At 34.4% G+C, this 72,089-nt stretch overlaps 1 protein-coding gene across 1 annotated transcript; it reads right to left on the reverse strand.

The window, feature by feature from the left end:
* Positions 1-8,766: 8,766 nt before the first annotated feature.
* On the reverse strand, positions 8,767-32,617 carry cacnb3b (calcium channel, voltage-dependent, beta 3b). Its single transcript, XM_056449371.1, has 14 exons — positions 32,316-32,617; positions 25,126-25,245; positions 23,300-23,422; positions 23,105-23,226; positions 20,565-20,617; positions 20,382-20,401; positions 19,533-19,613; positions 17,745-17,803; positions 15,971-16,071; positions 15,480-15,631; positions 12,937-13,032; positions 12,377-12,547; positions 12,241-12,288; positions 8,767-10,113 (listed from the first exon to the last, which is right to left on the reverse strand). Exons 1-13 carry the CDS (start codon positions 32,355-32,357, stop codon positions 12,259-12,261), a joined length of 1,170 nt encoding a protein of 389 aa, XP_056305346.1. The 5' UTR covers positions 32,358-32,617; the 3' UTR covers positions 8,767-10,113; positions 12,241-12,258.
* Between the last annotated feature and the right edge of the window lie 39,472 nt (positions 32,618-72,089).

Raw genomic sequence — 72,089 nt, forward strand, 5'->3', positions numbered from 1 at the left:
CATGTGTTAATGAGTTCCTGTGCCAGGGTGACCCACTCAGCAGTGCAGGAAAGTGTGGAGGTATGGCGTGTCGGCTTCACGGGGCTTGTAAACACAATTACAAACATGCCTGGCATACTCTGGAACTGCAGATCTCCAGTACAGTGCAGTAGACTGTACAGGGCTCTCCAAGTGTAATTTGCTGGAGCTTGACCAATCAATGCCATATTTGATTTGGCACATTAACACTATGATAATGCTGTGGTTGATTTGTGACCACTATGATTTTCAATATATGTGTGTGAGCGCATGTAACTATGGCAAATTTTTGGCACACTGAAAATGAGAACAAGGAAAAATGTTCAATCACAAATGCTTCAAATGCTAAATAGATAAAGTCTAAAGTTTGCTTTTCAAAGTCTGATAGTTTGGGAGAACTGAAAAAGCTTGAAGATGGTTTTGGGAGCAATTAAAGTCATTGAAAAAGTCATTTAATTAGCATCTTGATACACTCTTAAAGGAACACTCCACTTTTTTGAAAATAGGCTAATTTTACAAGTCTCTAGAGTTAAACAGTTGAGTTTCAACCAATCTCTGGGTCTGCGGGGAACATTTTTAGCTTAACTTAGCATAGATCATTGAATCGGATTAGACCATTAGCATCTTCCTCAACAATTAAAAAAATATTTTCTTATTTAAAGCTTGACTATTCTGTAGTTACATCATGTACTAAGACCAATGGGAAATTAAAATTAGTTATTTTCTATGCTGATAATGGTACGGCAGCAAAGTTCCAAGCATTTGGCACATTAAGATAAAAAATATTAGCACCTAAAGGCCTATTTCACCCAGAAATGAAACTTCTAGCATGATTTACTCACCCTTTACTTGTTCCAAACCAGTTTTTTCAAACCATCTTTTCAAAGATGAAAAAAACCATCTTCATCAAAGAAGATATCGAAGAATTCAATTCAATTCACCTTTATTTGTATAGTGCTTTTACAATGTAGATTGTGTCAAAGCAGCTTCCCATTGAAGATCATAGTAAATTGAAACTGTGTAGTTCAGTTTTCAGAGTTTAAGTTCAGTTCAGTTTAACTCAGTTCAGTGTAGTTTAATAATCACTACTGAGAGTCCAACACTGAAGAGCAATCCATCGATGCGCAGCTCTACAGATCCCGAACCATGCAAGCCAGTGGCGACAGCGGCAAGGAAAAAACTTCACCAATTGGCGAAAGTGAAGAATTAAAAAACCTTGAGAGAAACCAGGCTCAGTTGGGCACGACCATTCCTCCTCTGGCCAAACATCTTGTGCATAGCTGTGGTCAAGGCATCGGAGGCTGGAAGCTAGGCCTCAGCAAATGCTTTACTAAGAAAATAGGTTTTTAATCTAGTTTTTAATTGCGAGAGTGTGTCTGAGCCTCGGACATTATCAGGAAGGCTATTCCAGAGTTTAGGAGCCATAAATGAGAAAGCTCGACCTCCTTTACTTGACTTTGCTATTCTAGGTACTACCAGAAGCCCTGAGTTTTGAGATCTTAAAGAGCGAGTTGGATTGTAGCGAGACAGAAGGTTGGTTAGATAAACAGTAGCTAGATTATTTAAAGCTTTATAGGTAAGAAGCAATATTTTAAATTCAATACGAAACTCAACAGGCAGCCAGTGTAAGGAGGATAAAATTGGGGTGATATGGTCATATTTTCTAGATCTGGTAAGAACTCTGGCAGGTGCATTTTGTACTAGCTGAAGTTTGTTAATAGAGGATGCTGGGCAGCCAGCAAACAGAGCATTACAGTAATCCAGCCTAGAAGTCATAAAAGCATGGACTAGCTTTTCTGCATCTGAGATGGATAGCATACTTCGTAACTTACCGATATTTCTAAAAGAAGTTTTTGTGACATTAGATATATGATTTTCAAAAGTTAAATTGCTGTCTAATATGACACCTAGATCTTTTATAGTAGAGCTAACGCTAACTTTGTGTCCCTCTAATTGAATGATGGAATGTTGGAAACCAATAACCACTGACCTCCACAGTAGGAAAAACAAATAAAGGGTGAAATGATTCATTATAAATAAATGATTCAAAATATAAATTTTTGGCTGAACTATCCCTTTAAATAACCAGGGGTAGGGGCTGATGGATACTAAAATGTCAATGACTGAGAGACTTGGAAATTATGTACATTTCATAAACAACTATGGTTAAAACAAACAAACAAACAAAAACAATTTTCTTATTTGCTTTATTGTGTGTTGTTAGTTTAGCAAAAATCATCTGCTGAACTAACATTATGTAATATTATTAGCATCTTCCTCAACAATTTCAAAAAATAGATAAGTGTCTTATTTAAAGCTTGACTATTCTGTAGTTACATCATGCTAAGACCAGTGAAAAATGAAAAATTAATTTAGAATGTTAATGGCACGGCAGCAAAGTTACAAGTATTTGGCACATTTAAGCTGCAGTCACACTGGACTTTTCTCCCCATAGACTTCCATTCATATGCACGCAAATGTGTCAGACAGGAATCACAAGCTTGCGAGACAAGTTTCGCAGATGGCTGCGTTGGAAAGTTCAAGCTTGGTGAACTCTGACCTGTGAATTCACATCACTTTACTGCATGAGACCAATCGAGAATCAAAACATGGCCTCTCTGAACAGAAACGGAATATATGGACCAATCGCTCGCTTTTTTAAAATGTCTAATTATCTTGTTTAATCCCGGCCCTGATCGCAGTGCCGTACTACAGAATTTCGCAAGCTCAAACTCTAGTGTGACCGCAGCTTAAGATATATGAACACTTGACCAGAAATGACCAAAAACTAAACTTGTGTCATTATTTACTCACCCTTTACTTGTTCCAAACCATTTTTTTATTCTGTTGACCACAAAAGAAGATAATGAAGAATGTTAGAAAAGAATAACCACTGACCTCCATAGTAGGAAAAACTAATAAAGGGTGAGTAAATGATGACAAATATTTATTTTTAGGTTAACTATTCCTTAAAATGTCAGTGACTGGGGGACTTGGATATTTGTTATGTACATTTGATAAACAACTATGGGTAAAACAAACAAACACACAAAAACATTTATCTTGTTTGCTTTATATTGTACTTTTAGTTTAGCAAAAATCATCTGCTGAAGTAACGTTGATTATGTAATATTTTAAAACTCTAGATTTTTTGGTGTTGATGTAAATAGACCAGGGGTTCTCAAACTTTTCAGCCTGCAATCCCGAAATTAACAATGCGACCGTGACCGCCAATATATTCTCTAAGGTGGTAATAAATATAACCTTGCATGCAACAGCACACACACACACACACACACACACCAATAGGCCCAAGTGTATTCTTCGTTTAATTTTTTTTGTGTATGTGAGTGCTGTAAGTGTGCCAGAAAGTTTAACCTGGTGCCATAAAATCTATCTGCTGCATTTGGCGCTATTGCTGTGCTTTTAATATAATGTAATCACCCCAAGGGTTGCAATCAAAAAATCAAAAGGCTGTAACTACAAACTACTATTTTTATCTACAGTATATTGTAAAAAGTAAAGGTGCTTCAAATACCCTTTTGAGTACTTCAGAATGTTTTTTAAGTGCCTCAAAGCTCTTTCTCTCAAAAAGGGGTTCTTTGAGGAACCACTGACAGTCTTTGCTGTACTTGCAGGACCCTTTTGCAGTAATTGGGATCTTTTAAGCACTTTTTGTCAATACTGAGGTTCTGGAGTCACTGTTTCCTTACACTAAGACTTTGGAGCACTTTAAAAGTTATTAGAGGAACTTAAATTCCAAAATAGAGTTACTGTAAGGTCTGTAAACATATATAATGGTTCCTGGTCAATTTCTTAGTGATAAAATATGGTAATTCTAATGGTTTAATATAATTAATTTTTGGAAAGCACCCCTACTTTGGGAACCACTGAAATAGGCTATAGTTCATATAAAGTGTATGACTTATTATTAAATTGAGTTATACAGACACACAAAAACAAATAATCTAAAAGCTCAGATCAGTTTAAATTTAAAGTAACAATTGTATAGTTCCAGATTGTATAAACATGGTAAAAACCTGTTTACATTCAGAGATCAGAAGTGAAGTTTGAATAATTTAACTTTTCTTTCTGGATGAACAACAATTTCCCCTTTACTGACCTCTAGTGGAAATTTGTAAAATATCATTGAACCTCCTTGTTTATGAAAAATCAACATTTATTCTAATACATAATACATTCGTTGGATAATAAGATATAAAAAAATGAATTAGTGAATGAACAAGTCATTGAAATCCGCTCATCACAGTTTATCCTAAAACCTTTATTTTGATTTTAAAAAGACATGTTATGCATCATTAAAACATGCGTAAGTGATAGTAAACAGACCATTACTTTTCATTTTTATTTACTTTTTATTATTTTTCCTTCCCCAGAGCACAAAACACTTTTGCTCTGCATCATTTCATTTTTCTTTTTTTTTTTCTTTTTTTTTTTACTCCAGAACTTCGTGCTGGGTCAGTGTTGTCACATTATGATAAGGTAACTACTGGAAGAGGGTTTTACACACCTACATAGTGCATTTATTGCATTGTAAACCTAAATAAAACCTCAAACACAAACCCAAAATAGTGCAATCATATTGATTTCCCTTTATTCTGTGATATAAGTCGTCGTCGTCTTCCTCCTTCCTTCCAGTGTTGCATACAGTACAGCAAATAGTGATAGAGAACAACATAAATATCTAATAAAATAAACCATCAGCCTTGAAAATATACTTTGGAGACCCAAAGACATAGTTTTTGATTATGTACAAATCACCTGGAAGGATATCAAGCATATTTTTTGGATTGGGAAGAGCTCGTTGTGCTTTAAAGCATGTGTCTTTTGCTTGTTGCTTTTTTTAATATGCAGCGATTCCAAAACTGACAGAAGATTCAACATGGTCCCGAATAACATTTTGATCAGTATATGCAAATAATATTATATATGTACATCTTGAACTAACAGAAAGTTTGTGCATTTATATATATATATATATAGATGAGGGCAATGGATTTTAATGTGCTAACTGCATATATATACTCAAGCAGATGATTTGTGATGATTTATGTTTCTACTGTATGCCCTTTGCATCATTCAGTTTACAGTGCGGTGTATTTATTTGGTCATGCATAGTCATGATTAGCATCAATGTACAATGGGACTGCATGTGCATGTACGCAAAGAGTAAAATTAGCTATCATTTAGTTTAAAGATTGTCTTGCAAATAAGATGTATGTCATTCTGTTATGTTTGATAATATTTGTAAATGTGTTATTGCATGGAAGAACAGCAGCAAGCAAAACGCAACAATTACAGCAGCAGATATGCCATCAGTTATCATGCAAATAAGTGCTGAGAGTAAAGATTCGAGAATATGGAGCCAGACTAGTATCAAAAATAATACATAACAAAATAAACAGATTCATACATGCACTGCACAATTCACATTTACAAAATCCAATTTGTGTATGAAAAGCAATTCATATATACAACACAATTTGCGAAATGAAAAATCATAAATATTTTTGCCAAATGAATGAAATTTGTGTATATTATGAATTGTGTTTTGAACTTACGAATTGGATTTAATTTTTCAATCGTGTTTTGAATTTACGAATTGGATTTGTGTATTTTTAAATCGTGTTTTGAATTTACGAAATGGATTTGTGTATTTATGAATCATGTTTCAAATTTATAAATTGGATTTGTGTTTTTGCATCGTGTTTTGAATTTACGAATTGGATTTGTTTCTTTTTGAATCGTGTTTTAAATTTACGAATTAGATTTGTGTTTTTGAATGATGTTTTGAACTTACAAATTGGATTTGTGTATTTTTGAATCATGTTTTGAACTTACGAATTATATTTTGTTAATGTGAATTGTGTTTTGGATGTATGAATTATATTTTGTAATTGTAATTTTTCTGTTTTTTGAGATTGATCTGGCTTCATACAAGAACAGTTCTTTTTTTTTCATCAGTATTTTGAGATTTTAAGAATGCAGAAAAAGATGAAACTGTGAATGGTGAAAATGTGAAAGAATACGTCCATCCTAATGGGCCACCACATCAGATTCTGGATAAAAACGGAGATTTGCAAGGGTGCAGCTTTTGTTCCAAACAAATCCACTAGATGTCACTGTTATTCACAAAGTTAGTATTGAGCAGAAGTTCTCAACTGGTTGTACTTCAAGGGACCCAAACAGAGCACCAAAAATACATGACCAAATTTTAGACCTGGTGTAAACAGAACTCAATTAAATTTCATGTCGTTTTGGGTAATTTTTTCTTAACTTTGCTCAGTTTGGTCATAGTTTTGAAGTTGAGAGCATGTCATGAGTTTGCCAAGTATGATGCTATCCTGGATTAACATCTATGTTTATCCTGGAATGTCATTTTTGTTGGAAAATGTAATCCATATCTATTCCCTACCACTAAACCCCTAAATAATATTTGGATAACAATCATGCAGAAGGGCATAAACCTAACCGTAAGCCTAAACTTAACATAAACGGTAAACATATCCCTTAATTCTGATTGGCTGATTGGAATGTTGTTTCAGGTTGGCTGCCATCCAACATGTCCATGTATCCATTACTTAAATAGACAGTTCACCAAAACGGAAAATTCTGTCATTATTTACTCGTCCTTTACTTGTCACAAACATGTTTGACTTTCTGTCTTTTGTTAAACACATAAGAAGATATTTTGGAAATAGCTGTAAACCATTGACTTCCATATTATTTGTTTTTTCTGCTATGAAAGTTGATGATTACAGATTTTCAGCTTTCCTCAAAATATATTCTGTAGTGTTCGAGAATAAAGAAACTCATAAAGGTTTGGAACCACTATAGGAATGAGTAAATAATGAGTCAATTTCATAATTTTGGTGAAAATTTCATAATTTTTACACCAAAATATCTTATATTTTGTTCTTTAGATGTTTAAACGTCAGAAAGACTTATTATATGGTTAGTTTTGTCATGTGTAGTGGTCCATTAGAACAGGCCTGCGAGTCACCAGTTGAGATCCACTGTTATCAAAATTACTAATACTCTATTAGGCTGTTTAGTGCAATACTGAGATTTAGGCAAAACTTGTACAAACATTCATGTGGTCTGCTTTTCATTGATCTGAACGAGTGATATTAGTGCACTGTGTGGTTAGAAATATTGATGAGTTACTGGATTATTAGCCCTGGATGGCATAAACCTTAAGATTCCAGTGGATACAATTAAAAGACACCCGAAAATAAGACATAAAGGAAATAAAATGGTTACAAACAGCCCCATAAGTTGAGGATTGCAACATTGAACGTATTGGGGTTATTTAGTATAAGCAAACCATACACTGTTAATGATTCTTTTGTTATTTACACAGTATTTAACTGTAATATAAACTGTATTTTACTGTAGGAAAATTATGCAGTATGTTACTGTATTTTAAAATTGCATTGTGAAAAGTACTGTATTTTTACAGTAAAGATATACTCACAATTTTGTAAAAACATATACAGCAAGATAAGTGCTGTAAGTGTAAATACTGTATTTTTCAAATGCTGTAATTGATTTACAGTAAGTTACAGTGAAACAGTGAAATTGTTAACAGTGTATGAACTCAAATAAGGTGTATTATTCAAAAGCTACAGGCTAAAGCATACTTTGTTGTTGAGTTTTTTGCAGTCAGATACACAGCCCTTTAAGATAAACCCTATTTGATAGTATGACAGACCAAAGTGCATTAGAATATTGCACTAGAAAGATTCATCTTGGCTCAAAGTTTGTGTTTTTCTCTCAAAGTTATTAGTCATCAAAATGCCTTTGTTCTCTTTTCAAATGTTGTTGTGGAAATAATTTAAAGTTCACGTGAAATAAACATTAAAAGTAGTGCTGGGAGATTAATCGAAGGGAATTTTCAGGATTTACTACACAAATTCTTGGTAAATGTGATAACCTATGCAAAAATAAGTTTCAAAATCGATGTAATTGGACGATAGAGATAATCTTTCTGTGATAATGACAGCTGACAACGCTTGGTAAACTACGGCTCTGTGTAGTAAATGCTACTCGTGAAATTAGCACATACATGTTTACTCCAAACACACTTCACTTTAGTCGGGTGTTTCAAATAAATCCTTTTTGAGATGATTCCTTAGTCATGTGATTATTAGTCACGCTGCATCAATGAAAGCCATTAAAACTTGTTTATAAACAGTTTATAATGCAACTCTATGGAGATTTCATGGGTTTCTTTTTTGTGGGAGTTTAATGTGTTTGCACAAGATCGCCCTCTGGTGTTCGGAGGAGATTTGCAAATGATCACACAGCCATGCTTCCCTGATAAGATGTAGATGAAAATGACGGCTTTGCTCAATCGTGTTTGCGATTTAATTTACATTAATCATCCTGCCCTAACTTCAGGTCCAAATTAATTATGAAATTGCCATTTAGAAGATCCATTGCAGTTTGAATAAAAACTTACAGTTCCCGGAGTGGCTATTAGTGTAAATACCCCGCCTTGTTGGCAGAAGCTATTTACACAAACTCTGCCCAAGTTTACTCTAACCAAGCTCAAAACTGTCACAGTGTCTCAATCGAGGTCAAATGTTAGTCCAATTAAGGCGCGAATATTTTAATTTTGCACGAGCAGAATCATGGGATCAATCAGACGTTCAATGCAGTGAATTGAATCGGAAAAAAAGCGTTAATCTGCTAATTTCTTGGTAAGTAATTTTTTTTACTTTATTGCAGTTATATATTTTTTATAGTTCCATTATATGTTTCTTTAATGGCCATGGATGCTACAAGTGGTATTGTGTGTTTATTTGTTTTTTTCTAATTCCCTTTCAGTACCTTGACATCACTCTGCACTTATGCTTGTCGACAGATTTTTTGGTCCAATCAAATTCTCTCTAGAATCTCATCTTGCTCCTCTAAACTATGAACAGAAACCACACCGAAAAAATGATTGATTTACTAGAAAATTTTGGGGTAAGTGGCTGCAAACAATTTGTACAAGCTAAATTTAAATAAACAAATTAAATTGAACAGTATTAAATATAAATAGTTTGCAACCACTTACCTTAAATGCAATGGTATTACTTTATTTTGATGGTCCCTTTTACACATTTTGTTGATTATAGGTTACATTGCATCTACATGCTAACTAATTCTCATTAGAGTATTAGTAGTCTGTTTGCTTAATATATGCTGACACTTATCCACCAGCAGACATTCAACTGATTATAAGAAACTTTGCAACTACATGTCAACTTAGACTAACCCTTACCCCAACCCCAGTCTACATAAACTCTAATGAGAATCAGTTGCCATATAGTTTTAATGTAACTTATAATCAACAATAGGGACCGTCAAAATAAAGTGATACCACTCCAATTAATCTTTTATTTTTCAATGCAAATCTATGACTTGTTCACACAACTACAGTTTCGAATCGTTTACTTTCAAAATGCAATTTCAAATGAATTTCAAATACAGTTTACTTTTACTATAATAAAACCATGGTTAATTTCCGTAAGGGTATCAAATGATGTTGATTTTGAAAGGTTGTGTATTCAACTGTGCATACTCTAACATACAAAGTATACTCAGATATACTAATAGAGCTTCAAATCAAAGCAGAAGCGATGCAGGTTGTGGAGACTGGCAGTTGTGTGAGAAGATGTGAGTGGCCCTTCTGTATGAGAACAGGTTATATGGATGCCCTGATGCCAGTGCCAGCCTCACCCCAGACATAAGAGTCAGGCTGGCAGAAGCAGGCAGACAGACGGCACCACTGAGGGCTTGTGGGAAACCCCCGATGATCTCGGCGTGGGTCTCAGCAGGGACATTCAGACCAGTTGAGTGTGTGTGTTTGTGTTTGTGTTGGCTGAAGGCCTGCAGCAGGGCGGTCCTGAGGTGTGAAGGACGACACACGTGTTTGTGCAGGGCAGGGAGGCTGGGGTTTGTCGATCCGCTGCTCAGCTGGCCCTCACTCCTCCTCTGAGCGCCCCGGACGGTTCTGGGGCAGTGAGTGGCTGGACTTTAAGGATTATTCTGGGGCTTGTTTTACTGGAATGTTCTGTGTCAACTCTAGAAGAACCAAAGATTAAATTGTAAATAAAAGTAAAACGCAAATTGAATTTTAAGATATACTGACATCTAGTGGTATAAATGTAGTCACATTAAAGCTAACACAAATAGTTTTGTTTAAATAAAGTTGAAAAGCTAGAAAATAAAATACTGAAAATATAAGTAAAGCCATATAGAAACAAACTAAATCCTATAAAACCATACAATATCAAACAAATTTAAAATGGAAAAGTATATTGAAAAAAAGGTTAAATCCAATTTAAAAATATCTATATAAAACTATTAATAGAAAATTCTAAATAGTTTTTGTCAATTAAATTTAAGCTGAAATACAACTAATGCTGTTTATGTATAAGGATAGTGCCTATTTTTAAATATTTCTAATTTCTGAGAGACAGCGCGTCAGCGGCCATTAGCTTGTCATTGAGCAGACCAAAGAGGGTTAACGTCCATTCACAAGATGGGGACAAAGACTGCTTAATAAGCCCTTAGAGGAGGAAAACCCCAGCGTACATTTAAACTACAGCTGATCAAATCATTATAAAACTGGTAAGTGACTCTCTAAGTCGATCTCTTTCTTTTGTATGTTGTGGTGCTGTATTCATACCTTATAATTGTAGTGTATTGAGTGTGAGATGTGACTTACAAATTGGGAATGTATGTATTTTCCTTATCACAAACACAACAGTAATCTGGTAGTTTTTGCTTTGATTTGCTTTTTTGGGGTAATTATTGTGATCTGATTGCAACAAAGAAATACTAGGAAATCTATGTAGACTGATGGCATTTCAGCCTTATTATCTTAAAATGTCAGCAAAATCACCTGTTTTGTCATGACTTAGACATTACACTAGAAAATCATTCAAATACTAGCTCTAAAGTGACGTTTGTGAATTCGCAACGGTTTCTGCTCTTCTGACGTCAGCTGCAGATGTGAATGAATAGTGGAAGAAAATAGTTCCTCTTACAAAAGGATTTTGAGGTGTGGCGTGTTTGATTTTCTTTTTTATATACACGATTATGCCATCGAACTGTTGTGTAAATGCAATATCACATGAATAGCAGTGCGATGTGGCTGAATATCGTCACTGCTGGAACACTAAGGCACAGACAAACCAGTGCCGATATACAGCCACATCGCACTGCTACTCGTGTGATATTTCTAACATATATATATATATATATATATATATATATATATATATATATAAATTATATAAATTTTCACAGTATTTCTGATAATATTTTTTCTTCTGGAGAAGCTCTTATTTGTTTTATTTCGGCTAGAATAAAAGCAGTTTTTATTTTTTTATAAACCATCTTAAGGTCAAAATTATTAGCCCTTCAGCAATTTTTTTTATCGATAGTCTACAGAACAAACCATCATTATACAATAACTTGACTAATTATCCTTACATGCCTAGTAACCTAATTAACCCAGTTAAGCCGTTAAATGTTACTTTAAGCTGTACAGAAGTGTCTTTAAAAAATATCTAGTAAAATATTATTTTCTGTCATCATGGCAAAGATAAAATAAATCAGTTATTAGAAGTCAGTTATTAAAACTATTATGTTTAGAAATGTGTTGAAAAAAATCTTCTCTCCGTTAAACAGAAATTGGGGGAAAAATAAACAGGAGGGCTAATAATTCTACCTTCAACAGTGTGTGTGTGTGTGTGTGTGTGTGTGTGTGTGTGTATGTATATATATATATATATATATACACACACACACACACACACACACACACACACACACACACACACATATATATATATATACACACACACATATAATTGCTACTAAAATAACACTAGCTACAGGTGTTTTTTGCAGAAAAAAAACATTTTAATTAATTTAAAAAAATAATAATTTTATGAAGTTTATTTAAGCTTTGATAATGTCCTAGAAAGTCATAAAATAAAAAAGATAAATAATACAAAATGTCATGACCTTATTTAAAACATTATTTTTCATTTTTTTGTGTTAAGACCTTTTTTCAATAAAGTAAAAAAAGGCAAGTGTTTAAACATTTTTATTACTACAAAGATGCTAAATTAACCCTGATAAGAAAACACACCTTCACAGTAATATTCTTAACTATATGAAACTCGATCCAACACTCACCATTACTTGTGGTCGTGCTCATTCAATAAGCTCCTGCGTCTCTGAGAACTGGAGGAAGAGCATAACATAGCATTTAGGCACAATAAACCCTTATTAAAGCCTGTGGGGGTCATGAGGCGGGCACTGAAGCCCTCACCTGTTGGCTGGAGTTGGCAGAGGGAGGTGTGACCACATTCTGCTCCACCAGCGGGTTCAGCGGGGCGGAGCCTGGCAGATGAGTGGCACGCCAGTATATATCTAAATATTCAGCCAGGTGCTCACAAGCGTCCTCCAGCTGATTCTCATCCAGTATAACATCAAACATTTCCTAACAGAATGATGAAGAGTAACAGTGCAGTTCTTTCTCTCTTCCATCACTGTATTGATAATGACTGTTGAGTTGACTTTATAGTGTTGGATATATTATTTTCTGTATTATATAGACAGTTCATTGACTCATGTGACACTGATTGTTCAAATAAACTCCAGATGCTCCTGAAGATCGTCACCCTGATGAAAGCAAATTTTGGTGCACAGTTGTGCTGTTTTTTTTTTTTATAATAGCCATGTTAATAAAGGCTTTTTAGTATTTTCACTTTTCAAATGCCTTAGAAAATAAGAATTTCTTTAATAGTGCAGGAGATTTGATGTGTTCTATTAATGTTTTCTGCTTACTATTAAAATTGTCTGTTTACAGGAGCTGAATGTGGGACTCACCGGTGGACACTGTGCCAGTTTATCTCCTGCCATCATCTGGACGTTGAGATGTTTGCTTTGAGATTTCCCTCTGGACTTAATGAGTCTTTGAAGGACCTGAGGTGACAGGAGTACATGAGAGTCCTTTAGGGAGATCTGACACTACCTATGTAAGTAAAATCTTTTTTTAATGTCTGATGTACTTTTTAAACAATTGGTTTATTATGAATGTTCAAAAATTGTTTGTTTTATAGTTAAGTTTACAGTGCCCTTATAAATAAGTACACCTTTAAAGATCTCTCTTTTAAACGAATACTTTCTATAGAATGCTGCACTGTAAAACCAACAGTCAACTTTATCAAATGAAATGAGTGTAGTTAACTCAAAATTTACTAAAAGTTAATTCTACTCATTTGAAAAGGAGTTTTGTATTCAGTGTTGAAGGTAATGAGGTAATTAAATACCTCATTACTTCAACTTAAGTTCACAGTACTCATAAATTATTTTTTTTTAACTCAAATGGTTTGTAGCAATCGGTTTCCTCAAACAGTTTGAGTTGCCTTAACTTATTGGGTTTTACAGTGTATTTTCCAAACTCTTTCTTTATATATACAGTATATATATATTCATTCATCATTCATTTTCTTTTCGGCTTAGTCCCTTTATTAATCCGGGGTCGCCACAGCGGAATGAACCGCCAACTTATCCAGCATGTTTTTTTACGCAGCGGATGCCCTTCCAGCCACAACCCATCTCTGGGAAACATCCACACACACTCATTCACTACGAACAATTTAGCCTACCCAATTCACCTGTACCACATGTCTTTGGACTGTGGGGGAAACCGGAGCACCCGGAGGAAACCCATGCGAACGCAGGGAGAACATGCAAACTCCACACAGAAATGCCAACTGACCCAGCCGAGGCTCGAACCAGCCACCTTCTTGCTGTGAGGCGACAGCATTACCTACTGCGCCACTGCTTCGCCTAAATATTATATTTATTCAGTATAAACTTCTGTATACATTAGATTAGTCAGTACCAAACCCAAAACTGGAACTAATCTAGCATAAAAATACCCTAAACAATTTTTTTTTCTTTTGAAGTTTGGTGACTTTTTCTAAAATGACCGCAACATTAGAAAAATAAATAATTTTCTATTTTCATATTTTCATGAAAGTTGTAAACATTTAGGGTACAACGATTGTCCTTCAGCTCAATTTAGAACCACCAGCAATAAAAACATTTTTACACCACAAAAACTACAGGCACACACATTCACATTCCAAAACTTCTTTTAGGGAAAACCTATAGACATCCACAGAATTTGTGATGAAGTCTAGGTTGGTTTTTCTTCATGAAAAATACATTTTGAGGATTGAAATTATATATAGAGTCTTTATTTTAGAGATTTAGTGAAGAAGGGTCATTTTTACCCGAAGGCCAAATGACAGAATTTACTGAGAAATGGATCAAACGATTCATTTTCAAAGAGAGTATTCTCCTTAATGCTGTGCACCTACATTACTTTTGTGTTCTTAATGGTTATGACACATTTAGATACATGCTTATAATGCTTGCAAACATTTCATTTTATTTACAGTAGGCTACACTATTATATTATATACTATACTATATATGGTATCCTACGCGTTTAGTATTGGCTTTAGTATTAGTCAGCTTGTATTTTCATTCATTTATTCGTTTTATTTTCGACTTAGTCCCTTTATTAATCTGGGGTCGCCACAGTGGAATGAACCACCAACTTATCCAGCATATGTTTTACGCAGCGGATGCCCTTCCAGCCGCAACCCATCACTGCGAAACATCCACACACGTACACTAGGGACAATTTTAGCTTACCCAATTCACCTATACCACATATCTTCGGCCTTGTGGAGGAAACGGATGAAACCCACACAAACACAGAGAGAACATGCAAACTTCACACAGTAATGGCAACTGACCCAGCCGAGGCTCGATTCAGCGACCTTCTTGCTGTAAGGCGATCGTGCTACCCACTGTGCTACCGTGACGCCCCAGCTTATATTTTGTTTATGTTTATTATTTTTCGTATTTCATTATTTGAATATGTATTGGTTTTTGTTTATTTGATAAATTTACTTGTTTCCGCTTGGATTGAGTCGAAGGTCATGTGATCCTCCCTGATTAATTTAACCTGCGAGAGTTGGTATAGACAGAATGGTGAGATCTCAATGCAGACACATGTTAAAAGCTCCTGATTATTCTACTGCTGGCTCTCAGGCCAACCCGGTAAAGAAAGTATTGTTTGTGTATGATTTAGTTTATTTTGATGTCCTTTGGATTATGTTGTGTTTGTGTGAAAGATTTGGTTTGTTTGTTTGTTTATCTTTTTAGTTTTCACAGTGTTCAATGAATAAAACGCATGGACGTCAATATTTGGGAAGCATGGACTGGTTTGATAACCGGCGGGTAGCTACATTTCTATTTGACATTTCTGACTGATATTATTAAATGTTACATAAATGCAACACACATTTAGGTGCGACTTATCAGAAAATACGGTAAAAATCTTACTGTACCTTTGGAGAGGACACTTTGACGTAGACTATAATGGGGGCGAGGGACGTCTTGAGCAGTTGTGCGGGATGGTTGATCGTGTCGGCATCCAAGACCACCAACTGTAGACTCTTAGCCAGCTCAAATATTCTCTCAATCTCACTCTGCACCTCCGCTGAGAGACACAGGCATGATAACAGGAAACACATTAATAATGAAACAATACTTGATGCCATATAAGAGCCGTCTGTGGTGGAACATACAGTGCTTGTTCTGTTTCTCCTTTAAGAACATTCAGTTGTCTATGGAGGGCGTTTCCCGTTATGTTTTGCTGGGAGTTCATGGTTTATTAAAAGCATTAAGCAGTTTATGGCTTTTCATCTAGTTCTAATGCAGACTCTGTTATTTAATATGTTTTTACTTTATTTATGTTATTAATGTAGTTTAATAGCACCTATGCTTCATTCAAAAGTAGTAATATAAGACACGGTTTTATTGTGTTTACTGCACTCACCCAGACTGGAGCGTGTGTTGGACCTCTCCATAATCGCTTTCTTGTTCAGAACAGATCTTTTGGCCAGAGACAGATCTGCAGTCACCCGCGTGATCGAAATCCTGTCATGAAATGTGGCAAATATTAGACGAATAAATCAAACCCTTAGAAAAAATGTTGAATATCAAAAATAAAAGTATTAAAAATAATATGAACTGAAATAAAGATGAGAATATTATAGTATCAAAGAACTAGTACTCTGACTAGAATTACTCTTCTGAATTGAAAACAAACAAGAAAAGCTCACTTTTTAAAGAATTAGGTTTTCTGTTCAAGTTTCCTGACACGTGGGGATGTTTTATAGACTATATTGAAAGTGACTTGATTTTGTGTGTATCTAAAACACATAAAGATCAAAAGGTGTTCTGAAATAATCTGACAGCCCCCCCCCCTCCCCCCTTATCATTATTACATATTTAGATTTTATTTAGTTTACAAAATAGTCTTCATTTATTCACTTTTGTTTATATGAGAAAGGGTAAATTGTTATTTAAATTATAATGATGTAGAAATATTTTATACAGATACTTTTTCTAATAAAATAGAATCTTTTTCTATTTATGCCTTTCAAGACCTATTTTTGTTGTTCTTATATTTTTTATTTAATATTTAACTTTTACTTTTTATTATATATATATATATATATATATATATATATATATATATATATATATATATATATATATATATATATATATATATTTGTTGATTGCCATAGGTAAATCCACCAAACTGTAAAGTTGTCTGTGTAATTTCCTAATTTATTATTATATTATTATAAATAGTTTAATTAATACTATAATTTATTACATTTGAAATAATTTAATTGTATTAATAATTATAAAATTTTGTAAATTTTATAATGAACATCTTACAATAAAAAATATGAACAATCCCATTTATAACACATAAAATATCTACTTTGCCTTCATTCGCTTGCTGATATCTTCTGCAATGTCCGCTATTCATCAAGTGACTGTATTTAATTTTTCTTTTAACCTGATTCATTCACAACATTTAATTAAAACTTTTATTTCAGTTTGCTTTTTTGTAGATCAACAGTTAAAAAACAGATGTTATGTTAAATTAGAAATGACAATCTCTGTTAAAGGCTCTGTTAATTCTCCCTGTCTTCTCAGATGAGATAGAGGGCTAAATCAAAGGTTACCATGGTCCATAGCTTGGGCATCTCTGTATTATACATACAGTGTTCTTATCTAATATAATTAATAATTGTAATATTATAATATTAATAAACAATATGAAAATATATATTTAACATAAAATGTAATTAAATGACAAAGTATTCCAACCATATTACCAAGGAAATATTTCTGTTTGTAGTTTAGATTAACTTTAACTTAAATAAAATAAATAAAAATTTAATTAAAATAAATAAACATAATAAATGAATTAAAATTATTTAGACATTAAACAAAAACTAATAAATAATGACAAAATTACTACAACTTTGAATAAAATGACTCAAAAAGGTAATCCGAGTGACTATATAGACAAATCTACGATAGTCAATGACTATTACTGAATACTATTCAAATATACTTTCAGGTTCTACAGAACAAAGAAAGTCTTAAATGATGGAAATGGCTTAAATTATGAACAGTAAATTATTTATTATTCATGCATTTTTCCCAGTTGCATTTTTGCGTGAGCTGTTCCTTTAAGAGTGAACTGAATCACCTCCAATCTCTAAACCAGTGAAACAAACACTCACCTTCCATCAAACCTGTGTTTCAGGAAGTCAAACAAGGCTTTCTGCATCATATCAGTCACCTGAATGAGAAAAGATCTTCAGAAAAAACACACAGGCCCAGAAACGAATCATATACAATTAACATGTCAATCTAAGGAGCTTCGAGTCCTGAGCTATTAACAGTGTTCACATCCAAACCAGTGATTTTGTTGTCTGAGGAATCTAGAGGGGAAATAAGGCAGGGGTTTTTGCAGGAAGAGTCGTGTGTAAGGCTAATATGGTTTGGATGAGGTGATGTGGTTTTATTTAGACACTGGGTGAAAAATGAATGAGTCTAGAAATAGAGGAAGAGAGTCAGCAGGTCCCTGGTGCCTCTGTTAAAGAGCTGACTGACAAATGTGTCCAGAGCACCGGGGCCAAAGGAACACTGCAATATTTCACATTCATGAACACATTCACCAACACTGCATGGAGAAGAAGCAGCGTACAGCAGGAACAGCACGCTCCAAAGTCAAATATTATGACCATTTATATAATGTATGTGAATTCAGTAATAACTTTTCACAGGCCACAAAGTTGTATTTTTAAATTATTTAATTAGAAAACGTGGTATTGATAATTGTATTATTGTTATAAGATTATATCAATATTATTTATTAAATAGTTTGTGTCTGTAGCTTATGATTTTTTTTTCTGATTATTTGAATTTAAAACTGCATTATGGGACCTTGATCTATACTCCAGCAACCATTTTATGTTCAAAATGTAACATTTTTAGTTTAGTCATACAAATGCTGGTACTAAATCATATGCTGACTAGGCATGGGCCGGTATAATAGCCTTCTTCTAATGGCCCAGTTAAAACATTAAAAAAAATTAAAAACAAATTTTGCAAGTAAGATTATTAAACCATATGTTTATCACTAGAAATATAAATAGAGTTGGTAAATGGAGTTAATAAATAAGAGTTAATAATTAAACTTTTGGTAAAACTTTTATTGAGATGGAATGTAAGTGATTGCATAGGTGTTGTTCTGATTGGGTAGCTTTACGTGGACATAGGAAAATTAAGACCTGTTTAAAATGATTTAAGACCTACAACACAATATTTCAGTGAGTTTTTAAGGCCTAAAATTTAGATTTAGAAATTTAAGACATTTTAAGACTTTTTAAGACCCTGAGTCACATTAACCGTTCACCGGAAGTTTATCAGTATGGGAAGAAACACTAGCTCTGCATATACCCTATTGTAATATTTAATAATATTGTGATAGTCACAATATGTGAAGTCATACAGCTCCGGATAACTCGAAACAGTGACCACTAGTCTCTCCTCCATCTTTAAAAGTCTTCGTAGTCATCACTTTAAAGCAAACCCTGCCTCTGTTTTCATTTGATTGGACAATGAAAAAAGACGTGACTCAGAACGCTCGCAGCCATTAGAAAACTATTTTAAAAAGATGCCTCTTATCGCAAAAAGTGCACTTAGTGTAATCAAGGCCTTAAGACTCATCTTTTTAATAAAGCATTTAATTTATTAATTTATATATATATTATTTATTAGTTTGTCATTTAGATGCTTTGGTTATATTTTTATTTTTCACATATGGTAGTTATAGTGTTTTGAGTTTAAGAAAAGCGCATCATAAATAAAATTTATCATCATCATCCTTATTATTATTATTATTATTATAATAAATAATAATAATAAGTCAAACTTAATTTTTTTCTCATTCTGTGCTTGTTAATTTTAAGTCCTGCATACTTGGTCTCTTAACTGCCTTGATAATAAAATACACTAAAATTTACCTCATATCCTTTCAACGAGGGGCCAACCAGAACAACAGGCCTCATGGATGGAACTACATCATAGGGAGGAACATGTTCAGTCTGCAACACACACATACATTAGGTTTCCATGTTTTATGGGGTCTTCCCACACACATAATGATTTTTATATGATACAAACTGTATATTCCATCCTCTTCCCCCAACCTTACCCTTAAACCCAACCCTTACAGTAAACATTCTGTATTATGTTCAAAATACTTCATTCTGGGTGATTTATGAGCCGTTTCCCAGCAAACACTTTTGTGTTTAATAGACATCAAATAGACATCTAAACGTAGACAGCTTGGCTAAAACAAGGCTAAACTTGGGCAGTCAGTGAAAATCTAATAGACATATAAGAATACCTCAAAACTAGACTAGTCGTCAAATAGACAGATTAGACAGACTTTATATGTGTAGTCATTGATTTCTGTTTATTTAATGACTAGTCAAGTTGCGGCATAGATTTTCATTGACAGCCCAAATTTAGCCTTGTTTTTAGCCAAGACGACTATATATAGACATCTATTAGACATCTATTAGACATATTTTAGAAACAAAAATTCTTGCTGGGTTTCCTCATGTGAGCTAAAAAATATGTCCCCTCAAACTCAAAAATAACTGGTGTTTCTATACTTGAGGAGAAATTTTTTTCCTCACAATGTGATGAAAAGCACAAAGTTACTGTATGTTACAAGCACTCTGAATCTCAATTTAAATTTCTAACATCTAATGAGTAGCCTCAGGGGACACATTAAAATCTCTCACAGAGAATCATCTGAGAGGCCAGAATATATAGAGTAATACCATGTTATTTGAAACACCTACCTGCTTCTGCTTCTGTTTGGCTTGTAGAAAACAAGAACAAAGTCTTTAAGAAAATCTGAAGCTGGTTGATTATATTGGAAAGTATGTCATAATGAGAAACCATTAAAAAAAGCATCATGTATCCTGAAGGAGAAAGTTGTAGTGGCTCAACAGTAATGTTAATATTATTTAAATACCTCTCACCTGCAGAAGGAGGAGTGGATCTCCAGCCCCCGGATGATGCATTGCCCATTTTCCTGTTAACAACACAAACATGTTAGAAATTATAGAAGGAGACACACAGATAGCTGATGTATGATACAATACATTTAAAAAATCCCATGCTGAAATCTTGAGATAATTTGCTTATTAGTATTTTTTTGTTTGTTTGTTTTGTTTTCTTACAAGTGAAGTGGAAAATCACAGCAGCTGAAGGTGGGAGTATTTTTTCTCACCTACAGTTCAGTTTTAACAACTATTGTAGCGTGCTAGAGAAGTTTAAAGTACAGTTTACCTTAAAAAATGTATGTTTTTTTTTTTGAGGAGAGTGGAGTTGGTTTTGTTTCGGCAAGTGAAAAGATACTCATCTGTCTACACCATGCAAAAGTTCATTAAAAGATAAGTTTGAACTGTTAAACGATTAAAAGAATTTAAAGTAGAAGAATTTGTATTGTTCCAAGCTATAGGGCTTGGCAACATGTCCCCAAATCATCTTGGTATTTTACTCTTTTTATAAATATATATATAAATTATTATATTAATTATTATATATAAGTCTCTATTTGTTTCCTTTTTACATACTGCCCAATGTTGTCCAATGAAGCGATGTTTATATTAATAGCTAAAACAAATATTTAACCAAATATGTAACCCTCTTTGTAACCGTGTATCCTTTGCTAGTGCATATTATTTGCATAAAAAGGATATATGACATCACATGACAATCTAACACTGTAACAATCTAAAAAAACAACAAAAGCTTCAATAGAAGAGGTATTGGTTATTCCATTTAAACAGTCAAATTACAGTTTTTCTCAGTCACTTTGGTGCATTTCTCACAACACTATTAACATTTGCACAACAGTTAATGCATTTCTCAAAACAATTAGTCATTTGTGCACATCATAGTAGCAGTTTCTCATTCCTTCCAACAAATTGCAAATGCATTTGGACATGCATCAGTTGCTTTCATACAACTCTCTGCTGTTTTATAACTTTATCATTTGCTTATGTCATGTCAATTAAAATGAACTAAACTTGTGAATGCTGAATAGTCATTCCATATGAAACTAGTCCTCATTTCATTACTTGAGGTATTAAATACAAAAATATTGAACTAGTTGTCAAAAATCTGTCAAGCTAATTTTTATAAAAATAAAATTTTTTCATTTTTAAATATTTTTTTTCCTGCAAATGTCTTCTAAATTGAACAATTTGATGAATGATTTACAGACCCATGTATGTTGTAGGTTCAGTTCCAATATGTACTGCAATATTGTTTACAGTTGTGCACAGCTCTACCCAAAGGAAGTTTGTTTGTTGTAAATAAGGGTGTATTTATTCTTTTGCACAATGCTATGAGTAAATTAGAATTGCAAAGAGCAAATGCAGTAAAAATGTGAAACACACATATTCAGTGTCTTGTACTCAGACTCCTCACTAAATAAAGTGATATCTAACTTTACTGTAGTTTTCAAATGGCCGTGCAAACAGTATATAGTGCTGTCTTGAGCATTTTCAGGGCGTGTCACTAAAAATCTGATTTTTTTTGCAGTGGAAAACATTTACAGAGTAAACTGTCATAATGAAAACATGTGTTAGGACTTTTCATCTTGATGACACTGACACTTTCATTGACATCAATACTTGCTTTTAAGGAATGAGCCATCCATTTTGAGCAAGTGACACACTTTTGCAGGTTATCGACTTGGTTTTCAGGTTATCAACTTTGCAGTTTGTACTAATTGTTTTGAGAAATGCATTAACTGTGCTGCAAATGTAAATAGTGTTGTAAGAAATGCACCAAAGTGACTGAGAAAAACTGTAAAGTTATAAACAATACACTTACACTCATCATATGGCACAATTAATGGCCAACAACAAATATATAAATTTTTCTTCAGCTTAGTCTCTATTTCAGAGGTCACCACAGTGGAATGAACCGCCGAAACAACAATATTTTAAGCAAAATGTATATTTAAATCAGAATTATTACAGTCCAGTGTCGTTGTGCTCCACTGCTTTGTACACAGTGGCAATACACTCCTAATTACAAAATGGAAATATTTTCATGAATTTCAGATATAGAAGATACTTGTAAGTGGTACGAAACACCAACGGTTTTCAGATATGCTCGTATCAAAATATAGATAGATAGATAGATAGATAGATAGATAGATAGATAGATAGATAGATAGATAGATAGATAGATAGATAGATAGATAGATAGATAGATAGATAGACGGACGGACGGACGGACGGACGGACGGACGGACGGACGGACGGACGGACGGACAAAGAGAGATAGGTTGGTTGGTTGGTAGGTAGGTAGGTAGGTAGGTACTAAATTAATATATTTGTCTTATTACTTACTACTCAATGCTAAAGTTACCATTGTCTAAAAAACAAGTATTAGCATGAAAATAAATGCTATTACATGTTATTGTTGAAATGTTAAAGTAACTTGCCATAGTCATTATTAAATAATGACAATAGATATGATGAGTAGCAGTTGTACTTCAGACCTCTGAGCTGCTTTCTGTTCCTGCTTGATCCGCATGGCCTCCAGTTTAACAGGGCTGGGGATGAAGGCAATGTCTGCCCCCTCCTTCACCAGCCTCCCGATCCACCAGTCATTATTATACTTCTGTAGAGCAAGAGACAGTATGTTCAGTAAAACTATGAAAAATGCTAACCATAATCTTGAATTGACTACCCACCTCCTTTATATGTAGAAAATCTTTGGTTTCAAAGTTGATGGCAGCACCCTGAACCGGACAGTCTTCATCGAGAGCCCCGCAGTAGCTGACATTGGTTCTCACTGCAAATGCCACAGGTTTGGTCTGCCAACAAAAACCAAAGAAAACTTTTGTAGTTACTAAAAACTTTGCTTATTATCTTGATGCTTATTATTCTGATGCTTATTATCCTTATTCTTCCCTTACCCTTCAAATTGCACAAACTGAAAATATCTTCTTCACCCAACTTCCCGATCCACCAGTCATTATTTTACTTATTTACTAATTTAGCAAAAGCTACTATATACTGCAGAAAAGTTTTGCACGTAACGTACATTTTGAGGCAAAATTGAAAGGAATATTTCAGAAAATATTTGCAGGTCACCTGGTTCAAGGTAAAATTTGCATGATCATTCTTTAAAGATATTCTGTGTTTAGTTGTAGAAACCGGCTCTCTTGGTCATGATCTGATTCCAGACAGAATCTGTGGGCATGTTTTACTATTTCTGCTTAAAATTTTGTAAAAAAAAAAAAAAAAAACTAGACCTAAACATTAAAACATGAAAAAAACCAAACTTTTGCACTTTTATTTAAAGTTTACAATGCAAATCCAATTAGAACTACTTGTTTGGAACACAAAGAAAGTCTCTCATATAATATCTACTAAAAGACAGAAAATATCACTGTACAAACTAAAGTGTAAATAAATTCTATAAAAATGTGCATATTATTTAATAATATTACTCAAATTTATATAAAACTGTATATAAATATACAGTACCGGTCAAAAGTTTAGGATATGTTTTTTTTCATGTTTTTTTAAGAATAATAATCTTTTTAAGATTATTCTGTTGATCAAGGCGGCATTTATTAAATGTAAAAATGTTTTAAATATTTATTAAAACTTTAAATCACTGCTTTCTTATTGTAGGTAGTTTCAAATTAAATGATTACTCCAGTCATTATTGCTTTTATTACTATTACTATTAAAAAAATAAATAAATAAATAATAATAATAATAATAATAATAATAATAATAATTATTATTATTATTATTATTATTATTATTAATATTAGAGTGATTTCTGAAGGATCATGTGACTCTGAAAACTGGAGTAATTAAGCTGAAAAATCATTATTAAAATCACCAAATGATTAAATGAAATGATAAACTACTTTTGAACAGTTATTTTATAGTGCAGTGACATTTCACAATTCTACAATTTGTACTGTATTTTTGAGCAACTGAGCAGCTGATTTTAAAACATTTTAAAATCCTACTGACCCCAAACCTTTGACCGGTAGTGTACATTTTTACACATTTAAGTAAAAAAAATCGACTCAGTGATGGGCTAAAATCTGTGGAAATCTGTGTGTTTCTGTGCATTTAGTCATGATCCAACAACCACTACAAGATGCTATTTTGCATTGCACATGTCAAACAATTTATTCTTTCATCCAGTATTTATGAATCCATAGATCCTCGGTGAAATAGTGTACTGTAACCTCCCAGAAACACCTCATATGTGGCCACTTGCATGAATATTGGTGTTTCCTTGTCATTAATGATTGGACAACTCACTTTTATCACATTTGATTAAATAAAATGCTTTGATATAGCATGTAAAAACTAGTAATATCCGTTGTTATGATATTTAGAGTGTTTATTAAGAGTGGAAAAAGTTTGGTTGCAAGACATTGGTCCATGCACATTGGTTCATATGATTTTGCAATAGTTTTTTTTAAGCATAAACTTCCATAGCACAAGGTAACATTATTTGAAAATGAGAGGTAAATGGCAGTTTTACCTTGGCCCTCTCGAGCTGGAGCAGTGCCTGGCGCTCGGCCTCACGCCGAGACGCCTCCTTGTCCTCCTCCAGGGACAGGTCGGAATCCGATGGTCGACTTGTGTAGGAATCAGCTGAACTCTGAGGAAAAGACAAGAGACCAGTATGAGAGTTTTGTTATTATTTTTATTTTTTAAGTAATTTTTTATAATTTACTCACGCTATTCTATAATGTCCTCGACCACTGGATTACATTTATTATTATTTATTTTTTTTGTCGTAGCCCTGTTCTCTTATTGTATTTTGTTTATCTGCAAATATCAATTAATGTAAAAGATTGTAAACAGCTCAGTTAAGTCAAGCAGCTTATAAACAAAGCTAAATCTTTCAGACAGAAAAAGACAGATAGGTGAAACTTTTGCTAAAGTGTAATTGGCAACACTTTAGAATAATTCTCCATTAACTAATGTATTTATTGACATTAACTATGTATCAATCTTGTACAGCATTTATTAATCATAGTTAAACATTGACTAATGCATTTTTAAAATCCAAAGTTGTGCTTGTTAACATTAGTTAATACACCATGAGTTAATATGAACCAACATGAATCAATGTTATTTAACTTAATCAGGTTTAGTGTTTTCTTCTTCCCAGTATAAGGTTAAAAATATGTGAGTGGTTTAATTGAAATCATGATTATTTTTTGCAGTTTTATGCTGTATTTTATTTATTATTGATTATTTGTTTTTTTTCTATATCTATGTGCTTATAAGCATATACACTTCATACATATCCGTTAATTACCAGGTTCTGTATTTCAGGATTCCCAGTTTTTTATTTGTTATTTGTTTTATTTACAGTCATGAATTGCATTATGGGACTTTGATCTTTGCTATGTCAACATTTAATGCTGAAAATTCAACTAAGAATTTTAACTTTTATTGACATTTTAGTTTAAAGCAATATATCGTATAATGAACAAGATATGGATAATTAAGTTTGCAAAATAACAGAAAAGGTATGCCAGTGTCTTTTGTAATACAATTTACAAACTAATAAAATCAACCTCAGTCCTGTTCAAAACTACTAAATTTGTAAAAAAAATTCCAGGATTTTAACTCTTTAATTGCCAAATTCATAAATGATGTCACTGATTTGGTGAGAAAAAAAAACACACAAAATGACGTATTTTCAGTATAAAAAGTAATTGTGAACTGGATTTCTTTTACCTTTTATCACAGTCTTGGACATGTGAATGATTAGTAGCAGCATTAGCTTTGATGCATTGTTAGATTTTCATTTTTTTCCCACTAATTTACTATTGGTGGCTGTTTTTGCCCTATTGACTTCCATTATAACCACATTTGTCTTTGTTTTTGTTTACTCCATGTAGTTCTGAGAGCTGAGATGCATATTTTGCTTTTCTCAGAGACATCAAGGTAAGTGCACAAAGGTCACTCTCACTCTCTTACTCTCACACACTTTAATTTGCTGTTATACTCCATATAAAATCCAGAAACTTTTTTGCACAGGCCTACCTAAGGGGTTAATAGTGCCAAGCGATGATCAACAGTAAAAATTACACATTTTACTCCTACCCAAAAGGGAAAACCACCAACAATCAAAAATGCATGATTATATGGTGTCATGGCTTTGTAATAAAAAATGTGGTTATAATGGAAGTCAATGGGGTAAATTAGGGAGAAAAAAAAAGAAAATCAATCAAAAACAATGCATCAAAGCTAATGTTGCTACTAATCGTTCACATGTCCAAGACTGTGATAAAAGGTTGTCTTTTTGTGTGTGTTTTTCACCAAATCAGTGACATCATTTATTAATTTGGCAGTTAAAGAGTTAAAATCCTGTAAATTTTCTAAGCAGTTTAGTAGTTTTGATCAGGACTGAGGTTGATTAACTGATTTATACAAAACACAATTGGAAAAATATTTAACTGATGCCTTTTTACAGCAGTTTAGTTTGGTAGATATTTCATCCTTAACATAACAAAGGGTAGTAAATGTGCCCAGAGTGTATTGTTGAGTTTTTTTGTTTACTTGTTTTTGTTTAATTTGAGAAAAAGCATTTAAGAAAATAAGATTTGTCACCAAAAATCATTCTGCTAGCTGAAACAAAGAAAGAGTTATGGCTCAAAATCACCCCACAGTGGATGAAAAGATCCCCAACACCACATAAGGGTTAATAAAAATGACTTATTCAAACTTTTTAACATCAAAAGTTGTTGGAGGAAATACTAAGATTCTGTAATGCAGTTCCAAATTATAAATAAATGCGTTCACACTCATACACTACGGCCAATTTTAGCTTATTCAATTCACCTATAGTGCATGTCTTTGGACTTGTGGGGGAAACCGGAGCACCCGAAGGAAACCCCCACGAAACATGGGGAGAACATGCAAACTCCACTCAGAAGTGCCAACTGACCCAGCCAGGGATCGAATCAGGGACCTTCTTGCTTTGAGGCGATCGCGCTACCCACTGCACCACCGTGATGCAACACATTTAACTGCAGTCAATCATAATACTAAAAACTGTAACTAATATTATTTCATTAACAAACAAATCTTTACTCTTCAATGCTGCTCAGAGCTAGCATACATGCACAAAAGCTGAATAATGGAAACACAAACACTGAACACAAACATGGTAGGAATTTCATGACAAAAATCATTCCTTTTTATCATCACTCTTGATCTGATGCAATGTGAGCAGATCTAAATGTAATGCCGCAGTCAACACTTTTCATTCATATTCAGATTGGGTGCTTTTCACCCCCATATCTAAAATCAGGCAGCATATTTTCAGCCATTTTAGTAACATTTTTTGGCCCAAGTTAATTTTCAACGCACCAAAACCAAATGATGCCAAACATGTATTGCAATCCTCAATCCTCTCAGATCTCCAGACCACATCAGCCTTTCTCTCTCTCTCTCTCTCTCTTTGTTTTCCCCTCCAAAATCCAGAACACAGTGAGGATATGATTTAAATATCAAAGGCAGCTTCAGGGCACAGATGTCTGCGACACCTACCATCCGAAGAGATGAAGCATAATTAAGTAGACACCATCTAAGATAAGATTCTTATGAGCTATTAAAATATACCTCCTGTCTAAATGAACATGTTAATCAAACGGCGGCCCTTCCGTCACAGAGCCATCCTGAACCAACTCTACGTCATGTTCACCTCTTTCATGTGTTCAGCTTAGAAATAAATAAAAGTATAGAGGAGGCCTTTGATGTACAACAACACAAACACAGGAGCGTCAGAGCACTTGCGCTACCATTTTGTGTTCCATACACACACACACACACGACGTACATTAACTCTGAGTCATTTTCAGATGACCCTACAGACTTTTTAGACTAATACCTGGATCAATAGAGTAATGTAATCCTTTAAAAGACACAATGGATATCAACCTCACTGGCTAAGAGTGTTTACACAACACCTCGTCCCATATATTGTACTTACAACACACATTGGAATCATTAGATTTTCCCAGAAAAGGCCGGATATAAGGGTTAGGTCTTATTTAGCATTGCTTTGTTGTCGTATTCTGCTTAGTTTCTGATTATTTACTGTTTTACGCTGTAGATTTTTGATTGTTACCATGATTTTATTTTTGTTTGCACCTGTTTCTTGTTTTGTTGATTGATATCTTTGCGTTTATAAGGCCTTAGCTTCTCAGTTCTCCATTTGTGGTTGTTAATTGTTGCAGAAATTGTTATTTTTAAAGATCGTGATATTATCAGGATGCAGGCTTAAAATTCCTAGAGCTGAATGAAATTCTTTTAAAGATTATTTGTCCTTTTTTCCTCCTTTTTAACAGTTCCCTTTAAGTTAACAGTAATGTGCTGTTGCACTTTTCTCTTTGAACATTTGTCTCATAAGATGCAATTTTTATCTCTGATAACAATAAAAAGTTGATCACAAAAAGAAAATCATTTGTCCCAATTGCTGTTATTCAAAGTCGTACCATTGTTCAAAGGACATTCAACCCAGACTCATTGAAAATGTGCCCAGGCATATATTTTTGAGAACTGAGAAATATGTACAGAGGGCTACGTCTTCTTGCAGTTTTTGTTTTCACAAATCCACCAGAGCATAGGTCTCAAGCTCCATTCCTGGAGGGCCACAGCTCTGCACAGTATTGCTCCAACCCTATCAAACCGAGGTGTTCAAAAGATTATGAACATAGAGGTGTGAATCTACACTGGTCTCACGGTTCGGTTCGGTTATGATTATCAGAGGAATTATGAGGAATTAAATTATGAGAGGAAACGTCATACCAGCAGGTCAAAGGGGCCACAGTGAGAGAGAGAGAGAGAGAGAGAGAGAGAGAGAGAGAGAAATAGAGTTTACTTTCATTTCTCAACGGGAGTGAAATAGGGGCTTCTGCTGTAACTTCAGTGTCAGTGAATGACTGTCCAGCAAACACACGCTGTGAATTGTGGAGAGTTAATGCATTTTAATTTCTCCCGGTCATCTCCCACGACATAGCAATCTTCCTCGACATGAGACAAATGACGTCAATACGTAATAACCGGTTATGATCTATTACTGAACCGATACTGAACTGCCTGCGTCTGCATCGCGGTGTACAAAAGAAACAATTAATTTTGACACCCCTACATGAACACCTTCATTAGTTGGATCAGCTGTGTTTGATCAGGGTTGGAGCAAAACTGTGCAAAGCTGCGGCCCTCCAGGAATGAGTTTGAGACCTTTGGACTAGAGGTTGCTGTTTATGTTTTCACATACTTGTCAAGTCTTGTAAAGCCACCAGAGACCACTGTATAAATTTCTGCATATCTTAACATCCTTTTTGTACGCATCCTTGAGAGAAGCTAGTTGGCTTGTCATCAAAACCCAACCTATAGTGTTTTCAAAACCCAACCTATAGTGTTTTCAAAACCCAACCTATAGTGTTTTCAAAACCCAACCTATAGTGTTTTCAAAACCCAACCTATAGTGTTTTCAAAACCCAACCTATAGTGTTTTCAAAAGCAAATTTCAAGAGCAAAGATATTGTGGATATATGTGTTTATGTTACCAGTGTTGAAGGCAAATTCCCAATCTGTGACAAGCAGAACAGAAAATAAAGTTTAAAACAAATATAAATCCCTTTTTTTCACCTTTTGCTGAATGGAAAGTTTCTGTGTAATGATGGCGCTGGATGTTAAAGGTTCTTCATGGAACTATTGATGCCAAAAATAAAAATACAATTCTTTAAGTGTGTACACAGGCCCCCATTTACAACATGTAGCTCAAATAAAGTTTACTCTAAACACTTTGCTGTCATCAAATACAAGGTATCACAAGAGATCAAAAAGTCCCTGTGTGCTTTGTGAAAATTTATATATTGAAGCTTTAAAACATAAAGCATATTTTTGCACAATATTGCAGGTAGGTTAAAGCAGTTTAAATGAAAACCCTAACCCTAACCCTAACCCTTGACCTTCATGAAATCCACAGGTTTGTGCAAACTTTCCAGTATGATTTGAGAACAATCCAAAGAACATCTTGTCATATGTGAAAGGAAATCTGAATGAAACATCTTTCACAGATAATTTTACAAGCTAACAGGGCATGAAATTTGGACATGAAAACATTTTAACATAATTTTTTTTTGTATTAAATTAAAATAGTACAATAAACAATTAAAATATTGTGTTTTTTAAAGAAGCTGCTGATCAGATGCAAAATAGCTTTTAAAAATATTTGAGTATAACTTTCATAAAAGAATTCTTGTAAAATGTGAAAATTGTACACAGATTTTGAATGCATGATGGCGTTAAATAATATTTAATGTTTTTATTTTGCCTTTTCAAATCTCTGTCTGCTTTGCAGGGGTCGAGCACTTCTGCAAGTTATGCAATAGCGGCAAACAACCAACAGGGGGCGAACATTCAATAAACCTTCCCTTGTCCACAATGCTTGTTAGATAACAGTCATTCATTCTCCCATACTTCAAACAGTTTCATGCCCTATTTTCATTCATATTGTCAGAATCTGATGGCTCATTTCCAGTAAGCCTGCTGCAATGTGTTTGAACAGCATGGAGATGATGTTCAACAAGACAAGACCTATGGTGAGGACAGATGACAGAAGTCCACAAGCAACAGTGTGCTTTTTAACTTTGTATATTGTATTGTATTGTATACTAAGCTAGACTGTCAGAAATAAAGGTTGAAATGCAGTCAAAACACTTTTCAACATGTACATTTTTGTAAGTAAATGTGTCCATATTACCTAAAACTTTGACAATTTTGACTCCACTGTACATTTTAGGTTCTAATATATACCTTTAAGTTAACATTATGGACCTATTGGGTACAGAACTTTACATTTTGAAAAGGTACTGCCCCAATACAGCTTTTATACCTTTATTTCTGAGAGTTGAACTATGAAATTTCTATTAATATTAATTTAATTACAGATAGCCTCTTTGCCCCTGACATCGAGTTTACCAAGATTTTTTAAAATGAAATATTACTTTTATAAGGAACATTTCCAGAATCTAATATTTAAACATCTTGAATATAACCTTATAATAGAAAATCCTAAAATTCTATGCAAAAGAAGAGTTTGATACATGAGTAAATTTGAATAGATAGTAAATAGTAAAATATAAAATAAAATAAACTTTGATAGATAGTAAAATATAATACACTTGTAAATATAATTGCAGGCACAGTTAAAAATTAATGTTTGGAATATATTTTTCTGGTTACATTCTTAAAAACAAAACAAACTAAATCACAGTCAAACCTCTGAAATGTCTAACGACATATCAACAACTTGCAGTAAGATATCACACCCACATAAAGAAAGAAGATATCTCAACAATCTTAATCAGGCAATACATGTTTTCAATAAAACAATCAATGCAGCTGAATGCTTTTGATGAGGCTGGTCGAAAACCCAAGGCGTGCATCTCAACTGAGAATAATTTATTCATAACAAAAAAGGCTTACATGAAGATATTAATAGACTATGACCCAGGCAGAATGCATGCAAAATTCATTCACTCCACCAAAGCAGCACTGATTGATTACAGAATCACACGGAGTGAGAATGTAATAGAGAGCGAGCGCGCGCCAGAAAATGACTGAGCGAGCAAGAGAGAGAGAGAGTGACAGAGATAAAGTGCAAGTGAGGGAGAGAGAGAGAAAGCAAACTATCCGTACCTTGCAGCTGAGCAGCGCTGCGCTAGAATCGGACGCGGACATGCCTACAGAGCCCGCCCGGTTCGCCCTCCATCACTCGGTGGCCAAGCGAGGCGCGAGCGGCTCTCCATGCTCCGCGGTGCAGAGGCTGGTACAGACAGGTAGCCTGAGCTCTGATGCTGGCGAGCGAACGCGCTGCTGCTGCACTCGACGATTATACAAAATTGATGCCCCGCTACTGCAGCAGCGGAGTTGTGCTGCTCACTGCCCTCCCTCCGCCGCTTCTGCTTTTCTTCCGCCTGCTCTCACATTCAATCAGGCTCCATTTTCTCCCGCTCCAAACACTGGAGATGCTGATGCTGTTCTGCAGCGGGGGAGGAGATGTTTACCTCTTACACGAGACTCTCACACACTGGCATCTAATTTTCTTACAGAGTAAAAAAAACTGATATTTGGAAACGTGGGCTGCGGGAAGTGATGCCCAAAATCAGTGTTCCAATAGAGGGGTTTCACAGGGATGCCTTAAAATAACTATTTTTGGTTCCCTAGCGATGCTCCATTCTAAATGGGAAGTACAGTTTAAGAATCTTTTTCCACTGTAAAGAACTGTTTGTGCAATAGAAGGATAAAGGATGTTCACGGAACCATCAATGTAAAGAATGAATTCTTACAAAAAGCGAATGCTATGATGAAAATCATGGCTGAATATGGCAAAAGAAAGAAAAAATATAAGCATGTCTCCCTTTAATATTCTTTACATCTTAATGTCAAGATGCAAATAAGAACTACTTTGGTTCCTAAAACTAATTTTTAGCTCTTAAAAGAATCATTCCCCCCTTAAACAATTAGTCACAATTTATTTTAAGGTACAATTCTTGCTATTTATAAACCAAAAACTATGACTTTTGCCTCAATAAACTACTAATTTGCTGATTATTGACCTTTGTGGGCTGTTGGGGATCATTCACTCTGGTGTGATTTGGGGTCCTAATTTGGCCACAACTTTCTCTGTGTTTCAGCAAATGAAATGATTTTGGTCTTATTTTGACACATATTTTGGAAAATGCTTTGAAAAAGTTAAACAATTCAACAATACACTCTTGCCAAATTTACTAGGCCTACCCGTTCGTTATGTTCTTGGCTGTTTTTGCCCCATTGACTTTTATTTTAATGACATATATTGATTGCAAAGCCATAACTTTATATAATCGTGCATTCTTGATTTTTTCTGGTTTTCATCATTGGTAAGAGGTCAGTTTTTATTTTTTTACTGTTGATCATGAGTTGCAGTGCAAAAAAGCTTTGTCTTCTGTATGGTTTCTGCTGTCTATATGGAGTATAATTTATGTGTGTGCGAGAGACCCTTGCACACTTATCGAACTAAACAGCTCTGCTCTTAGAACATAGTAAGTGTATTTATGCACACACACTATAACATGCTTCATACGGTCATAGAAAACAAGGAAAAGTCATGGAATTTTGACACGGCATTTTCCAGGCCTGGAAAAGTTTTGGAAAAACAGAAAAACCCACAAAGGTTTGGAAAAGTCATGGAAAACAAATAACTGTATACTTGAATATAGGTTATTTGTCTTTAATTCTTTTCTGTCCTTGGCCAGTCACGTACTCTCACATTATTAGTGTGGTGTAAGCATTATCTAAATAAATATTACGTACTGTAGATATAAATATAAATTGGGCGTCATGGTTTCTCAGTGGTTAGCACAATCGCCTCAGAGCAAGAAGGTCGCTGGTTTGAGCCTCGGCTGGGTCAGTTGGCATCTCTGTGTGGAGTTTGCATGCTCTCCCCCACAGTCCAAAGACATGCTATAGGTGAATTGGGTAAGCTAAAATTGTCCGTAGTGTATGTGTGTGAATAGGTGTGTATGGATGTTTCCCAGTGATGGGTTGCAGCTGGAAGGGCATCCACTGCGTAAAACATATGCTGGAAAAGTTGGCTGTTCATTCCGCTGTGGCGACCGCAGATTAATAAAGGGACTAAGCTGAAAAGTAAATGAATGAATGAATATAAGTTGAAACTAAATAGATTGTTGTGTGTTTTACGATATGCAGTAATTAATTTGAATATGTATTGTTTTTAACCACGCATATGTAGACATTGCATGAAAATTTACTTTGAAAGTCTTTGAAAAATCATGGAAAAGTCATGGAATTTTAGTAGTAAAAATGTGCATTAGCCCTGCACTGAAAAAAGTGTTGCATGCAAAACTGTTGCAAACAATTTATTTGTGCTGAATTTAAACAAACAAATTCAACTGAGAAATGTTCAACTTAATTTGTTTGTTTAAATTCAGCCCAAATAAATTGTTTACAACCACTTAACGTAAAAAAATGAGTAAATCCAAGGAATCATCTTTGAATAATTTTTTTCAGTGTATAATCTGCTGTTTCACTCTATAGAGCTCCATACAAACCAATATTTTTTTTTCACATGCCTATCTAAAGGGTTAATGCTGCCAACTGATGATCAGCAGTAAAAACTACACAAAACTCTTCCCAACAGGAAAAACCACCAGTGATCAAGAATGTATAATTATATGTCATCATGGCTTTGCAATAAAAAAATGCCATTATAATGAAAGTCAATGGGGCAAAAACAGCCACAAACATAATGAAAGGGTAGTACATTTGAACAGTGCACAAGGGCTCATAGTGGTTGGGTTTAGGGATTGGGTAGAAATAGTGAAGTTGAATAAGACCAAGCAGTCAGTACTAATAAGCAGTCAATGTAACAGGCAGGTAATAAGCCACTAGTTAATGTGAACATTGGTACTTAAACTAAAGTGTTAACGTTTTGTTTGGCTCTTATTTTGAATCTTAAACTTTTAGAAGTTTATTCATTCACTTTTTTACCTATATGCTTTGGATAGAACTATAAATAAATAAATCATTAAAGAAAAATGTGAAATAAGATGGAGTTATTCTGTAGTGTTTTAATATTAAGTAAATATTAGTAAGTAAATATTAAACATGAATTACATAAAACAATTATGTGAGACGTTTTGCATGTTAAACATAATTTATGCATAGACTAAAAGTACCAGTCCTTTTTAAAGCGGTTTGATTTGTTGTCCATAATTTCATGTTTAATCAGCACTTAAGCATTAAAATGATCACTGTTAAATAAAGAAGCAGTTTAAATTTGAAACACACTATCCTTATGCAACAAATACATTGACACTTTGTTCACAACTGTAAAGTGACTAAATAAATTGCTGAACTTTTGTGAACTCATCTGTTCACTGCATTATTGTAGTGTTTTCAGGCTGCTCTAACGATTTAATTTCCTCCTTGTTTCAGCGAGCAGAAAACTCAACACCAGCAGAAACTCCAAAAGCTAATGCAAATGTTAAATCAAGCTCACTTGTGCATGAATTAACAATGCAAACAAACACATCTGCCTGATGAGAAACAGCTGGGAAACCAATTGCGCTAATGCGTTTGGTGCTGTATAATAGGGGGAAATAAATGAAAAGTGAATGAAGTGCTTTCTAAGTCCTGAGTAAATAATTATAATACACTTAAAAAGAAGGATCAGTGATTTGACCCTAATGTCAGTCAATTATTATAAAATGATAAGATACAACTGAAATAAGTTGGCAGTACTTTTATTCAATTACTGCTTTTCTGGTATGTTGCTGCTAGCTTTTAAATGGTGACAAAGCATGCGATAAGATGTGTTAAAATATTGAATATTTGAGATGCTTTTGTGTCAAATTTTGTAGTTTTGAATTGGAAATATTGAATGAATTATGCAGGGAATTCAGGTAATTCATAATTAACTGGACACTTTGCTTAAATAAAAAAGTTTCTATTTAAAACATTTTATATAAAAAGTTCTCAAAATTACACTCAAAAATTATTATGTTTATTTAATTGGTGTCCAACAGTGTGTGGCTTATTTGTAAAACCCTGTTACAACTAACCCTGCTGTGTCGTGTTTTCCTCAAAACTGGCGAGCAGTCTTTGTGTGTTTTTTACATCTTTCAAAAGGGTTCCATCTTTTAGCCTAGAAGATGGTATCACAACAATATAAGATTTTACATACATACTTTCACAGATTTTTAAAATAAAAAGAATATTTTTATGCTACAAAAATGCATCTCCTGTGTTTCTCATCCAAATTTCTCTGAACTTGTTCAACAATTGGCAAGAAGACATCTGCCGAAACTGGTGAAAACCTCAGAAGCATGCTATGCACTGTAGAAAATGGCCAAAAACTGTAAAAATTCATTCATTTTCTTTTCGACTTAGTCCCTTTATTAATCCAGGGTCGCCACAGCGGAATGAACCGCCAACTAATCGAGCAAATGTTTTACGCAGCAGATGCCCTTCCAGCCACAACCCATCTCTGGGAAACATCCATACACACTCACCCACACTCATACACTATGGACAATTTAGCTTACTCAATTCACCTGTACCATATGTCTTTAGACTGTGGGGGAAACCGGAGCACCCGGAGGAAACCCACGCGAACACAGGGAGAACATGCAAACTCCACACAGAAACACCTACTGACCCAGCCGAGGCTCGAACTAGCGACCTTCATGCTGTAAGGAGACAGCACTACCTACTTCGCCACTGCGTCACCCCTAAAAACTCAAAAAATGCTACAGTAAAAATCCGTAACCTGGTTAACAGTATGTTTCCTTAATATATACGGCGAATAACCATAAATTGACTTTCCCAGAATTCTCTGCATGGCACATCACTTTTTATGCTTTTTGTTGACATTACTATGGCTCTTTCTAGTTGTTTCCCAATCAGTTATGTACATTAGAGATTTATGTTACATCTAATGTTGATAAACAATGTTTATTTTATGACTTTAATTTTATGTGTGTTACCATACTGGTGTTTAGTAATGACACTGATCACCTTCTATACACTGATACACTTTTCTGCTTGTGGGAAAAGTTGTTTGTGATGAGGATTGGTTTATTATGTAATTTACTCATCACCACCTGCATATGGCTGTGTTAACGTGTCTAACTGTGTAACAAAAGATGTGGAGATGTTGTTAATTCAAAATACAGACATATTACATCTATAAATTAATAAAAAACAGTAGTTTACTGTAAAAATTAGAAATTACTTTAAATTAACGGTAAAATACTGGCAACCACAGCTGCCGTTTTTTTTACCGTACATTTTACAGATTTATTTTTTTACAGTGTGGTTAATCCTAAGCAAATACCTTAAAACTCTGTGTTACATTTTATCCCGCTTTACTTTGTGCCCTGCGCTCCCCTACTACTTCTGAAATTCTGAATTGCAGGTTCTTCAAAATATCCTCATTTGTGTTCAAAGACACTCAAAGGGTTGGGACTATTTAAATCTTTGAGTGAACTATCCCTTTAAGGTTGTAACCAATTGGTTTAAACATGCTGATTCCTTCTGCAACACCACTTAGCTGTAAATTAACAGTTAACATTTTTATAAAATATCAAATACTCAATGTTTACTTACTGTTGTAATACTAGTTCCCTTAGCCTGCTCATGCAGCGATGCTTTTGTTGAAGCACTAAGAGGATTTACTGGTCCTTTACGATAAGGCTACTTTGTTTTTGTTCCTCTTATCTTTTTTTCTTTATCTCTCACAGCACTGAAAGATTTTCACACAAACTCTCCAGGAGTCTTGATCTCGATAACCTCTCTCTGTCTGCTAATCTCTCCAGGCCCGGTCCCACTGAGAGTAAATCTGTTCTGGCCGGTGATGTCGGGGATGGATGCTTTCGCAGCAGCGGATTGTCCTGACAATATGAACAGGAACACAAGGTGAGTCAGGCTGCACGTGCTCATGACGGGCCGATGTCCAAACTGAAGCAGTGGCGCATAAACCCTCTTCAGGTTGTATTAAATCAGCGTGTTAACGGAGGCCAGAGGCTGCCTCAGGTTGTTTGGAATTCTCTCTGGACTCCATTATACTGGAAGCATGTGCTCTTTCCTCATTCAGCTTCGGCCGCTGTGGCTTTTAGAGCTGCATATCTTGAGGCCATGCTACCGATGTTTTCTTTCATACTTTTAATACACATGCTTGCAAGTGGGCGATCTCAAAAACAAACGTACTGTAAGGCTACATTCACTCACATACAGCACATACACATACAGCAGCTATTTTTTTATGCTATTCCTTTTTTATTAATAGTTAGAAATTTAGTGTTTTCCATTTATTATTATAGTAATTTGATGGATTTTATTTGTCATTTTGTAGATTTTGTTAATAAAAACCAGGGTAATTCCACCAATTATGTGACCCTGGACCACAAAACATCTCATTTTATGTTGCATGGGGTTAATATCTGGCAATTGGCAAAATACTACTGAATGGGTCAAAATGATCAATTGTTCTTTTGTGCCAAAATATTTGATCATGTATAAAAAAAAGTATAGATCATGTTCGTTGAAGATATTTAGTAAATATCTTGCTGTAAATATATCAAAACCTAATTTTGATTAGGAATATGCAATACTAAGCAATTAATTTAGTCCAATTTCCAAAAGTTTATTTTCTCAATATTTTGATTGATTTATTTATTAATAGTTGTAATATTTTCAGATTTATTTTTTCAGTAGTTTGGTGGATTTTTTGTTTGTGAATCAAAATCAGGGTAATTCCACCAATTATTAGAATGTTAAGTAGATCATGTTCTATGAAGATATTTAGTAAATATTCTACTGTAAATATATAAAAACCTAATTTATTATTAGTAATGTGCAATACTAAGCACTTAAGTTAGTCAAATTTCCATTTGAGATTCTCAATATTTTGAGTAATTTATTAATAGTTAAAAATTTAATATTTTCAGATTTATTTTTTCAGTAATTTGGTGTATTTTTTTTTTGTATTTTTTAAAGTTTTTCATTTGTTTTGAATGAAAATCAGGGAAATTCCACCAATTATGTGCCAAGAATCATCAGATTATTAACTATAGGTCATGTTCCATGAAGATATTTAGTAAATGTAATATATATAAACTTAATTTTTGATTAGTAAAATGGCTATGCACTTTATTTAGTTACTTATTTTTGGAACCGTCAGATTCCAGAATTTTAAATAGTTGTGTCTCTGCCAAAAAGTGTTCTATAACAAACTACATCAATGGGAAGCTTATTTATCCCAGTTTTTTAGGTGATATATAAAGCTCAATTTAAAAAAAAATCCACACTTATGACTGGTCCAGGGTCTCATATTTATTTCTAAGCTCTTCATAAGTTAAAACCTTGCTATTGTGTTGTCTGATCATTCATTTAAACGTGTTAGAAAGCACAGCACTTTTTGCTTATTTTATGCTGCACAAAAGTCTAATCTAATCTCTAAATGACAACATAATGTTAAATAGAGAGGAAATGTCACTAGTTATCAGTTATGGAAGTTTACAGAGTAAAACAAAAGTCATGTTTTACTCAGATACATACATATTAATCCAAAAAATTGGTCTCTTAATTGTATCTATATTTAAATAATAATAATAATAATAATAATAATTCCTTAAATTTATATAAGGCTTTTCTGGACACTCAAAGTGCTTTACACATTTTTGGCGGGAATCTCCTCATCCACCACCAGTGTGCAGCATACACCTGGATGAAGCGACGGCAGCCATATTGTGCCAGACCACACACCAGCTGATTGGTGGAGAGGAGAAAGAGTGATGAGCCAATTATAATTTAGGGATGGTTGGGAGGCCATGATAGACAGAGGCCAGCAGGCATATTTGGCCAGGATGCCGGGGTTAAACCACTACTCTTTTCAAAGGACATCCTGGGAGTTGTAACGACCACAGAGAGTCAGGACCTCAGTTTTAACGTCTCATCTCATCGTCCCCATCAATATACTGGGGCGTTAGGACCCACACAGATCACATGTTGAGCGCCCCCTGCTGGTCTCACTAACACCACTTCCGGCAGCAACCTAGCTTTTCCATGTGGTCTCTCGTCCAGGTACTGACTGGGCGCAGCCCTGCTTAGTTTCAGTGGGCGACCATGTGAGAGTTGCAGAGAGCTAGCTGTCTATATATATATATATAGACAAATAGTAGCTATACTCTCATCTCCCATCCCTATTACATACACACAAATAATTGTTTAAAAAATTGTATCTGATATGAGGAAAATACAATTGTACACTGTAAAATATCTGTATATTAACCAAGTTTTTCATATTTTGTGATTCAGTTTCTTCTACTTATTTATGCTTTTAAATTGCATTGTGGGACCTCAATATTTCCTCCAAAAACTTTTGATGTTAAAAAGTTAGAAAAATTGACCATTTTAATAGTTTTTAGTTTTTAATTTACATTTTTAATAATTTGTAATTTGTTGACACATTTTCAAAGTGATATATCACCTGGGTGGTGTTGTAAATTACACTACAAACACTTGGTAATAAACTTCCAGTACACTTTCTGTTGTTATTTTACAAACATAGTTCTCTATATATTATTTTCTTAAACAACATCACATCAAAACTGGACAGAGCAGAGATTAAACTCCCATAATGCAATTCACAGCTGTAAATAAACAGAAAACTCCTGTCAGTCACAAAATACAGAACTTGTTAATTAATTAATTTGGATCACTGACTTTAAAACACGTATTCATCTGAATAAACAGCTTACAGATATCATAATTAAATCAAGTATTGGATGAACAACAGAACAGCCCTGAGGGAGAAAAAGTGAGAGGCAAAAAGCGCCAGAGCTGCTAGAGGTGAAGAAAATCATGAGGGTGAATGGAGGGACAGAAAGTGAGGATGTCACTCTATTTCAGCCTGAGCGATGGAGAAAGACGGTACATGCTTTTGTGTGTGTGTGTGTGTGTGTGTGTGTGTGTGTGTGTGTGTGTGTGTGTGTGTGTGTGTGTGTGTGTGCGTGCGTGCGCACGCGTTGTTGATCTAAAAATAGCTTTTCTTCCACTCTTGTTTTTCTTCTGCTGGACACATACAGACTGCTGACCCTTGACAAATAGAACGGTGGCCTGAGTAAGGTAGAAGATCTCACAGGGGTTAAACTATGATCATATATGTAAATATCCTTCACAAAAATCAGGAAGAATGACAACATTCAATTAGTGCTCATTAAAAAAAATCTACATTTAATTGGTATAATCAGACAAAACTTTTTTTAATGAGGAAAAGAACTATGATCCCATTGAGAATGCATTGAGAATGATGCAGTAAAATTAAAAATGATGACACAATATAAACATTAAGTGGGTAGTTGTATCTACAATAGTATATACTACATTTATTGTGCATATTGATAATGTGCAAACACTTTGAGAGTGTAAAAAGATTGACTTATGCCATTCATGGGAGTAGATGAAGACTTGCTCACTCTCTAATTGGTGGAATTTTTGTGCAGCATCATGGACGATGTAGGTTTTCCTGCACAAATGCAGCTTTTAAGAACAAGTTGAAGTAATGCAAACAGATGGATTCAACAAAAGCACTCACAAAACCTCAGAGCTCATAACAGCTGTCTTTAAAGGTTTATAAGATATTGTTAAATATTAACTTCCCTGTAGATAAAACAAACGTAGTTTTTCCCCCAGAGCCTAGATCTTTGTATTAGGTTTTTCATTTTAATTTTAGTTATGATTTCTATTCTTTATATCTATAGTTATTTATTTTGGCATCAAGCTATATTATATTATATTATATTATATTATATTATATTATATTATATTATATTATATTATATTATATTATATTATATTATATTAATTATATTATATTATATTATATTATATTATGTTATATTAATTATATTATATTATATGATATTATATTATATTATATCACAATTATATTACATTTTATTAAAATCATACATAATTTGATTTTAATATAATTAAATGACAAAAGTCTTGTTGTCAATCCCAACAACAAATAATAACTTGATTTCTAGTTGATCATTCGGAAAAGTGGCAGAGGGTAGATTGTTCCAATGAAGACCTATTGGAACCCACATGGACCCAAGATTCTCATAGAAATCAGTCAAGTTTGGTGAAGGAAAAATCATGGTTTGGGGTTTCATTCAGTTTGGGGGCATGCAAGAGATCTGCAGAGTGGGTGGCAACATCAACAGCCTGAGGTATTAAGATATTTGTGCTGCCCATTACATTACAAACCACAGGAGAGGGCAAATTCTTCAGCAGGATAGCACTCCCTCTCATACATCAGCCTTCATATCAAAATTTCTTAAAGCAAAGTAAGTCAAGGTGGATCAGGATTGGCCAGTCCAGTCACCAGACATGAACATTATTGAGCATGTCTGGGGTAAGATGAAGGAGGCATTGAAGATGAATCTAAAGAATCTTGATGAACTCAGGGAGTCCTACTAGAACGCTTTCTATGCCATTCCAAATGACTTTATTAATAAGTTTTCTGAGTCATTGCATGGATGGATGCAGTCCTCTAAGCTCATGGGAGTCATACACAATATTAATGCACCATGACTTTATATTCTATACTGTACATTATTTCTGTTAAGTGACAAGACTTTTGTCTAAGCAAAATCAGACCTTACCGTTCTAATTAAATCATTAAAAATCAAGGCATGATCATGTTTTATTTAGGTAAAATAAGCGTAATCTAGAGCCCTTTGCCTTTCATATAAGCCACTTCTGAGACCAAATGACCAACTAGAAGTCAAGTTATTATTTGTTGTTTCTAAAACTTGGATAAGCAAAAAGACTTTTGTTAGGTAGTGTATATTTTTTTTCCATTTCAACATTTATTTCCTTTAAAGAAACAAAAAATTATTACTTAGTTTAGTGATATAATAAAAATATATATATTAAAAACATTACTAATATTAGTATTAACTATAAAAGCCTAGGTAGAGCTGTAATAATGACAGTTGTGTTTGATATGTGGCAGATCAACATGGATGTTATGCTGCAGTGAAATGTGTGAAAGACCAAGCACAGCGAGGACTTAAATTTGGTAAATTTTCTTTTCTATTTGAATGAGAACCAGATCAATAGCAGCAGCAAATAGACTGATACCTCATCTAGTTCCAGTGAAAGCTTCCTGTGCTCATGTTATCTTGCAAAGTTTCATCTTTCTTTCCCCTTTCTCTTAAATAACAGCTCACTGTTTATCTATCGCCATCGCTCTTAAATACACATCCTCAATTCCCAGACGTCTTGTTATTGTACCAAGGACACAATTCCTATCAAAGATGAGCTCCTGCTGATATATACAGTATGCGCAAGGCGATAAAAATAGAAACAACATCTTGTATTTCAACCACAAGCAGCAAAAGTGGAATATGGACACCGGAATGATGCAAGTCATCCAACGTATGATAGTTATAGATGATTAAACGGCATGACTAAATAAAAGGCAACTCGATGCTTAAATTTACATTTATTCATTTAGCGGATGATGCAGTCCATATAGTGCAGCCATACCACATTTCAGTTGAGTATTAGAATTCCTAAATAGCACAGCATAAGTGTAAATGCTAAAGAGTGGAGAAAGTTTTAATTAGATGCAACTAAAGGGATAAGTTCCTCCAAAACTAAAAAACCTGTCATCATTTACTTACCTTTTACTTGAGGTTTCTGTTCAACAGTCTTCAAGATATCTTTATGAAATGTGTAAACCAGTAGCCATTGACTTCCGTAGTATTTGTTTTACCCACTATGGATCAATAGCTGCCACTTTACAACATTTTTCGAAATATCTTTTTTCTGTTGAACAGGTAAAAGAAACTAATAAAGGTTTGAAACCATCTGTGAGTCGTCCAGAAAATAGTGAGTACGCTTACATGGACACCAATAATGTGATTAAGACAATACTCTGATTAAGAGTTAACCATGTAAACAGTGATTTTGATTAATTTAATCAGATTAAGTTCTTCAGATTAAGGATTAAGTATGTCGATTTTAGTCGCATTATTGAAGTGCAGTACAGGCACGTAAACACCTTACTCTAACTATTACCGTCATAGGACTTTTGGCCGCGTTTTTGCGACAGTCCACACACACACAGACACACGGCTTTGCACCTACCGAGTCAGTGCAGACCACAGACATCTGCATCGTGAAATGCAGAGGTTTTTTCTTCACTTCCAGCAGATCATAGTTGCATCCAATATCTCGTTTGTCACGGAGGGCATGCATGAAATGTTCGAGAATGAAAGTGAAAGTTCCAAACTGCAGTTACAGTCGGCAAATTAAAAATGAAACACCCGAAATTGCTCCGGAGGAAATGTGGATAGCGCGGTGACGCAATGATGTTAATCGATCTATGTGCTATAGTATAACATGTTAAACGGGATCATGAAAGTAACGCTCAAAAAGAAACTCATGTAAACGCCTTAGTCTTATTATTCTCTTAATTAAAGCAAATAATTCGATTACTGATTTCCATGTAAACGTAGTCAGTGAGTAAATTAACATTTGTGGGTGAACTATGCCTTCAAAAATGCTTCATGCACTGTAAAAAAAAAGTGCAGGGTTCCACACATTTCCACACATTTATGTTGTCTCAACATAAATCAATTAAGTTAAGACTACGTTTACACTGCAGGCAAATGTGGCCCGAATCAGAATCTGTTTTGTCTTGACAGTGTGAACAGCCAACACAATCTCACGGCAATTCGTTACCTTTTGATTTAGTGGCTAATTCGTATGAATTCGTACGATCCAATTCGTACATTTTCGTACGATTTGTTCATCCCCCAATGACGGTTGGGTTTAGGGGTGGGGTTAGGTGCCACGCCTCCTCTTTAAAATCGTATAATTTCGTACGAATGAACTCGTACGAATTTGTACGAATTAGCCACTAAACTGACAAAACGTAAAATACTTACGTTTTCTCGTGAGATCAGGCTGGAACAGCCCAAATCGCATGGAATCTGATCTTTCGATTCTGATTTGTGCCACTTTCATAAGTGGTCTTAAATCAGATACCGAACTGATGTTTTGCAATCCGACCACAGTGTGAATGGTTATGTTGGAATTCTCGTGACTTTTACATAATTTTCGATCGATACGAATCAGTATTCTATACAAGTTTGTGCTGTAAACAGCCTCTTATCTTTATACAGGGCAAATATTTTACCCCCAAAATTTAAGGTTGTTCATATTTTTTGTCAATATTTTTTGAATGACAGCTGGTTAACCAAACATTAACCATTGAACTGTAATCAAAAAAAGATTGTTCATTAAAAATACCACCAAAATAAAATTGCATATATAAAAAGAAGCTATATTTCACATAAATTAAACTATTAACATTAACAAAAATAAAAGCAACAAGTTTAATGCTCTTTTTAAACTTTTTTGTTGTTAAGGACAAAAGCCTTCAATATGCCGGTAGGCAATATTTCAGTTTCACTTTGAGTTTTGACTGGATATAGAATATCCTACTGTTCATAACAAATTAACATGAATTAACAGTAGGTTAGCTTATCAGTCTCTGCAAACAACATAGTATTTAACATCAGACGTGAGCCCTGCCTTCGCATTTCAATCTGCGGCTACTCTTTAACCCTTGATCAGTTCACTACACACCGGTGGTCATGCGCACTGGGCTTCTCATTAATAACAAATCATCACAAAACTACGGTGACCGAGAGAGCTTAATGTGCGGCAATTTAAGAAAGCACGTGCAATGACAAAAAACACCTGTAAATTAGGAAATGATCTTCATCAATTTGACAGCACACATGTTGCAAAAGGTCACAACACAAACAACTGAAGAAACGTGCCGCAAATTGGTCACAACACTTGCAAATATCCACGTAACACAACGGATATGTTTCTAGAGGACCCAAAAACATGACAGACCCTGTTGATATATGGATAATATGTTATTATCATAGATATGTGTTATTATGGGTTTATTATGTGGTGTAATCGGGATTAAATGAAAAAATAACTCGCCTTTCAAAGATGGCCAATCACTTCACTGAGCAACCATTACGGTATAATAACGGTTTCATTTTTAATTAAATACATTTTATGCTCACTCACTGACTGCTTTATCATAGTTCGCCACAGTGGAATGAACCACCAATTACTCTGGCATTGCTTTTACAGGCGGATGCCCTTCCAGCCACACTATAAATATTGCTGGGTTCCACACAATCGATTTGTGTAGGAACAACATGAAGGAATAGTTAATAGTTTTCACAAATTTTAAGTTGTTAATTGAGTTGTCCCCCCATAAAACTCAAGAACTGTGTTGCCTCAGCTCAATTTAAATTAGTAGTTTGAACAAACAGCAAAAATATTTTTTGAGTGTGAACAATTTAGAATAAACCGTGTTACTAGCAAAACTAGTGGTCATTTTTCGGACTGCATGCTAGTTTTCACACTCGCGCATACATAATGTAAAAGTGCCTAAATATGAATTAATACCTTAATAAACTCGCAGAGAATTTGTTTTGATTCTTTGATCATCCTTAATACACAGTGAAAAATGCTGGGTACCACACAATTCCTTCATGTTGTCACAACACAAACCATAATATCTTAATTAATAATTATCATAAAATTGTATCGTCTTAATTCATAATTATCTTAATCATTTTTACAAATTTAAGTGGATTGAACATAAAAGAATTAAGTTGTCTCAAAAAATACCTTAAGAATTGTGTAAATTCAACTCATTTTAAATTAGTAGTTTAATCAAGCAGCAAAAGTCATAATAAGTACATGCCAGAACAAATGTTGTTTCATTTTTAATTAAATACATTTTACGCTCACTCAATCACTACTTTGTCAGGGGTTGCCACAGTGGAATGAACCGCCAATTACTTTGGCATTTGTTTTACAGGTGGATACCCTTCCAGCCACACTATAATAATTGTTGGGTTCCACACAATCGATTTGTGTTGGAACAACATAAAGGAATCAAGTTAACTTATAAGTTTTTTTTTATTTAAATGCATTGAACATAAAATAATTAAGTTGTTCCCCCAAAAACCTCAAGAATCGTGTTCAACTCAGTTTAAATAAGTAGTTTGAACAAAAGCAAATGTGATTTCTTATTTATTTGTTTATTTTTTTGTGAGTGCAGGTGTAAAACCCTACACACTCCCTCATTCACACATATGGCCAATTTAGTTGATCCAATTCTCACCCACTGTATACCGCATGTCTGGACTGTGGTGGAAACTAGGAAACCCAGCCAGACACGAGAACAACATACAAACACAACACAGAAAGACCTCCTGGTCCAGCCGAGACTTGAACCAGAGACCTTATTGCTGTGAGGCATTCATGTTAAACCACTTCACCACCATGTTGCCTTACAATTTATGCTAAACAACAATGAAGCATTTTCCACTCATATTTTTACTTTATATGATTTTTAATATGATTCTATTAAATTATTATTATAATATGATTCATTTTTATGATTATTTAAAATAATAGGATTTAATATACTTATTATGATTTAATATGATTGTTCGAAAACCTTCATTCATTCAGTCAGTTTCTTTTCGGCTTAGTCCCTTTATTAACCTGGGGTCGCCACAGCGGAATGAACCATCAACTTATCCAGCATATGTTTTACGCAGCGGATGCCCTTCCAGGTACAAACCCATCTCTGGGAAATGTTCAAAACCTTAAACACTAGTACTTAAACAATAAAATAATGTATACCATCCACCATACTGTACCATAAACAATATTTAGTCATAGAGCTCTTACATTTTATTCTAGCTTCCTGTTAAATAGCAAAAAGTATCTGTTTTGTTTATAAAACTACACAAGGGAAGCATCTTCACCCTAAAAACTTTGCTGCTTTATCAAATTTAATCAAGCCTTTGCACACTGATGCTCCATCACACACACACATACACATATACACACTCCTCTCCTCACGGGATAGGCTTTTAGTGCTCTAGTCTCATGCAGTATTTAATTGACCCCACACAGGAAGCCCAGCGGTTCCAAATGCACTCCTTCCCCCAACACAAAAGAAACACCACGAGCGCCTGCATCATCTATGCCCACAACTCCACACACACACTAACAATGAAACAAAAAACTATGCATATTCCACTTTAATCTGTATTAAAAAAACTACATTATTTAATTTCAAATAACACGTCACAGGAGTTAGCTGTCTCAAAATCTGACTCCAATAAGTAAAACAAAACTCATTTTGTAGAATACATCAAGCCTCTTTCGTTTATGGTAATATTATAAATATTTACAAATTTGAATATGAAATTCAGGCCTTGTGTTATAAAATATTTAACATTTCAGTGCACACTGCTGTTGTAAACTATATTACGTATGCACTAAGCGGCCTCTTTAAGTGTTTTGCATTGTGCTGGAGGATTGAGAAGTGTCAGTACTTACTCAGTTGGAGGTGTGGAGAGCGTCTCACTCTCACTGTTAGCTGGTCATGCTGTGCTCCCTCTCCAGGGCAGAAGTGAAGTGTACTGTAGCATCAAACTCCTCTGTCCTTTCTCTCTCTCTCCCTCTTTCTCTCTCGTTCCCCTCCCCCTGCACATTAGACTGTATCTGCCTCATATTCGCTCTGTCTTATTCCTTTCTCAAATCCCTCCCCTTCTCTCTCTCTCGCTTTCTCTCTCTCTCACCACACTTAGTGCTTTATATCAGTGTGTTCTCTCATTTTTCTCACATTACACTGAGTCAGTATAAAGGCTTATGGCAGGAGTCTGTGGATGTTATGAAAGTTGTGATTCACAAAAGATTTTGGATTTTGCGAGATATTGAAGTTTAGAATCATGTGAAGTCAGATGTGAAGCAGAGATTGAATGTCTACTACAATAGGGGGGTATTCTAGAAATAATAATAATAATAATAATAATAATAATAATAATAATAATAATAATAATAATAATACACTTTATTTAAAAAGCACCTTTAAAAGCAGCTTCTCAAAGCACTGAACACTATGCAAATAAATTGCTTCTCTGAGTAAAGGGGTAGATAATTATATAAGCACACACTGAAAAAAGCTTTCATTCATCCAATTAAAAAGATTTAGGGTAATGGTTCACATCAAAATTTCATCACTTGACCCAATGAAAAATAAATAATTTGCCTTAAACAATATTTTCCACAATAACAATTTTATATAACCTGGTACAAAGCGTATTTGTCTTGTTGAAGAAAGTCAATTATTTAATTCTCTTTTTGTTCTAAACAAGAGGATATATCTTTAATCAAAACAACAATTCCCATAAAATGTTCATTCATCTAATTTAAAAGATTTTGGGTAATTGTTTCACATTTAAATTTGATCACTTTAGCCAATAAAAAATAAATCATTTGCCTTAAACCATATTTTTTAAGTCCATGACAGCACAAGTCATATTGAGCTTCTGTTTAATACGCATGCACTGGCCTGTGTGAGTAACCTTCAAATTTTACATTGGTCAAAACAAATAGTTCTTAGTTGAGCTCTTAATCAAAAACATTTATATTGAACTATGTTTTGAACTTAAATATATTACTTGAAAAATAAAACACATAATATTAAACTGAAATGAAAGATCAATTTTTAATTGGATGAAGTATTGTTTGACTTTTTTTTTCAGTGTTGGAAGAAAAAAGCCCTTGTAAATCTGAGACATGTTTGAGATACAGCCAACAAGTTTGACTAAGACAAATGCAATCTGTGGCTATTAGTGTATGGATATTACAATTCTGTAAAGTAATGTGGTGCCAGACCATGTAAAGCTTTAAAATAAAGCATCATAGTTTTAAAATCCACTGTAAACCTTGGCGGGAACCAGTGCACGGATTCTAATACTGGAGAAATCCATCCAAACGGTGATACAAACTTTCAATCCTTGCCTCTGGTAAAGTGGTAAAGTATGGTAGCAGAATTTTGTATACTTTGAAGTTTAAGTGTAGATTGGGTTAGGGTTAGAAACACCAGCTAAAAGATAAAATACGAGTTCAAGTAGTCTAACCCAGCGGTTCCCAAACTTTTTAGCCCACGACCCCCAAAATAACAATCCCAGTGATCCGCAACCCCCACTATTTTCGGAGATGGTCATAAACATACAAATGTTGCATGCAATGTTGCATGTATCATCATGGCCCGTATTTATTTTTAATGTAATGATGTAGTGCTGTAAAGGTTTTAGAAAGTTTAGGCTGGTGACTAACGTAGACACCCCAATGGTCGAAATCCAATTGAAAAAAATAATAATCAAAAGGTTGATGGCTTTTTATTTGCATCTTGTATTTTTAATGTAACTATTTTTATCTTCTGAAGGTTATGAAAAAATATGGTATTTTAATATAATACCTTATTAAAATGTATTCAATTTTAGGAAATCACCAAGTGACCCCCCTCCTCCCCCATTGTCCCGTGACTCCCAGGGGATCCCGACCTCCCCTTTGACAACCACAGGTCTAACCAAATAGGAATATATACATTTTTCTGCAACTGTAAATTTTAATGTGGTTAACTGAGTTGGAAAATGAGTCTTTTAAGTCAAATTTTAAGCCCAATAAAGTAGACAAGCCATGTAGAGTCAGACAAAAAGCCATCTCAAGATGCTCTTTGGGACCTGAATGTGTGTAAATATGTGTATCATTGGCATTAAGAGGATAATGAGAGATTTCAGAAGGGACCCCTAAAGGTAATAAGTAAATGATTAAAAGTAAAGGTCCTAAAACTGAACCCTGAGGGACACCAGTAGAAACAGAGCTCGTTTCAGATCTACAACCACCCATAAAACATACCTGTGACATACTTGAATACGTTGAAAGAAATGGGATAACCTCAACTTTCAGTTCCAAAAACTAAGATAACTATCAGGGTATTTGAATTGCATGCTTCTTTTTCTCTTTCGATAGTGATAGTTTCACTGTTATGTTGAGAAAGTTTTTTGTGTTCAAGGTTAACATAAATGAGCTGACAGAACTTTCTCCCAGGAGTGCTTTTGGAACTGACATACCTCAAGTAAGCGGGTTTAGGGTTAATCAACCAAGAGTTTAGGATTAATGTGAATTTAAGTTAAACTTGCTTTCTAGAATACACCCCATGGTTTACATCCATCCTAAGTCTAAAGCCGATCAAGATTTCTTTGCCCTAATCCCAGTTATTTACTTAGTGTCCTCTAAAACAAAGATTTGCATTTAGAAGACACACTGAAGCTTTCAAAACAAAATCCATTTTTAACTTTTGTCAGTATGGATCAAATAATTAGTATGACTTCATTGTGCACTCCATTCTCTTATCAAATCTGATGACCGTCGGAATGTTTTCTACTTTCTGAAGTGACCTCCAACAAGATGGCTAAAATATTATTTTATTCACAGTGAGGGTTAAACTCTTGCATGCTGTAAATAAGAAAATAGTAAATGGTAGCCAACACAGTGTTGATCTGACCTTCTCCACATTTGTTTAAAAATGTAGCCCCAAAAAGCCACTTTTGTCCATATTCACTTACCTACACATATAAGCGCCATATACTGAATTTTTAAAGCACAGTTAGACTCATTATTGCTATTATAATCTGTGGCTGTCATGAGTCAGAAATGCTTTAGCTCAATGAGTGTTATTATATAAACAAAGCTATTGGCTATTTTAAAAAGGGGAGGAGCTACTCAACACGTCTCCTTCAGACATGTTTCAGTTGAAATTTTCAAGCCTCGAGCAAAGCTGTAGATTTCAAGACACTTGAATCCCGTATTTAACACCTGTGCAGAAATCAACAGCACAACTGGGTTGTACTGTACAGTTTGTTGCCAGCATGAGGTAAAACATGCTTCGAGATTTGAATATTTTGTTAATTGTATGATGTGATAAGCTTCATACAAGATGTGGCAACTTGAAAAACATGAAAAAAAGGAATTTTTTGTAATAAGATCAATAGTGTCTGATTGCAGCCTTTATGATGCAAGCTGAGATTGCAGTGTCAGACACAATGCACTCAATGGAGCTAGTGACGGCACTGTGAGTGCTGGGAATAAAAAGCTTTGGATGCAGCTCAGATTGCATCTGCTTTGAGTCTGCAGCCAGACCCCTCTCAATTAGATTGGGCCATACAAATTACAGGAGTTTTCCGGGAGAAATAAAAAATGGATGCTGGCATGAGTCTCAAGTCTGCACCTGAGGACCAGGGGGGGGCCAAGTCAGAGCACTCACTCTGGTTCCCCGGGCTCTGCGATTGGTTGGGGAAATTCCAAATCAAAGCAAAACAAACCATTACAATTGGCTCAAGATTCGCAATCAAATTTCGGGACATTGCAACCTGCAGAACCTGGGAAAAATTGTCTATCACCTGTCTTAAGTCTCACAGAGGAGCTCTGGATCCTAAAAGCAGGAGAAACCGCAGTGGAAGATGAGAGAGGACCAGGCCTGGACAGTTTATGTTTTGCTTTTGCTTTCAGTTTGACGGCAGTCTTCATGAGGATCCTGCATTTTTTTTACAGTGAATGAAATGAAATTTTGGGGCAATATCTTTAAGAAATGTCATAATAATAATAATAATAATAATAATAATAATAATAATAATAATAACAACAATTATAAATTACTGTTTATATTTGATATAAAGTTGATATTAATAATAATAATAATTACATATATATATATATATATATATATATATATATATATATATATATATATATATATATATATATATATATATATATATATGTTTTTTTTTTTTCCTGAAAACATCTCTGAAGGTATAGGGATTGTTCTGCAAAATGGTTTAAATGAATTATGTGCTGTGGTTTGAAAGAGAACAGTGGGCTGTCATGTGTCTTTTTTTTCTGTGTTCATGTCAGATATTGAACATGTCCCATGTGTGGTCTGTTGTAGTGAGACGGAGCCTCAATGTTCTCTCTGCGCTGCTGAATATTCCTGATCAGACACTGACTCCAAAGCAGTTTGACAATACAGCTCCACAGTACTAGAAAAGTAAAGAAATCACGAATCTGCTATTTGTAAAACTGGCACAAAATGACAAATTCTGTTTGGTAAACATTTTTAGAAAATATTTTTTATACAGTTGGTTCTTAAAACTTGCATTGTTGTGCTGAACGCAAGTAATAATACAGTTAGTGAATAGGATAAAGTAAATTGGCTGGAGTGAGTGAGTGAGTGTGTGAGTGAGTGAGTGAGTGTGTGTGTGAGTAAGTGAGTGTGCGTGTGTGTGTGTGTGTGTGTGTGTGTGTGTGTGTGTGTGTGTGTGTGTGTGTGTGTGTGTGGGTGTGTGGGTGTTTCCCAGCACTGGCGTGTTGATGAGTTTCAGTGCTAGACTGTGGCAGTCCATGTGCCAAGGTATGTGCCAGACTAATAGGTGGTTCATTCTGCTGTGGCGACCACAGATAAAGATAAGAATAAACTGAAGGAAGAATAAGAATAAGCTGCAGCCCATCACTGGGAAACATCCATAGTATGGTATAATGGTATAATGGTATCCATGGTATAATGTAGTTTCATGAGCAGTTTCTAGGTTAAAATTGTTAATATGTAAACAAAAAATTATGATATTTGTATTTTTTTACTGATAATAAAATATATTAGAAATATAATAATATATATTTTACGTAGTATAAATATTTATTCAGTTTGATATTCAGATGATATAAACCTCTATTTGAATGTCAATTATATATATATATATATATATATATATATATATATATATATATATATATATATATATATATATATATATATATATATATATAATTTTCTTTAGCGAGAAGGAATTAAATGGAAGAAAAATTGATGTAAAAATCATGACAACAAATGCTTTTATGTTACTTTAACTTATTTCACTTAACTTATGTTACTTTAAAGGTGCTGTAAGTTTTTGACACTTCTAAAGCATAAAAATACCATAATATGTTTGCAGATATTTAAGAAACATAGAAAACTGCGTATTTGATTCATTCATTCAGAAAGGCTATGAAATCATGCGTTCGTGACCAAAATGTGGCCTCCATTGGACAGTAGCAGACTTTGAAATGAGATGCAGATTCAGTGTTTCACATGAGTTTATTAATTAGCAAATAATATAAATATTATAAACATAAGCACTAGGTGAGCAGCGTTCTTTGTAACCCCGTGTCAAAACACGCTACGTGACAAGATTTTCAGTGATAAGCAATTTGGCTGTTTGCACCAGATGAAACAGAAATTTAAATTATTCCAATTCCATTCAGAAGCACAGGATATGCATTCACTTATGAAATGGTAAGGTTTATAATGTACTTAATACATATTAAACGTCTTTAACATTATTAAATGTACAAACTGAATTACTGAATCACAGTGTTGGTTTTGAGGTTTTCTAAAGTTCGATTTCAAATGGTTTATTTTATTTTCAAGATCTTCTTCTGCTTTCAGTAGTATGGCAATTCATGTTACGTGAAATGGCATTCAAACTCACATTATTAGCATGTAAAGCTGAATAAAGCACATGAGATGTACCTGTGGTGATTATTGTCAGTTTGTCCTGTTGATCAGCTGCAAGAAATAGAAGCCTTTTTTAAAATATAAAGTCAAGGTGTTGGTTAGAACCAAAACCCCTTTTAATATGGAAATATACCCTCTATCGGGTGCCATTGCTTTTATAAAGAACACAATTTAAATCAGCTTTTAGGCTCGATAGTCTGACTCGCTCCTGTTGGTCAATCTGGCAACCTGCACTTGCGTTTGTTTTGATTCAGGAATGGAATAGTTCAACCACTGGGTGTAGTTCAACTTACATACTGCACCTTTAAATTAATCAAGTTTAAATAATTTTTTGTTAAACAAAGTTTTTCATTTATGTAACATAAGATGAATAGAAAAGTTAATTTGATTCAACTGCAAAACTTTAGGGCAGCAAGACTATTTTTAGTGTACAAACTCATTAGTGTTCCCTGAAAAAAATGGCATTGAATAAATGTATTAGTAAATTACATTAAGGAATGGCAAGTCACACTTTGAATTAAATCTTATATAATTATTTATTGTTTTATTTACAAATGTTTTACAGCACATGTCGCCCATTTAATTACAACAGATCTTCGCAGCAATCAGCTGTACACGGTTGACAGAAGCAGCAGACGGCACATGCTGCTTCTCATATAACTTTTAATTTCCACTGTCCAGTAGATCTAAGATCCATAATAGATGAGGACATGTTGCTCTGAACAGTCAGGCATGGAGAGCAAAGGGGGGGCCCATCAGTTTGAGTTCCATAAGAGTGCTGTATGTGAATAAAACATGAATGGAGCCTCAAATCCACAATGTTATCAGAGCAGAGAGGGAAAAAGAGATGTTGGCAGCCCTGTGAGCTCATTCAGTGCTTGTGTCTGTCAGTCTGTCCCTTGGATTCGCTCACTGGGTCGAACCCATGCCATGCATTATGCATGAATCCTCTTAAGGGATTGAGTTTGGAGTTTAAAACTTTTTTCTTTTTTTTGGAAATTGAGGGCTGTGACGACAGTTTGCTTTAGTCACGGCAAAACCAATAATACTTTCTGTAAGTTTCCAGTAGCAAATTCTGTTGTGGAAATGCAAGCCTGATCAGAGCAACCCATTCCAAATCATACTGTACTGTACCAAAATGAGGCATTAAATTAGGGGCTGGACAAAAATCGGTGAGAAAGGCAGGGCTTTGGAACTGGAGGAAGCCAGGGTGTCTACAATACTAGCTGTTTCTTGGTAAGAGTGCATACAGTTACATTTACTTCAAGAGTTCACACTTAGTTGATGATTGATAATAAAATGTGTTTGGCTTACTGTCCCAGTAGAGAGCCCTAAGCTCAGAAGATCCTCGAGCCTGGGGCTCCCTCTTATTTCATAGGTGGAGAAGAGAGTCTGAGCTCAGGTAGGTCTCGAGAGTTCCCCTGAATGAATTTGTTCAGCCTATTCCTTGATTATTAGGAGAGGGGTTTCCACGTTGCAATGAACCACCGACTATACCAGTATATGTTTATGCAGTGAATACCCAATACAAAAACACTTATATACTGTGCCAATTTGGTTTATTCAATTCGCTTATACTTCATGTCTTTGGATTGTGGTAGGAAACCAGAGTAGCTGGATTAAACCCATGCAAGCACGGGGAGAACATGTAAACTCGGCACCCTCCTAATCTAGGAGAGGGGGAGGAGTAGAAGTCGATGGGGGATTCTTCAAGACGAAGATGTCTAAGATAAGAAAATCTGGTTATTTATGTACGTTTGCATTCGTCTGATTGGTGAATAGCTAATGCGGGACCAGCTGTTGACAATCATAAGCATGTGATCCTCTCGAAATTAGTTTATAAATAAACTTCACTCATTTAGCAGACACTTTTATCCAAAGCGACTGACAAGTGAAGATCAAAGAAACACATCAAATTATTAGAGAGTTGCTGTATATAAATGCAAAGACAAGTCAAGCTATTGTTACAGTATTTGTTTATTTTTTCCTCATATAAAGAAGAATGAGTCTGTCCTACAGGTGGTCTGTCAAGCCCACTAACCTGTGTGGAGCACACTCAAACTTGCACAGTGATTTCTAAGAAGTATGGGTGCTTATAAGACAGTGTGTGGTGCATATGAAGAGGAGAACCGTGTGTCTAGAGGTGGTTTGTCAAGCCTACTCACCTGCGTGAAGCACACTAAGAATTGCTGTTTTTACAGAAACATGGAGTGTTGATAAGAAAGTGTCTGCTGCATATGGAGAGGAGACAGTGCATACAGGTGGTTTGTTAACAAGCTCACTCACCTGTGTGAAGCACACTCAGAATTGCAGAATTGTTGTAGGATCCGATGAAACTCCACATTTTATAGTTACAATAAAACCTCTAATGGAGTGAAAAGGACAGCAGGCTCTGGCTCTGAGGTGGCGAGGACCAATTAGTGGTCAATGCATTCTGTGTAAAAATGCAGGGTTCCACACAATTTATTCATGTTTTCCCAACATAAATCAATTGAAGGGCACCTATTTTACCCCTTTTACAAGATGTAAGATACGCCTTTGGTGTCTCTAGAATGTGTCTGTAAAATTTCAGCTTAAATACCTGTCAGAGAATGTATCATAGTCTCCAGAGACTATGGTGTCTGAGTACATTGTAGCTGTTTTTGTAGCCTGTACTTTAAATGCAAATTACCTGCTTCTCCCCACCCACCATTCCCATGTGTCTGCTTCTCCTGCATTATGTCAGATAAACAGCAGTCAGTGATTGAGACAGACACGGAAGAAGCTTAAATACAGCTCATAGTCAAAAATACAGATACAGAATTGTAACAGATCTTTTTAATCCCAGTCTCTTTGCAAAACAGTGTTCTGTGGACATGTGTATACGTGTTATTATAGAAACATGGCGCCTGTCAATTAATTAGAAATTTTAAAAAAGAGACTTGTCGGGTTTATATTATTCCAATATAACAGTGGACACACTATACTTACACACAGTATGTGTCCAAACAGCTTACAAAAGTTCATCATAGGTGCCCTTTACGTTAACATAACAAATTTAGGTAGATTGAACATAAAGCAATTAAGCTTTCCTAAAAAAATCTCCAAGATTTTGTTTTAGCTCATTTTAAATAAGTTGTTTATACAAACAGCATATGTATTTTTTGCGCATCTGTAAAACGCATCACTGCACAGTGCTCATGAACACACGCAATATACTGACACTGAGAAGAAGAAACTGTTCAATGAAGTTATTTTTTAATTTTTGTGCACACAAAAGTCTCGATCAGCTTGATGCTATTCCGACTAAACCATATGGTCGGTTTTGTTTTTTCTTTGAACAAGTCTGGAACTCTGCTGTCTATGGAAAATTAGGGAGCTGTCAGATTTCATTTGAAATATCTTCTTTTGTGTTCTCAAAGATGAACGAATGTCTCTGGTATTTGAAACAACACGTGGGTAAGTAGCCTAATTAATAATATCAATTTTCTTTTTGGGTCAACTAACCCTTTAAGAACTTACTTACCTACATCAGACATTTTTATTTTTGGCCAGGCAGACAACTGTTTATGCTGATGTCTAAAATAAACTCTTCAATGAAGCAGAAGACATAACGTGGACTGAGTCAGGTGTTGCATAACATGCATTTGTGTTGTCCTACTGTCTCTCAGGGGAGCAAACAAACTGTAAACATAGAGAATTAACAGCGATCAGTAGACAACAAGCACCGACTGGACTGTGCCTTATCATTGGAACAAGTTCTAAACTGCAACAGAAAGACAACTAAAATTAAACTTTATTCATGTTTAAGTTACAGCATGTAAACGGAGGCTCTCTCGTTCAGTTTCACAGATTTAGACTAACGGATTTGCACCAGATACAGCACAATTTTTGTGTTACACTTTTTTGTACATAGACATCAATAAAATCATTACAAATCATTATTAAATAGCTCAGATGAGTCTTCATAACTAACACACTGCTTCTCTGATTAGCACACTGATTTAACTGTATTTGTCTTATGTTTGGCTGTTTAAAAAAAATAGTAAAGCCTACATCCTGGACCTAGAGGTGAGCTGAATTTTTAATGTTACAGCTTTGAATCAGACTTGAGTAAATTCGTCATTGTTGGTATAAACAATGCACCAGTGAAAGGAAAGATTAGATTACCTTATTCCTCATAAATAATGGAGCAGCACTTTTCATGTGTCCTTTAGGACAAAGATGATTCAATCTAATATGAGCTGATACAGTTCTGTTTATATTGCGATGTAAACATAGTGTATACACATCTATCTATCTATCTATCTATCTATCTGTCTGTCTGTCTGTCTGTCTGTCCGTCCGTCCGTCCGTCCGTCCGTCCGTCCGTCCGTCCGTCCGTCCGTCCATCCATCCATCCATCCATCCATCCATCCATCCATCCATCTATCTATCTATCTATCTATCTATCTATCTATCTATCTATCTATCTATCTATCTTTTTTACTTAATATATATTTAATATATGATATAAACAGATGGCACAGTGGTTAGCAATGTCATCTTACAGCAAAAAATTCACTGGTTCGAGCCCCAGCTGGGTCAGTTTGCAATTCTGTGTGGAGTTTGCATGTTCTCTTTGTGTTAGTGTGGGTTTCCTCCGGGTGCTCTGGTTTCCCCTACTGGGTTGCAGCTGGAAGGGCATCCGCTGAGCAAAACAAATGCTGGAATAGTTGGCAGTTCATTCCTGTGTGGCGACCCCTGATAAATAAGGGACTAAGCCAAAGGAAAATGAATGAATGTAATATGTATTTTTAAAATATACAATATTTTTTACATAATGTTTTTGTAGCATCATTATTAAAATATATAATTACTGTACGCACTGTTTATTTTTTATTACCATTTGTTAACTTCTTCCACCATTTTTCCTTTTCATTTTTAAAAGACCAAATGTTTTGCAGTGGCTTATTATTAATATAAGGTGATAAAAAAAATGCATGTGGAATAATTAATTATATAACAAATGTGAAAATTTCAATGCTTGTGCATGTTACAGTGAAGGTCTATGTATCTGCAGGTTATGTTGCCTACACTTTTAAAAAAAAACGTTTGACTCCACCTAAAATTTTAAGGCAACAGTCTTCAGGACATTTTTGAGTTGACTCCACTTTCAACACAATTACAGCACCTGACTCAATGTAAGTTGAGTAAACTCAAAAATGTCCTGAAGTTTGTTGTTTTAAATTCTTAAGTTGAGTCAACCTTTCGTTAAAGTGTACTTGAGGACTAAAAGAAAGTTGTCCAGCATTATCCAGTCTGTTTCCCATGATGCTTCACTGAAAGAGAGCGTCAGAATCTCTGGCTGTGCGAGCATACAGAGGATACTGTAGCTCTTCTCGTTTTTCACTGATCTGGCTCTTTGCATGGGAACAGTTTGCAGTGCTGTCTATTTTAGATTGAACTATATTGACTTTTGAAGCAGGTTATATCAATGTCAGAAACACATAAGACTCTTTGCGCTCTCTCTCTCTCTTTCTCTCCCAACCCCCCCCCCCCCCCCCCACACACACACACACACACACACACACACACACAAGAGAGACAGATACACATGCTTGTAACAAAAACAAACTCCTCTGCAGCCCATTAATTGGACTTACTATTGCTGAAACAATGTAGCAATGCTTTTGCTTATAATGTACAAGATCTGTAACTTGAACTATAAAAGTACTATGTATATAAGGATTTGGAACTTGTTTTATGTGTGACAGAATTTATATATCAGGTAAGAAAAAGTTACGTTTGATTCTAAACAAAATGTAGTTATTGCTGCCCTCTGGTGAACATTTTTTAAAACAGCGCAAATTTGAGATCACTGTGGTAAATAATAAAATGATTCAAATTAAGTGTTAGAATTAAACGGTTAGCGTTATTTATTTATTTATTTTGAATTAGCCATGATTAAAGATTTCAAATATTTACACAAGCTTGTGGTAAAAGTTAAATAAAAATGATAATATTACTTATAAAATATTTTAGCATTTTACATTTTAGCATTAACCGAGAAGCAAATAAAAAATAACAATAATTGACCAGGTACTGACTAAACATGTTTGATAACACTTTTTTTCCTTTGGAAGTTCGAAAAGAGTTGTTGGCTTTGGGCTAGAAATTAAACTTTTAAATGGAAAAAAGAGATCGTTTTGATTAAATGATTTAATGTCAAAAGACCAGATCAGTTTACAAACTTCCTGCTTGCATCTAATAGATGTAAAAGGTAGACATTTACACAAATTTTTACTGGCAGTATTAGAATTGTTACCAATTTAATTCCTAAATTCTGAAAAATCTAAATTCTGACTAGTTCCCCACAGGTCACCTAATTTAACAAACATAATGATAAAAGTGACATGCTAGCGGTTTGTGTTTTAGAGATAACCACGACAGCAAAATTGAAATTAATTTGATTAATTCAGCTCTATAGACACAGTTTGGTACTTAATTAACAGAATTTATTTATTTACTGTCATTTTGAATACTTGTCATTTTGATTAGAAAATAAACCCTAGATTTCATTCAAAAGCAAGTATAAAACAGTTCAACTGGAGAACAGGGAGGAAAATGATAGAAACACCAGTATCAGAAAGTTGAGTATGATTTTCTTAATTATAATTTCCTCAAAGGAATAGTTTTTAAAAGCTTGAAAGCTTGCAGAAAATGCATTAGTTTTTCTGTATTTATCGCATAATCATTTTAATCATTGTGTTTGTGGGAGTGAGTGTTCCAAACATAAAACAATAACTTTGGGGATTCTCTTTCAGACTTGGAAAAATTCACAGCGGTGACAGGTTAACAAATGATCCATTACTGGGGGATTACTTGTCTTATTTAGCCAAACGAGGATCTTAATTAGGAAAGCCACTGCAGTGTTTCCTATAAACCCTAGATGGCAGCAGTAGGCAACTTAATATTTTTTGTTACCATTAAATCGGTTGGAAAAGACAAATAATGAATTCTAAAATCTTCATACCAGTTTTTCCTTCTGGTAAATCTAATATTGGCGCAAAATGAGCTTCTTTTTGAACTTTAAGAATTCTGAATGTTTTGATAGGACAAGTGAAACTTGCTATATAATTACTAAAAAACACAAAGTTGAACAAAACTTGTATATAAATTCAAGAGTACTCAAGGTTTTTAACCCAATGTGAAAGGGTTTTAGTTGATATCCAGTATTTTAAAAGCCATTAATGATTTTGTCTCCTTGATTTGCTTTGGTGCCTGAAAATGATGTTGTTTGAGCTCTTTGAAGACAAACTACTTTTTGCATCTTTTTAGGATTTATTTTTTTGCCTTTAACCCTATTTGATTGTATTTTATTGGTTTATGACTTTGTTTTGTTTGTTGGTGTTGATTGATCGGAAAATGTTTTGTTGGGTTTTTTATTATAGAGGCTTGTTAAAATTCTAAGTTCTCTCCCTCATTATCTCTTCCAGAAATATGAAAACATGGAGGAATATTTGGTCATTGTAACAGTCCTGCAATCTTCTGCTGAACTGCATTGCCCTCGAGAAATATGAATATTTATTCTCTGAATATTGCTACGTGAACATGTTATAGTGTTGTAGCATTACAGAGCAGTGTGGCATTAATTATTGGAAAAATAGAATGACCAGCAAAAGACAAACATCGACTGTTTGAGGGTGACACAAATGGGTGAGAGGAGGCATGAGATTGTTGCATGATGTTTATAGGAAAAATCTATTAAACATCAACCTCACTGGTGATCCAACAGAGACAAAATACATAGAACACACACACACACACACACACGGTGGTTTACAGGGACTATACATACAGGCGTATTTTGTACTTAAAATACTGTATGTATTTTATACAGTAAAAACACTGGAAAAAATGATTGATTGAATTTACTTTATAATTTGACTAATTTAAGGAAATTTATATGGGCTGAATTTAAACAAACAAATTACCGAACGTTACTAAATTTAATGTGATTGTTTGTACATACGGCTCAGTGGCTCAGTGGTTAGCACTGTCGCCTCACAGTAAGAATGTTGCTGGTTCCAGTTCCAGTCAGTGGACATTTCTGCGAGGAGTTTGCATGTTCTGATCATTTTCGTCCAAACACATGCGGTATAGATGAATTGAATAAAATAAATTAACCCTAGTGTGTGAATGCTCGTATGAATGTGAGAGTGTGTGGGTGTTTCCCAGTGATGGGTTGCAGCTGAAAGGGCATCCGCTGTGTTAAATATATGCTGGATAAGTTGGTGGTTCATTCCGCTGTGGCGACCCCTGAATATAAGGACTAAGCCGAAGAAAAATGAATGAATTAATGTTTGCCCATATAAATTGTTTGCAGCCACTTATCTTAAATCCAATGAATCATTTTTTTCATTGTAATTATATGGCCCTGTCCCTAAATCCAACCCTTTGATTGTCAAAAGATCCTATTAAGTATGCCTTTTAAGAATTTTGAATTACAAAGACACAAGGCATGTCTTTATAAACCACCTTAATAACTCATACCCATGTCATAATAAAAAAATATCTTTGTAAACCACAAAAACCACTACACATACTCTCTTTCTCTGTTAAAAATCCAGACTTAAAACTTATCTGTTCCAACGAACATACTTTTTCTATCTGCAATATTACATTTTTTTCTTTGTATTCAATCATCTTTTCTATTTTTATACTGTCGATTTTTTAAATGATAGAATTGTGTATATATATGTTGTACAGTGACCTTGAGTTTCTTGAAAGGTACATTAAATAAAATGTATTATTTTTATTATTACATTGTATATGAGCAATTCCATGCAAACGTCAACCTTGCCAAGCAAAAAGTTAAGTTTTCACCAAAATAGTAAAACCCTTTCTAAGTGTTTTACGGAGGCTTGTATTTAACAGTACTGCAAAAATACTCAAAAATGTCTCTGTCAGTGTTTTCAAACAATTATATTTGATTTACTAAAGGAAAAGGCTAGTTTTTTTTTTTTATTATGACATGGGTATGGGTTATTTGTTCATTCTTTTTGGTTTTGTCCCTTTATTGGTATGAGTTATTAAGGTGGTTTATAGATAAATTCCTTGTGTCTTTGTGATTCAAAATTCTTAAAAGGCATACTTTGATTTATATAAAAAAGCTTTGTTATGGATGTGACAAATGTGAAATTATCACTTGTCAATTGTCAAATAAAATAACATCAATCATTTTTGTTCTATAAAGAACTAGCTATTATCCTTTTGATTAGCATGATTTCTTTTAGGTTGTGCAGTTAAATTCGCTGCATTTCTACAAAGTATGATGTGTACTGTAAATTCGCATACTTTTTGGTCACATCCATAACGCATCTTTATTTTCATAATTTTAAGTGTGAAAAAGGTTTACAGATTGATATTTTTGTGATTCCATAACTCTGTAGTTAGATTTTTTGGAAAATATAAACAGATGTTTCAATATAATGTTAACATATGCTTTCTATGACAATTTATGTTTTTACTGAAAATGTCACATCCGTAACGTTGGATTTGCACATATATGGTTTACAAATATTCTCCATAGGCGTAATGTTTTTTATATAGTATAAACTGCTTATTATATGACCCTACCCCTAAGCCCAACCCTTAAGGAAAACTGTGGCAAATCCTGATTGTCGAAAGACCCTGTTAAGTATGATTTCCAGTGTTTTAAAACCTCCTCAATAAAGTTAAGATAGGTCATACCCATGTCATTACACAATTCCATGTCCTTGTTAAACCACATACACAAGAACAGACACACACATACACTCCAAAAATATTTTTGCTGCTGGTTCAAACAACTTATACAGTTGAAGTCAAAATTAATAGCCCCCTTAGATTTTTTTTTCTTTTTAAATATTTCCCAAATGATGTTTAACAGAGCAAGGAGATTTTCACAGTATGTCTGATAATATTTATCCTTCTGGAGAAAGTCTTCGGCTAGAATAAAAGCAGTTTTTAATTTTTTAAAAACCATTTTAAGGTCAAAATTATTAGCCCACTTAAGCTATATTTTTTTTCGATAATCTAAAGAACAAACCATCGTTATACAATAACTTGCCTAATTACCCTAACCTGCCTAGGTAACCTAATTAACCTAGTTAAGCCTTTAATTGTCACTTTAAGCTGTATAGAAGTGTCTTGAAAGATATCTAGTCATATATTATTTACCGTCATCATGGCGAAGATAAAATAAATCAGTTATTAGAGATGAGTTATTAAAACTATTATGTTTAGAAATGTGATGTAAAAATCTTCTCTCCGTTAAACAGACATTGGGGAAAAAAATAAACAGGGGGGCGAATAATTCAGGAGGGCTAATAATTCTGACTTCAACTATATATAATCAGCTGAAGCACCACAATTGTTGGGGTTTTTTTGGGGACAGCTTAATTGTTTTATGTTCAATCCACTTAAATTTGTAAAAACGATTAATTTAACTTAAACAATTTTTGTTGGAACACACTGTAAAAATGAAAGGTTACAGGAGGCACCTTTTGGGGTTCTTCACATTGCCACAATGGCAGAACCCTCTATAGGAGAACTACAAACCTACGTCACACATAATGTCATACTGGTTCAACCATGCATACCAGTTGTAAAAAAATGACCGGTTGCAATAGCAAACATGTTGTGTTGTGCAGTAAGATGCCAAATTCAAAGTTTTTCCGTACACCACGCTGCTTTTAATGCCAACCGCAGACGTCTTTGACTAACAGCCATCATAAGAGCTGAATGGAGTGAGGACCTAATTAATGCTCGACTCTGCAGTTCTCATTTCATATTAGGTAAGTTCACGCTATGCTGAATCATATACATTACTCATTTTTGACTGCAGCAATGATTTCAGCAAAAACAGTTAAATATGGTTAATTAAACTGCGGACACTGAATGCTTAGAATGAAATGTAATCATACCCTGCCATACAGGTGCAGTTCGCTGTCAGAATGCAGTTGTTTTGCTTGTTGATGATTACCCAGGCCTTGTACAGTTCCGTCTTCTTTCCTTGTCTTTGGCTAGATAGAACCTCGGTTTTTAGCACTACAAAGTTTTAAATCTGGATTAATATGGAACATTATTTCTTGCACATGACCACACAGAACACAATTGTTGGCATCCAAAGACTTGTAGGCCTTAAACTTCTCTCTTTTAAAATCACTTGGAGTTTCAATGAGATAGTTGTATATTTCGGGTTGGATGCTTGGCCATTTCTTTCTTATCCAATATCCATTGGCAGGGTGCTATCGCAAATGTACCTGTCAGATGAACGCAGCTCAACGTTAACTTTTCAGAATAACTGTGCTTATCACTGGATGACAAGCTGTTATAATACGCTGAAAGCATGATGTAAACAATATATATTATATGTAATCAGTATAACTTATCTCTAATACAACAACAAACTCTAAACCACATCGGATGTCACGCTGTAAATGCTAGCGCTCCCTTTTTTCTGCAACCCTGCTGCACGTACATACTGAATGTTTACAAACTAGTAACCTGTCTATAGAACCTCTAGGCACCCTTTCAAAAGTGGCGGTTCTCTGAGGAACTTCAAGGGTTCCTGGAGGAACACTCTTATCAAAAATGACCAGGAACCACCTTGAGTGCTTTAAAGCACCCAATGTCATTTTCTAATGCTTGTTTTTCCCATCTCTCTTAATTTATTGTTTATGCAAACATGTTATATTATAAATTTAAAAACAGAAAAATAGAAAACATCTATCTATCTATCTGTCTGTCTGTCCGTCCGTCCGTCCGTCCGTCCGTCCGTCCGTTTGTCTATCTATGCTTGATCGCATTTCAATAAATAATCACTTTTATTAATCAATATACATCACAATTACATTCACAGAATTTGATTAATAATGTAATATACATTTTAATGCATAAAATCAAATTTAAACAATTTCTAGCAATAACAGTCAGCAACAGACATCTTCAGCTGTCCACTGTTTCACATTAAAAGTGTCCCTATAAAAGTAAATTAAAGAGTAGTTAACCTATGAAGTTATGAAGACAAAGGAAATGCACAATATTCCCTTAGCCACTTTTTTACTTATCAAGACATATTCATAAAACATATGCAGAACATTTCTGAATAACAAAAGGAAACATGAATAAAGTCAAAAATTGTTTTAATTTACACGGTGCACCATAAAGAACGTGTGTGGAAGCCTGGAGTTTTTATCATGACACTGTAAAAAAAATGTTCCACACAATTTCTTCATGTTGTCTCTACACAAATTGATCAAGTTAATTGGTTAAATTTAATAAAACTAAAGATAGCTTATTTTTTGTACAAGTTTAAGTAGACTGAACATTAAACAATTAAGTTGTCCCCTAAAAACTCAAGAATTGTGTTGATTCAGCTCATTTTACTTGTACAGCTTTCTTTGTAATTTATAATGAATTTTAAACTGTAAAAAAATTGTATCATATCCTACCCCAACCCTAAACTCGATGATTTAGGAGTAGTTTTCTTCATGGGGACAATAAAGTGCTCGCACAAGGTCAACATTTACTACTATTGTGATACTTTTTGGTCCCCACAATGTAAGAAATACAAGCACAAAAATTACAGTGTTCTAAAGCAGGTGAGGACGATGTTTTGAACCTGCTGGGAAGACAAGTGTAGTTTTTCCTCTGACCTCCAATTTCATGCTTTGCTTGGGGCTGCTGAAGATTTAAGGCAGGAAATGAAAGCTTCAGACAGAATAGAGTCAGAACAGAACAGAAGGTTGCGCTTGATGTAGGAAGGCCGCAGCCCAGCTCCAATAACTCAAAGTTCACATCCGAAAATATTTTCATCTTGCTGTAAAAGTGGGATAAGGGTTTATTTGAAAGTTAAAGAGTGTGTTTGTGTGGTCAGTTATTGATCTGGTTGGTCGGCGCTTTAGTGTAATGGGAGGAAGTGTTTATTTAGAGTAACTTTCTGTTTGCGCGGAGAGGAAAGCTTTGGCCATCTTTTTATCATGTGTTTGCTTATATTGTGGAGTAGTAGAGTTATAGTTTAGCGTAGACTTGGCCTCATTGTATATTTTGCTTGGATATGAAGGAATATTGAAAAGGAGATATACTGTTCCTTTTTCAGGACTTTTCTAGGGATTAAGAAAATATTCTTAAATAGATAAATATTCTTAGAAAATATAATTACCTATATGTATTTTTACTCATTCAGGAATCCTAAAGCATATTATAAAGATTTAGCAATGCCATATTGTAATTTATACAGTTCTGTCTGTTTCTTGAATTGGCTGATAGCAGGGAGATATTGTACAGTAACAGCACTCGTACAGCCTCCTCACTCCTGTGTATTACTCCGCCCACATAGAGTGACAACAGATCAATAAACCAGCCTGATCTCACGAGAAAACGCAAGTATTTTACGTTTTGACAGTGTAGTGGCTAATTCGTACGAAAATTGTAAATTGTACGATTTTAAAAAGGAGGCGTGGCACCTAACCCTACCCCTAAACCCAACCCTCATTGGCGGATGAGCAAATCGTACTAAATTGTACGAATTAGATCGTACGAATTCGTACGAATTAGCCACTAAAGTTACGAATTGCCGTGAGATTGTGTTGAATAAACTCATAACAGTTTGACAAATATTGCAGCTGTTGGACAACATAATATACTTTTTTTAGTCGAGAATGTAGTTGTTTAGATTGCAACTATACAGTTTATTTATAAGGATAGTACCTATTTTAAATATTTATAATTTCGGAGATTCAGCGCATCGGCGGCCATCATCCTGTCATACTGAGCAGAGCAAAGACGGTTGACGATCAGCCACAAGATGGTGACAGAGAATGCATAATAAATCCTTAGGGGAGAAAAACTCAGGGCAAATTTCACATTACAGCTAATCAAATCATTATCAAACAGGTAAGTGACTTTTTAAGTCGATCTTTCTCTTTTGTATGTTGTTGTGCTGTATTTATACCATAGTAGTCTGGTAGCGTTTGCTTTGCTTTGGTTTTTTTGGGGTTAATTATTGTGATATCCCAATTGCAACAGAGAAATACTGGGAAATCTCTGTAGACTGATGGCATTCCATGCTGTTCAGCCTTATAATCTTAAAATGTCAGCAAAATCACCTGTTTTGTCATCACTTTTGATATTACGCTATAGAGAATCATTGAAATACTAGCACCAAAGTGACTGCAGATGTGAATAAATGTCAGAAGAAAGTAGCTTTATATACACGATGATGCTGTCGAACTGTTGTATAAACGCAATATCACACTTTTAGCAGTGCAATATGGCTGTATATCATCACTGGTGGGACACAATGCACGCCTCCCACCAGTGCTATACAGCCATATCATACTGATACCAGTGTGATATTGCTCGTATATATTTATTTATCAGCTGGCTATCAGCTTGGTTGCTGGCCTTTTTTCAGAGTTATTATTTTACATTATATATATTATATATTTATTAGTAGTACACAAAAACAAATCTGTTAATTAACAGTTTCCAAATATTTCTGCTCTGTCGATTTTTTATGTTTAAAATTCAACTCTACGGTTTAACAAAGTGCTTTTTATTGATATTTCATTCATTCGTTCATTTTCTTTTTGACTTAGTCCATTTATTAATCTGGGGTCACAGCGGAATGAACCGCCAACATATACAGCACATGTTATGCAGCGGATGCCCTTCCAGCACCCAACACTGGGAAACACCCACACACTCTTGCACACACTCACATACACTACGATAAATTTAGCTTATTCAATTCACCTGTACCGCATGTCTTTGGACTGTGGGGGAAACCGGAGCACCTGGAGGAAACCCACGCGAACACGGGGAGAACATGCAAACTCCACACAGAAATGCCAACTGACCCAGCTGGGGCTCAAACCAGCGACCTTCTTGCTCTGAGGTGATTGTGCTACCCACTGCACCACCGTGCTGCCCTTTTGACATTTCAGCAGTTTAAAAATATATAATGTAAAAGAAATAACATGTAGAGTCTGCATTTCCGTCAGTTTATTACAAGGTTTTTGTAATGTAATAAATAACACCAAACTAGACAATTTATCACTTTAAACTATTAAAAAGTTAATCAAAGTCACTTTTCAAGGTTAAAAGTTAGATCAAGGTCCCAAAATGCAATCCAAAAGCACAAATAAATGGGGAAAAATAAAAACTTGATAATCAAAATACGGAAAACTGCTAATTTAAGGATATTTTTTCCAGTTGTAGTAGTAGGACAGTAGTAGCAGCACTATTTTATGTATCATTTATATATGAAACTATATATATTTATTGTTGCTGATATTATTATTAGTAATAGTAGTAGTACACTGTAAGTAGTAATTGAACCAACTTAAAATAATAAGGGAACCTATCACACTCATGTTTTTGAGGAAACTCAACAAACAGGGTCTGAAGACCATACAACTCAAAATATTTCGTTAACCCCTTAGTTCTACCAACAAGATTATGTTGACCTAACAAATAACAGAAAAAAAATATTTTTTGTTTGCTGAATGCAAGTAGAAAGGAATGATCCTTAATGCATTCACTAATAATGTTTAGGATTCAAATTGAAAATGCAAGACAAATCAAATCACTTTTTTTTTGGAAATTTGGACACAGCTATTTCTGAATGTTTCCACTGATTTGAAAATATTGTAAGCTACAACGTTTTCTCAAAATATAATAACAGTTATTAGTGTTTAAAAACACAGACACACACGCACGCACGCACACACACACATACACACACAAAAACCATCTAACTTGAATAATCCTTAAAATACACTACTATATAACAATTTAAAGAGGGTGAGTAGGAGTAGCAGTATATAGGACATTGTATCTTTATTGTTCAGTTATGCATTTTGTAATTTTAAACATAATTTTTCTTTATATACATTTTTTGACTGGTTATGACTGGAACTTTTCAGAAATTTTAAATATGAAAATTTAATTTTTTAACATAAGTAGTAGTGGTCAAAGTAACATAATAATTTGATGTTCTATTCTATTCCTTTTATATTTCCATTTTGTTCAGTGACAGTGATTATTAATATTATTATTTATGTACATAAGTGGTATATATTTAATATAATTGTGGTTTTATGCTCACATGCACACAATACAATTTATTTATTTATTTATTTATTTATATATATAAACTCATACCTGCTGATCTTCATATCCTGATATATTTTCATAAATTTCTTTATTTCCAAAATGTGGCCAGATCATCTCCCAAAAGGCGGTACAATGTAATGTGGTTTAAATTTGTTAGCCTGAATTTTAAATGAATTTGTGAATGACTGTAAATGAAACGGAGGTTAGCATGAGCGTGAGATCTGCCTAAAACAGTAAAAAGAGAATGAGGGCCAAAAGCAGGGGGACAGCAGCTCTGACAGGCAGATCAAACTGCACTCAAAGGTTATGTGCTCTGTACGCAGAACAAATAAAGCTTTATTTGCATAGTGAGGCCACTAACTACACACACACACACATTCACACACAAACACAGCAGCGCATATTGTTTTTATCAGTACTGAATCCTCAGACAAGCTTCACAATGGAGCTCCAAAAGGCAAAACAGAAAGAAAACACTGTCCAGAACAAGCACTTTAAAAGGTAGTGAAGCCACAAGGCTGTTTGTCATGTGCCGTCATTAATTATGCTGATGAAGAACATACGCCAGCAGTCAATGCTTCAGACACACCTACTCATTGTTTATTATTATTATTATGTTACACGTTTACAATAATACAATAAAAATGATATGAATGGAAGATTGGGAAAAATCACGCCTTCAATATTATCTATCTATCTACCTATTTATCTATCTATCTATCTATCTATCTATCTATCTATCTATCTATCTATCTATCTATCTATCTATCTATCTATCTATCTATCTATCTATCTATCTGTCTGTCTGTCTGTCTGTCTGTCTGTCTGTCTGTCTGTCTGTCCGTCCGTCCGTCCGTCCGTCCGTCCGTCTGTCTGTCTATCTCTGTATCTGTCTGTCTGTATTTCTCTCTGCATATCTGTCTATCTATCCCATAATATCAGTCAAGCGTGTCCAGACCGGCTGATAGTATGTGTTTTCACAACAGAGAATAATACCAGCGTCAGCAGGGTGATTACGTGAAATATTTTTGTGTTCTTGTTTTTTATGCATGATGTTCCTTCATGCTTTTGCACAAACACACATTTAGATGTGCCCTCTTTTATACCCAGTGCCCTCTTTTTTTACTGGTTTGCACTTTTCCTACAAACCCTCACCTGAGCCGGAAACCTGATGACATAATAGATTAGAAGCAAAACATGTTTCGACCAAATTAGAGTTATGAGCACTTTAGCTCATATGCTGGTAC

This window comes from Danio aesculapii, chromosome 23 (assembly GCF_903798145.1).
Source record: "Danio aesculapii chromosome 23, fDanAes4.1, whole genome shotgun sequence".
In the NCBI taxonomy this organism is placed as follows: domain Eukaryota; kingdom Metazoa; phylum Chordata; class Actinopteri; order Cypriniformes; family Danionidae; genus Danio; species Danio aesculapii.

Coding starts and splice junctions, on each gene's coding strand:
- cacnb3b (XM_056449371.1), bottom strand. CDS start 32,357: ATGTCCGCGTCCGATTCTAGCGCAGCGCTGCTCAGCTGCAAG. Junction 23,423..25,125: donor TCCAGCTCGAGAGGGCCAAG/GTAAAACTGCCA, acceptor TTTTGTTGGCAG/ACCAAACCTGTGGCATTTGC. Junction 23,227..23,299: donor ATTTTCTACATATAAAGGAG/GTGGGTAGTCAA, acceptor CTTGCTCTACAG/AAGTATAATAATGACTGGTG.